This window comes from Phoenix dactylifera, chromosome 11 (assembly GCF_009389715.1).
Source record: "Phoenix dactylifera cultivar Barhee BC4 chromosome 11, palm_55x_up_171113_PBpolish2nd_filt_p, whole genome shotgun sequence".
Lineage (NCBI taxonomy): Eukaryota > Viridiplantae > Streptophyta > Magnoliopsida > Arecales > Arecaceae > Phoenix > Phoenix dactylifera.
The window spans coordinates 25572270-25644358 of NC_052402.1; the positions used below are offsets into that span (position 1 = coordinate 25572270).

At 39.9% G+C, this 72089-nt stretch overlaps 2 protein-coding genes and 1 long non-coding RNA gene across 11 annotated transcripts in view; all 3 read right to left on the reverse strand.

Annotated features, from left to right (window-relative positions):
• Window positions 1-15724: 15724 nt before the first annotated feature.
• Window positions 15725-36140, reverse strand: LOC103698501 (probable glutathione S-transferase parA). Its single transcript, XM_039131969.1, has 2 exons — window positions 35749-36140; window positions 15725-16358 (listed from the first exon to the last, which is right to left on the reverse strand). The coding sequence occupies exons 1-2, from the start codon at window positions 36067-36069 to the stop codon at window positions 16014-16016; spliced, it is 666 nt and encodes a 221-aa protein (XP_038987897.1). The 5' UTR covers window positions 36070-36140; the 3' UTR covers window positions 15725-16013.
• Window positions 16365-28399, reverse strand: LOC120112469. The gene is made up of 3 exons (XR_005514108.1): window positions 27938-28399; window positions 25185-25186; window positions 16365-16898 (listed from the first exon to the last, which is right to left on the reverse strand). It is a non-coding gene; the product is annotated as an uncharacterized LOC120112469 (long non-coding RNA).
• Window positions 36141-68361: 32221 nt separating the features above from the next.
• The window catches only part of LOC103721091 (protease Do-like 5, chloroplastic), an 11712-nt gene continuing 7984 nt past the window's right edge, over window positions 68362-72089 (reverse strand). For 5 of the 9 annotated variants that reach the window (XR_003388307.2, XM_026810023.2, XM_026810022.2 and 2 more), the window contains one exon: window positions 69194-69490. Coding sequence is in view for 7 of the 9 variants with exons in the window: in XM_026810023.2 (XP_026665824.2) it covers window positions 69384-69490 (107 nt within the window). In the remaining 2 variants the exon portion in view is untranslated. Of the gene's footprint in view, window positions 68681-69193; window positions 69491-72089 lie in introns of those variants that run through there. The other 4 variants (XR_003388308.2, XM_026810026.2, XM_026810024.2 and 1 more) reach the window with 3 other exon arrangements.

Sequence of the window (72089 nt, forward strand, 5' to 3'; positions counted from 1 at the left end):
ATATTTATTTCCACCTAAACTTGTAGTTCTAGTTGGTCCGAATAGATCCATGTGTAGTAGTTCTAGAGGTCTAGAGGTAGAGACACAATTTATGGATTTAAAGGAGTTCCTTGATTGTTTGCCATATTGACAAGCTTCACATATTTTATTCTTCTCAAACTTTAGTTTTGGCAAACCTATCACGGAATCTCTTTTAACTAGTTTTGATATTGTGTCCATACTTGCATGACCTAACTTACGGTGCCATAACCAACTAGCATCATTATCCTTAGTTTCATTAACAACTAAACATGGGTTATGTTTGGCAAGATCCTCAAGGTCTACTACATACACATTCCCACGTCTTATTCCTTTAAAAACTAAACTGTTGTTATTTGAGTTGGTTATGATGCATAAAAATGGTTTGAACAAAACATCAAAACCTCTATCACACAATTGACTAATGCTAAGTAGATTATGCTTAAGACCATCAACATACCGAACATTATCAATTAAAGTTGAAGGGGTGATTTGTACTTTACCTATACCAATGATGTGACCTTGGTTATTATCTCCAAATGTCACAGCACCTCCCTTCTTAGGTCAAGGGTGAAGAATTGGTCTTTATCACCCGTCATGTGTCTTGAGCAGCCACTATCCAAGTACCAACAATTTTTGTCGACCTTGGCTGCAAGACACTCCTACACAAGCAAATCATACAATTTTAGGTACCCAAGTTTTCTTGGGTCCTTCATGGTTAGTAATGTTGGTTCCTTTTGGAACCCAAACCCTTTTAATTTTTCTTTTAGTTTTTTCTTTTCTATAATCACACACATTTGCTTTATGTCCTAATGTTCCACAGCAAAAACATGTTATTTTCTTAGTTTTGCTTTTCCCTGCTTTAACAAAGAAATTACTAAGGAGTTTTTGCTTATTTTTAGGTTTATACCCTAAACCGGCTCTATTGAACACAGCTCGTTGACTATTAAGTATTATTTCTAATTTTTCTGAGCTATAAGTAAATTTTTCTACAAAAGGCTTATACTTTTCAAGTTTTAGTGCCAATTTTTGTTTTTCTGTTCTTAATCCATTTAGGTCTTTTGTGAGACTCTCTTTTAAGATTTGTTTATTATTTTTAAGTTCGAATATTTCTTTGGTCAGCCTTTCGTTATCTTTAATTAAGGTATTAGTCTTTTGAATTAAGATTTGGTTGCTTGTCTTAAGTTCTAAATTTTTTTTAATAATAACATCTTTATCCTTAACTATTGTATCATACTTACGGAGGTGAGTTTGGTTAGTTAGTTTTAATTCTTTGTTTTTAAGGTTTATTACCTTATACTCGTCCATTAATTCATTGAAAGCATCATATAATTCATCGAAAGTAAAGTCTAAATGTGTTCCGGATGTTACCTCATTATCGTTAGCCATAAAACATAGGTTGGCTTTTTCTTCTTGTTCCTCATCCGATGATGATGATGATGTATCAGAGTCCGATAGGGTGGAGACGAGAACTTTCTTTTTCTTGTACTTGCTCCCCTTCTTCAGCAAAGGATACTTAGCTCTGAAATGTCCCGGCTTCTTACACTCATAACATCCGATCCCCTCATTTTTCCTTTTCTTACCTTTATCCTTGTGACAGGAACTTGAGGGGCCTCTCCTTTGATGTGAGGACTTCTTCCGGTTGATGAATCTACGGAATTTTCTTACAAGGAGAGCCTCATCATCATCTCCCTCATTGTCTTCCTCTTCACTGCTACTGCTGCAAGACAAATCTTTGTTAGTAGAAACAGATTTTAGTGCTATTACCTTTTTCTTGTGAGAGGACTCTTCTTCATTGTGTTGTTTCATCGTTAGCTCATGCGTCATAAGGGATCCAAGTAGCTCCTCGAGTGGCAGCTTGTTTAAATCCTTGGCTTCTTGGATTGCCGTCACCTTGGCTTCCCATGACCTTGGTAGACAACGAAGAATCTTCCTGACAAGCTCATTGTTAGTTTAATTTTTGCCAAGGCTTTTTAGGCCATTGACAATGTCAGTAAATCTAGTGAACATGCAAGTGATTGTTTCATTAGAATCCATCTTAAATAATTCATACTTATGAACTAATATATTTATTTTGGATTCTTTTACTTGATTTGTGCCCTCGTGGGTCACTTCAAGTCTATCCCAAATCTCTTTTGCAGAAATGCAAGTAGAGACTCTATTGAATTCATTTCTATCTAATGCACAATAAAGCACATTCATTGCTTTGGCATTTAGTTGTGCCTTCCTTATATCATTGTCATCCCAATCCTTTTCAAGTTTGGGTACAGTGACACCCTCTACATAAATGGATGGGATGTATGGTCCATTTAGAATGGTGGTCCACATCTCATAGTCTTGGGCTTGGATAAATATTCTCATCCTAGCCTTCCAATATGAGTAGTCGGATTCATTAAAGAATGGAGGTCTATGGGTGAACTGGCCCTCAATGTGAGAAGATCCAAATGGGGTTATCATTTTGATCTTTTACTCTTTGGGTAAAAGAGTTCCGGCTCTGATACTACTTGTTGCCCAGATAGACAACCCAAGAGGGGGGGTGAATTGGGTTTTAAAATAATTATTGCAATTAAATGGTTTGTGAATAACTAATTAATACTTTTTGCAAGTTGATTAATTAGATGCTATGTGCAGTGAATGAAATGAAAGTAAGAGACAACAAAGCAATCACGAACACAAGAAATTTATAGTGGTTCGGAGCTAACCCTTGCTCCTATGTCCACTCCCCAAGCCTCACTTGGGAATTCACTATAACCCCTCGGATTACAGCCGGTTGTTTTACAAGCTCACAACCTAACTTGTTGTTTTACGAGATCACAACGAACTCGGTCGGTTTTTTCATGCTCACCGACTAGAACCATCCGATTGTTTTTCCGGGATCACAATCAAACCCTTACACGTTGGTTTCAACCTAGGCTCACCAACAAACCTTTACACCCTTGATTCAATCCCCTGATTGAATCAGGTAAGGAACAAACGGTTTGAACAAGGACAAACAGAAAAATAAAGCTTCTAAACAGCAGATATACAGCGATATAAATAAGAGAGAAGTTAAGAGCCCTCAAACAAATTTATGAAGATGTAGTGGAGGGCTTCTTGAACTCGGGGTCTCCTCTTGAATGTCTTGAAGATTTGAAGACTGAAGGAGACTTCTTTAATACTAGGAAGAGTTGGTCGAATGGAGTTAATGGCCCTCTTCCTTCTTTTCCTTTGAAATCCTTTGGTAGATGAAGATTTCTTGTTTTCTTTGAATGGAATGTCGCTTCTCAACCTTGCTATAGTTCTCTGTGGCTATTTAAGCCATTTCCCACGGAAACTAGCCGTTAGACACAATCTTCTAGCCGTTCTGCACATTCTGCACATCCTGACAATGTTTCCGTTGGAATCGGAGTCAACTCGCGCGATCTGGAGTCGACTCGGCTGCAGCAGGAGTCGACTCATGCTATTCTGGAGTCGGCTCGGCAACTGTTCCGGATTTGAATTAAAGTGCTCTTCTCGACTGGGAGTCGACTCGACTTAACCCGGAGTCGACTCCCCAAAGTCTGGAGCTGACCTGGCACTTTTGGAGTCGACTCATTCCAAGGAATCCATAGATGTATTCTTCAACTTTGCTCACTCGAGTCGACTCGGAAATTCTGGGAGTCGACTCGGCGCTCAGAGTCCGAACTCCCGATCTTCTGTCTTTTGACTCGTGCCGTCCTGGAGTCGACTCGAACTGTTTCGGAGTCGACTCGGCTCTCAGTATCCGAAAAACAGTCTTCTGTCTTTTTGGGGTAGCGCTGCCTTGGAGTCGACTCGAACTGTCTTGGAGTCGACTCGCCTCTCAGAGACGAAAATACTGTCTTCTGTCTTTTTGGGGTCGCGCTGTCTTGGAGTCGACTCGGACTTTGTGGGAGTCGACTCGGCTCTCAGTGTCCGAAAGTTACTCTCTGACTTTTGCCTTGTATTACACTGGGAGTCGACTCTCGCTTCCTTTGGAGTCGACCTGCCAACCATTGGAGTCGACTCGAGTACTTCGAAAGTCGACTCGGCTCTCAGAGTCCAAAATAACTTCTCTGTCTTTCTGTCTGTAACTCCTTGGAGTCGACTCGTACTACCCTGGAGTCGACTCGGCAGTATCAGAGTCGACTCGCGCTCTTCAGAAGTCGACTCGTTGACAGGTTCTGAGATGAATCTTTCTGTCTGTCTGTCTGTTCTCAGTCGAAGTCGACTCGTAATGTACAGAAGTCGACTCGAGCCTGTGCCAGTGCTTCTGATACGCTTGGAGTCGACTCGTAATCTCCTGGAGTCGACTCGAGTCTCAGACTTTGGTTCAAATTGACTTCTTAACTTATCCAAAATATCTTGAACCAAATCTAGAGACACTTAACCATAAATTTACAAGAATTTCACTGAAACACTAGATTGAATTCATTAGTAAACATAAGATATACTCAAATGCTTTGAGCTCATCAAAATCAAATAGGGTTATAATCAATCACTCCACAATCACTATGACAAATTTAGCTTGTAATCAAAAGTTACGGTTTATTATACTTATTGAAAACATATTCACATTATAAAATATAGTTATTTCAAATATATTATGGTATTTAATATTTTAATAGCTAATTATTTTTTATAAAATTTAATTCTTTTCTTTTTAACAAATAATATAATTTAAATAACTATATTTTATTATATATATTTATTTATTTTTTAAGAATATTTAAAATAATTTAACTCTATTTTATTATATATATTTATTTAACATATTTATATAGTTGTATCTATTATTTCTAAAATTCTTTTAAAATAGATAATTCATATTTTTTTTGTGGTAAACTATAGTTATACAACAATATATAGATGTTAACTTTCATATCGTCATTAAATGGTCAATATACTACAACAAAACTGTATATATTGTCAATAAATATATATTTAATGATGAAACACTATCATCACTAAATTATATAAATAATTTGTAATAAAAACTATTTCATCATAAAAGTTATACAGTAATATATAGATGATAAAATCTAATTTATCGTTAAATAGTTAGTATTCTGTAATAAAAATATATATGTTACTAATAAAAATATGTTTAACAATAAAATATTATCATTGTTAATAGTTAATTAGATAGTTAACAATAAAAATATTTTTATTGTAAATTTATATTATGAAAATTGCCTGATGAACTACTATTTCGTCACTGAATAGCCTACATTACGCGACAAAATTGTAGGCATGACCAGTAAATAAATTTTCGGTGATGAAATATTATTCTCACCAAAATATAATTTTGTTGCTAAATATAAAAAAATAGTGTTGAAATTATTTTTTTGTAAAAAATTACTTCTGCTTTTTTATTTTCTTGGATCCACAAGTATCTTTTTGGGATGATTTTAATATCATCATCAAAATTAATAATTAATTTATAATTAAAAATATTATGATTAAATGTTATAGTATCTATAACAAAAAAATTTTGTTGAAAAAATATTATAAATTGTTGCCCATAAAATTACTACCAAAAGGCAGAAGTGAAAGTATTTAGCGCCACAAATTTAGTGACAAAAATTAATAATACAATATAAATTTGTTACTAAATATATTATTTAAATAATATTTTATGATAAATCTTTTATTTGGGTGTCTTATAATACTTATTAACAACAAATTATAATTTATAATAAAATATTTGCTATTAAACTATTTTTTATGGTGATTGAAAAAGATCGGAGCCATCTCCATGGTCGGAGGTGTCAGCGGTCACCTCTCCATGGCCAAGCCCCAGTCACCTCGTCGTGCCTGGAGAAGGAACCTAACATCCCATCGGTGGTACACACATCAACTTCCAACAGGTTGGCGTGTGTTCCTTTTGCTGAGTGTCCCCGGCACAGCAGAGAGGAAGGGACGCAAGTCAACCCTTCCACTGTAGCCCGTACGCCATCCCAGTCTTCGCCGATTCTTAACTTCTTTTTTTTAATTTTTATAAGGTGCACGGCTCGGCCATTAGCCCACGCGACCAATAACAGCACGTACTCCAGTGCCCTTCCCTTATCTTTCAGCAAGTGTGAGAGAGAGACAGAGGGAGAACGTTGGAGAACAGAGGGAAGGGGCCAAGGCTAGGATGAGCAAGAAAGAGAGAGGGATAGAGAGAGGAGAAGATGGGAAGCGAAAGGAGAGGGAAGGAAGGAAGGATAACAATTCAGGGAGGAGGAAGACGACGTTTCCCAAAACGATGGTGGCGCCGGCCTCATCGAGTGCGTAGGCGATCTCCAACCCCTGCACGCTGCAAGCTGCCTCACAGAAGATATATATGGACGAACTCCAGGTAGGTGACGCAGCTCTTCGGAATCGCCCACAGCCTCGATCACCCTCGCGGCCTCGCCACCTCCATCTGTGACGCCCTCAGCACCTTCCTCGCCTTCTCCACCGAGATCCCTCTCTCCACCTCCATTTATGAAAGCTAATGGGATAGAGGAGCCTCCGGCGGAGGCGGCGTAGGAAAGGAGGACGGCGGCATCTAAGGAGTCGTGGGATTGGAGGAGGGTTCGGAGGATGTGAAGATCGACGAGGGCGATTGGGAGGGGCGTCAATGAAGGTATTGGTGGCAGCGGGGGAAGAGGTGGAGGACTGCGGGATTGTTGCGCTTGCCACCAGGGAGGGCGGAGCGGATGAGGAAAAAAAAAAGAGAGGAGCAAACTGAGGACCAGGTAATGTTATTTAATTAGAGGGAAATGGCTAATGATGTGATGCTAATTAAATTTAAGTAAAATCCTTTCTATAGCACCAAAAAAAAAAAATGATGCCCAGAAATGTCATGCCAAATGAGACAACGGTGTGCTTGGTTTTCAAAAAAAATTAAAATATTTAATTTAATTCAACAATCCCCACATAAATTAAATATTTAAATAATTTAAAATTCAAAATAAAGTGTATCTTATATTATGTAATAAGTGTAGGTACCTTTCGATTTGAACCTTCACTTAGTGAAAATTGATTACCTCTGTGGAGCTAAGGTGGACTATGCCTTGAACATTGGTCCATTACTTAGATTTCATCAACATCATACATAATATAGCGTGAACAATGCTCGAAACGAGTTTGTGCACTACACCCATGCACAGGTATTTCTTTATGTGTGTTATTAGGAACAGCTCACTTCTCAAAGTCGCGGCCTCACGACTACACATATATAGGTGAATCCTCAAAAGGGTACGAGCAAATAGGTACCATACCTTATGGGTCTCGTATTCATTAAGAGTAAAAACTCAATCTAACCCTTACTTTTTATAAGCACTTTTGCTCTAGAGATGGAAAAAATAAATAGTGCTCATCATTAGTCACATATCTAGCTTGTTTCTATCTATTGAACCTTTTCAGGTTGGGTTACCACTGTGGTGACTTTACTTATGAGCTTAGCCTCATCCCCCTCGACAACTCTAGAACCACTATTCTAGACAATCCTTTGATAAGTTGATTAGCTAGATTTCTTTCTGATCTTATAAAATTTAGTGCAATCAAGTTATTCTTTAATTTGTATCTCAATGATTTATGATACACTTTCAAGTGCCTATTCATTTTTACATTTGTATTTTCTTAATTGCATTTATCTGTAGCAGATCTGCAGTCACAATGAACAGATATAGAAGGTAATGGTGAAGTCACAAGAGGTAAATTTACCAGTAAATCTCTAAGCCACTCGACCTCATGCTAGTGGTATCTAGGGCAATCATTTCAGATTCTATGGTGCTCCTAGCCACTACAATTTATTTGGTAAACTTCTATAATATAGCTGCATCTCCTAAAAGAAAGATAAAATCAGTAGTGGATTTGGAATCAACTGTATCACTGATCCAGTTGGCATCGCTATAGCCTTCCAGAACAGTAGGATAACCACAATAGTATAATCCCAGAGATATGGTACACTTAAGATACCGGAAAAAAATTTTTAGAGCAGTTCAATGATCATTATTAGGGTTGTGAGTATATCTACTCAGTTGGTTCACAGAGCATGCAATATCAGATCTAGTATAATTTGTAAAAAATCCTAGAGAACTAATGATCTGGACATACAAGCTTTGATTGATTGGATCACCTAAGTTCGTTTTTAGATAAAGGGATGGATTATAAGGAATAGATACATAATGACAATTAGAGTAGTGAAACTTTTTAAGAATTTTCTCTACATAGTAGCTTTGGGACAAAATTATTCCATCTTCATCCTTATGATTTTAGTATTTACGATTAGGTCTGCTTCTCCTAAATCTTTAATGTCAAATTTTAGATATAAAAATTATTTTATTTCATTAATAATTTCTAAGTCTGTTCTAAAATTAGGATAATTTTGTTATTCTTCTTTTTATAATATATACATTTATCTGTGTTATTAACTTTAAATCCATTAGTTATAATTATTTCATCAAATTTAAGGTATCATTATTTGGGAGCTTGTTTAAGACCATAAAAGGATCTAATCAACCTATATACCTTTTTATCTTGATTTGGGACAATGAAATCTTTAGGTTGGTCTATGTAGATCTCTTCATCTAGGTCACTATTTAAGAAAGCGATTTTAACATCCATTTGATGTATAACCAGCTTATGCATAGAAGTCAAGGCAACAAGGATCCTAATAGTAGTGATTCTAGCTACAAAGGCATAAACATCAAAAAAGTCAATCCTAAGTTTTTGAGTAAAACCTTTAGCTACTAACCAAATTTTGTATTTATCTACAGTTCTATCTGGCCTATGTTTCTTCTTAAAGATCCATTTACACCCTATGAGTTTACTTCCTAGGGGTCGGTCTGCCAATTTTCAAGTATAGTTTTGAACTATAGATTGCATTTTATTATCTATTGCTTCTTTCCAAAAAGGGGATCTAAAGATTTCATGGCATCCTCTAAAGAAATAAAGGAGTCTTCTATTAAGAATGTGTAGTAGTCTTCTCCAAAGTTCTTTACAACCCTAGTTCTTTTACTTCTCCTAGGTTCAGTTTTTTCTTCTTCTTCCTCTCTAAATCTGGTTCTGCTTGAACTAGTCCTTAAATTATTATTGGTATTTATTTGATCGTTTATCCTTGTTTTAAAGAAAAGTATACATTTAAAGTAGATTGCATCTCTTGCTTCAATTATGGTGTTGTTATTAATTTCATTTATTTGAGAGTTGAACACTAAAAATCTATTAGCATTACTCTCAATTGCATATCTTATAAATATTGTATCTATTATTTTGGGTCCAATTTTCTTTCTTTTATTTTCTGAAATTTTTACTTTAGCTAAGCACCCCACACTTTTAAGTATTTTAAATTAGATTTTCTATATTTCTAGATTTCATATGGAATTTTATTATTATGTTTGAATGGAATTCTGCTCAAGATATAAGATGCAGTTACTAATGCCTCTCTCCAAAGATTTTCTGGTGCACCTGAACTAATTAGCATAGAGTTATCTCATGTTCTTTACAGAACTGAGTCAGCTCAAATGAGGTATATTCACCTTCTCTATCAGACATTAAGATTTTAATCTTTTTATCTAGTTGGTTTTCAGTCTCTGCCTTATAGACTTTAAATTTATTTAAGACCTCATTTTTAGCTTTGATAAGATAAAGGTGAGAGTATCTAGAAAGGTCATCTATGAAAGTTACAAAATATTTGTTTCCACCTCTTAAAGTTCTTTCTGAGTCACATACATCACTATATATGAGTTCAAGGAGATCAGTATCTCTACTTACATAGTGGAAGGGTCTTTTAGGTAATTTGGTCTCTACACATATCTCACATTTGTCATTATTTTTAAGTTCTGGTTTTGGGATTAAGTTCAAGTGCATTAATTTTTTAATTGAGCTGTATTTTACATGTTCTAGAGAAGTCAGCCCCACAAATCACCATGCTGGCCTTATCGCCAAAAGTGGCAGGACCCTTACTTCTAGGTTGATGAGGAGTAGTATCTTGTAGAAGCATTGGTTGGCCATATGGTTGGTTCGACCACAGACAAAACAGCAATGAACAAATTCTTCTTCTTTCTCTTTCTTCTGGTTCTAAGAGAAGTTGGGTCTTTTGTTGTTGGGTTGGAAGGAGTTTCTATGGTTGAATGATTTCTTCTTGAAGGACTTATTGTGGTTGGGACGGAAAGAATGATTCTGATATTTGGATTTGGGCTTGGGTTCAACATTGTTGACTTTGGGCAAAAGATTGAAGAAGTGGAATTTTTTCCTAAGGTGATGTTATTCTTCAATCCTAATAGAATTTAGGACTTGAGTTAGAGACAGATCACCTTGAGTGTAGCTCAAAGTCTTGGCAAAGTCTGACCAAGTAAAAGTTTGTCTATGATACAGGCAACTTGGAAAGACTCATCTAGGTGGGTTTCATTTGTCTGGAGTTGAAGAATCAAGGTTTCATATTCATGGATTTGATCATTCATAGGTTTGGAATCAACAAATTTAAACTTGCTAAAGTTAGAGGCCTTGAATCTCTTTACCCCAGCATCATGAAGTCCATATTTATTTTCTAGGGTATTCATAGATCTTTGGCACTCTTAGCTATATAATAAATATCATAAAGTCTATTAAAAAGGGCTCTTAGGATTTTATGAAGACAATGATAGTTGGTTTCTTCTGGAGTCCTAGTGGATGAGGTGGAGGAAGCAGCAGCAGTTTGGAAAGAGGAAGGAGAAGGGTTTGGATTGCATCGAGTAGCAAGTCGTGAAGCAGATGGGTTAGACCCATTACTAACTTCAGTAGTGCTTTCACCAATAGTTGAGATCAAGCCTAGGGTGGTGAGCTAGAACTGTATTTGATTCTGCCACCTCCTAAAATTTTGACCATCAAACTTTTCAGGTTTATCACTAAGGTTTTCAGATGTGTGGGAAGCCATTGATTAGAAGAGAAGAAAGAGATTGATTTGTAGCTTAACACAGTTTTGATACCTATAAAAATGAAAAGATTTATTACAAAGTATTGCACTAATATCTAATTTGAACTTTAGATGTCTAGTTAAAAAATCTAAAGAATAACAGCCAGATCAGCTCTAGATTGGTGGTGGTGCACTTGGCTCACTTAAGTACCAGCCTTTCTTAGACACGTAAGCCTTTTTGACAAGTTTTTCTTAGACACCATTATTCAATGGATAATTTCATTAGATATTGTTCAATTTCATCCTAAGTGCAATATTAAGATAGCTCCTATGAATTAACCAATTTCCGAATTTCCATTTGAATGGAATCTGGAAATTACTCCATGAGGAGTCCAAATAGAGGTATTAATAAACCTCTTGGAGATTAGGTTAGGCAATCTAATATTTTGCTTGAAAAATTAAGCAATAAAATGAAGCTAACAAAAATGTGTAACAGCTAAAATATAATAATTTACAATTATGCAGCAAAATGTATAATAAATGTTGTAATTTAAAATCTAGTGCTAATAGTACATAAACTTTTCTAGATTGCTAGCCTAGATGCACAAATATAATTAGTAAATCAATAATTCAATGTTTCTAATATTCATAAATAGTAAATAAAAAGAATAAACTAGCAAATTATTTACTTGACAATAGAATAATAAAATGAAGAAGTGAAAAAAGATGGTATGTGGATCGAAGCATGCTGACGCGCTGTTCTAGAAAAGTTTATGCCCCCCACGCACGGGTCCGCTGGTACAAATCTCCTAGAGATACGACGACCCAGTACAGAACCACGTCATCTTCGTCAGTATGCCTCCAAGGAAGAAAGAGGAGCACGATCACACTTGCAGATAACTCAGAAGAAACTTAAAAAAATAATTGAAAAATAGAGGAGAAGTGAATAAGAACAAGAGGGAGAAGAGTAATTTTTCTTTCGTCCCTTAGAAATGATCCCTAGAGCCCTTTGTATAGGCTCGTGAGAATTTCTTGTTGTATCTTTGAAATGATCTTTAGAGCCCTTTGCATAGGCTCATGAGAATTTCTTTTTGTACCTTTGAAATGATCCCTTTGTAAAGGCTCGTGGGCCACCCAAAAAAGATAACACGCACGTCAAAAGAAATAGACACGGGCCAAAAGAAGTAGAATCTGGCCAAAAGAAGAAAAGATGGCCAAAGGAAGAAAAGAGCCCGTTGACTCGGTCCAATCGCGTGCGGATGCTTGACACTTGGTCATTAACCAAGTCAAAGCAGACGCAGGCCAAAAGAAGCAGAATCTCCTTCCGTGGATTGATGACACATTTTCTTGTGCTCCTTTGATCCTGCGGCATGTTTCCATGTTTACTCCTTTGCTTACACGCGGATGCTTGACACTTGGTCGTTGACTAAGTCTATGGTTTGGCTGGCCACAACTTACTTTGTTTGGCATGCACTTGTGCTGGCTGATGCGTGGCCCCTTACACTGTGCTTGATTGGTCATGATTCAATGTGCTCAGTTTTCAAAAAAAATCAAAATATTTAATTTAATTCAATTGAGAGGACTAGGATATGTCAGCTCACAGCGGAAGGCTGGCGCTGCAGACGTGTGTCGCCGGTCCCATTCGGGACATTCAAGCTGCTTTAGTCTGCGGTAGAATAACTTTTCAGGCCATATATATCTATAAAAAGGCCAACAAAACTATGAACTAAAAAGATACATATATAGCCAATCATACAAAAGATACTATTTGGGTCGGAAAGAAAGAGCTGCTTGGAGCGTGCCACAAAGGGCAGCGGCCCAGGAGTCTCCAGCACAACAACCATGGTGATAGGTAGGTTACCTCAGGAGTCTCCAGGAACGGTACACACCGGTAACCATTAGTTTATGACTCTACTTTAAGGCACAACCAAAAAGCAAGGTATTGCTCGCTTCCCGAAGAATACACCTCGACAACATAGCAGGAAAAATATAAAGGCCATCGGACCCCACCTTGACGTTTCTCGCCCTGCTCTAGAATGGATATATTTTAAGCTTGGCTGTGTGGCAGCATATTAATGTTTGACAGCTTAAAGGAATTTTTTGGAGCTCTTATGATGAACAGCCTGCTAATCACACATGACTTGCCTCTTCATTTAACCTGCTCCGGCACGTTAACAGATTTGGGATGTGATAATTTGTGATATGATACGGACTGTGAAGTTACCCGTCGAAGCTATTGTAAACCCAACATATTGACCATATTGCTCCTAGGCACATAGCTTAATAAAAAATCCCATGGTGACCGTGACTCATATGTCATCGGTTCAACGGTTGACCGTGACCACATGTCATTGGTTCATGCTTGACTTACAATCTTATAATAATTACTATTAGGACTTGTCCCTTGCACAAAAAAAAAAAAATATTAAAATATTTTTCTAAAAAATAATTTTTAAAATTATGATATCTGAAAAAAATAGTTTTAGCATGTTTGGTTGATCATGCGAAATTAGCACATCCTCTAGTGGCTTATGTTTGGTTAAGTATTTATTTTCCTAAAAAAAATATATGAAATATTTATTATAGCCTTAATAAAGAAAAAAAATATATCCAAGAATTTTGATCGCTTAAGAATATTTTTGAAAAAAAAAGAAACTTTAATTTCCAATTGATGAAAAAGAGTAGCTTTTTATATTTTAAATATTTTTTATAAAATATGACAATTTTATTTTTATGAAAATGCTATTTCTTTCTGTATTTGGAACTCATAAGAAATCTTTATAGAGAGAGAGAGAGAATGTGGATGGAGTTGAAACCACCATTTGTCCCAAAAGCTTAAATTGATATGATGAGATAAATTTATTTATATATTTTATATTTTGTTACATAAATTAAAATTTATTTTATACAAAAAAAAAATTGTATTGCTATTTGCACTGTTCCATGTTGTTGGCCAAGATAAGACATCGACAACATTCAACAGGTAAAGAGTCAGAATCTCATTGTCATTTTTTATTATTAACTCTTTATTTTGTTTCAAGAATATGTCACTGCTTTTGTAGCTTTTAGATTGCTTAAGAAATGAAACAAAAAATGCATTTGATTCGCGGTATCTAGTAATTTTAATTAAATTTTATATTTGCGATGGAGATTGGACTTTGTAAGAAAGTAGATGATGGAGATGATTAATTGTGCTAACAATGATTATAATCAGGGAATTGTTTATTTCTTTAACAGAATATACAAAGACGATGAGAAAGGGATCAAAGGTTTTGTCTCTTAATGAATTTTAAAATCCTATGCTATTAATGATATTACTATATTGATTCCTATATTTTTATTTTATTTATTTTTCTTTTCCAACTAACTAGATAAAATATTTCATGTTCTATGGTTGTCTACCTTCATGATAGTGGTGTTGAGAAATGATCTGGAAAGAGAGAGAGAAGGTGCCGAGCCTAAGGGCTAAGCTCTTGGCCAAGCAGTGTTTATGTGGCATCCTTTGGGTATGGACGTCCTCCAAGGCAGGATGTAGTCTACAAATGGTAGCGACTACGCTTAGGTGAGTTTACTCACAAAAAATATTACATCGCAATGAAATTATGGTCTCCGTCCACACCTTTGGAGTTGAGCATGTATAGTTATTATTATTTTAATCATTCTAATTATTTGTTATTGTTCAATATGTAGGGGCTTGCTGTGATGTATTTGTTTGCTGTTGTCTTTAACCTCTGGTATTATTTTTAAGGTTTATTTGTGCACAAAAAATGTATTAATTTTAGTTCTATTTTTGCAACAGAAAATAGTTTCTATATCTAGTTACTCAAACAAACTTATCAATTTTTTGTACATTATCTAATATTTGATATAACTTTGTTTTTCTCTACAAAGCCCCTCTTTGAGGCATTGCTATTTTTTGAGGCATTGCTATTGGCCAATTACGGTTCTACTATCTTTATCATCATCACATATAACCTCTTATGTTCTTCACAAAGGGCAATTCCCAACACCATCTACAAAAAAGGTCTGTTCAAGATAATTAAGCTTTAACTAACATTGCTTCTTAAGTTTGCTAATCAAGTATAGTATATTAGAAATATACGTCTACAAGTTACAAATAAAATATCCAGTAGACCGAAATACATCTTCTGTGGAATAAGTAACCCAATAGGATCCATGCTTGACAATGGAGGACCTCAGTTAGTGGCTGAGGTCATCCATTAGAGTCTTCCATAAAATAGATTCGGTGCAATTAATTACGTATTTCGCCATTTATTTTTAAAAGACTGTAGATATGTCCTCATTTTTTATCAATCCTGTCAAAGTGAACGAGAACCAAACTCTAAAAGAGTTGAACTAAATAATATCTAACAATGGTCAAAGAGTCTCTTTTAAAAATAAAATGAGTTGCTTTCTTTCAGAATTCTTAGAGCATAAAATACATCTTAAAACGCTGCCATAATTAGAACTGTAGCATTAAACAATCTAACTCCGTAATCAAGACTCCACTTGTACTTTTTATAACATAGCTGGCTCCACCCCAGTCATCTCTCCATTCAAAACACTACCATCAAAGTAATGTTTCGTTTATATTCATCAAAGGCTTCTACAGCATCAAGCCTAATATTTAACACTGCATGGTTGCTTCATTGGGATGAACACTCATTAGGATGGATATGTACACCGTTCAAGCCAGCCTATTCATCAGAGTTCGTTCCGACCACAGACCAGCCTGTATGCGATATTCATATCCTGGCTCCTGGCTTGTCCAATCTCTCCCCTTCTTCAGATCAAAATAAGCGTAGTTTACCTACCCAGGACCAAGGCCCAAGGATTCCACACCTATTTAACAATGTTAACAATCAATTCATGGCACAGACTAAATTGAAATATGACAATGTAACAGATTGTTTTATTCAGAAGCGAAGGACCACACTGCTGTCGACGGACAGAGGCAACATGAATTGCCCGCGTCCAGCCTCCAAACACCTACTACAGCTCAAAAGAAGGGGCAAAAAAAACACACACACGTACACAAAGCAAACATAACAAATTAACTTTCAATGAACTCCTACTCCTAATTAAACCATGGACTCTTTTATCTACCCTTCCATCCATATAGCATGTTTTTATTATTATTATTATCATTATTAATTCACTCCACTCCAAACTTCTTCTTGAGGACGCCTACGAACTCGTAGACCTTATGGGGATCAGAAACGGACTTGGCCACGCTCTCCCTCTCCATGCACCTCTTGGCCCAGGCCACCAGCTTAGGGCACTCCTCCTCAACGCTGAAGTTGGCGCAGGTCTCGTAGGTGTAGAACCAGGCCGTGAAGGGCACGAACGATATATCCACAAAGCCGAAGGTCTCTCCCCCAAAGTACTTCTTGTCTCCCAGCTCACCCTCCAAAAGCTTCAATATCCAAATCATTTCCTTCTTGGCCTCCTCCTGTGCCTCCCCCTTGAGCTTCCAAAGCTTTACCCCACAGTCATAGACCTAAAAACAGAACAAATCCAAGCTTGTCATGCTTTTATACACAGAGATTGATATCTAAAGGAGGACAGGCAAATCTTATATACTTTGTCATTGTGTCTTCTTCGCATCATTCATTGTACAGGAGAGAAGAAAAGCGAAAAAAAAAAAAAGAAACTACGTGGCAAGTAAGAAAAGGTATGGCAAGATTGTATTAGGATGTCATGCCAGCTCTCTGCACAGGGAGATGGGCTTCATGGACCCTCCAATATCAGAAGTCACGTGGATGCCGTTTAGGATGGTCGCTTCCCAGTTAGTAAAAAGGGCATTAAATATCATAAAATTATCAAGAAATTTATTGAGTTTGCTCACACTTAATCAGCAAATGGTCGGACAAAGACCCTTTCAAGCTTCACCTTCACAGAGAGAGCCCTTGAGGTTTCGCAAGTCTAGGTTTCCAGTTACAATTAAGGATTCAGGCAATGCTTGAACTTTATCAAATGTCTAAAAATAAGTTGGTGAACAAAATAAAACAAGAAAAATATACCGAGTACAAGAATATTTCTGTAATAACCCCAAATTTTTTTTTTATATAAAAAAGGGATAGAATAGTCCTTTAAAATTGATATAAGGGGTAAAATTGGAAGGAATCAAAAATTAATGGCATAATAGTAGATGCGTTGAAGTGCTAGGGAACAAGAGGAAGAAGTCCCCTGCTGCCTACTGTAAAATTCTAGAGGCGTATCGAGGCCGTGCCGGATTGGCAGGTGAGTGGGAGCTTGTACTTTGCACCATGAGCATATTCCTTATTCATTTTCATGAATGTTGCCAAGTGTGACTTGATTCCACCTGAGCTTATTGATTAATTATTGTAGTAGATTCCTCTATAATCTTGATTCTCTATGCTTGATCATTCTGTACATGCATTTGAGAGAACATTGAGAGGAATTACGAGGGGTTGATGAGTAATCAAATTGATTCTGAATTGTGAAATGATTTCTTTTGTAAATTGATTTCATTTCCTCTATTTCAAAGACTTATGAGTGGTAGCCTTGATTATACTCTTTTATGAGTAGTTAAATTGGATCTGAATTGTGAAATGATTTTTTTTGTAAATTGATTTCATTTCCTCTATTTCAAAGACTTATGAGTGGTAGCCTTGATTATACTCCTTTATGAGTAGTTAAATTGGATCTGAATTGTGAAATGATTTCTTTTGTAAATTGATTTCATTTCCTCCATTTCAAAGACTTATGAGTGGTAGCCTTGATTATACTCTTTTATGAGTAGTTAAATTGGATCTGAATTGTGAAATGATTTCTTTTGTAAATTGATTTCATTTCCTATATTTCAAAGACTTGTAAGTGGTAGCCTTGATTATACTCCTTTATGAGTAATTAAATTGGATCTGAATTGTGAAATGATTTCTTTTGTAAATTGATTTCATTTCCTCTATTTCAAATATTTGTAGAGCCCATTTCAGTGGTATATTGAGTTGCATTGCACACCCTTGACCCCTCACTCCCAACCCTGATGTTAGTTTATGATTGGGTCGGAGTCGAGTGAGTGGTAGTCTTAATTATGCTCCTTTTAGTAGAGTATTGGGAGGGTGCATTATGGCATTCATGCATGGCTTGGCAGTATCTGCAGGACACCTATAGTCGATGGGGTTGAACATCGGCCTTTGTGCACATAGTAGTCTTCTGGGTGGGCGGAGCCCAGTCCCTTCCTAGGGGGGACACGGCCCTAGGCGTAGGATTGGCCAGTCCTACGACTTATATTCTGCTTGCCGCCGGGCATAGTAAGACCCCGCGAGGTGCAGTATGGCTTTCCGCGGATGTAGAATTCCCGCGAGGTGCCGTTTAGTATATAGATGTGAGATGGATTTCTGTTCTGGATACTGGCTTGCATTTGTATTATCAGTATGGTGTCTTATTCTGCATATGCATGTGACAGTAGGGAGTTGTTGCTGGTTCGCCTGGGGCGTAAAACCCACCTCCCAATAGCTGTCTTGTTGATGATTCAGCATATTGACACCTGATTTGTATGTTCCAGCATTATGATCTGTTGAGCATATTCATGAGTAGTATATATGTTTACTCGATTATTCCATATATGCTTCAGATGAGTTGATTGTGATTGTGATGATATTGATATTGATGATTTACTCCATATTCTTTATGTTGAGTTCATGTTCATCTTGTTATTGATCTTGAGATTTCACCTCGAGCCATGATTATATCGTCTCATGTGCATAGTACTCTCTACTCCACTCACTGAGTATTTATATACTCACTCCCCAGTTTGGTGTTTTTGATTGCAGGGCAGGTATTGTATAGAGAAGAGCAGGGTTAGAGATTACCTGCTAGCTGTGCCGCTTCATAGTATAGTCTAGTATAATGTAGATAGAGGTTTATACCCTTTTGGTGTATTATAAACCTTCTGTTATATATAGTGTATAGTTACAGTCATAGATCCTGTTGTGGATATGGGTTTGACCATGGATGGAATGGGAACCAGATTTTTATACAGATGAGTTATATGCCTGTGATGATGTATTGATATATATTGTCCAGGTTCATTTTGTGACAGGTTATGTGATTGCTGCTCTGATAGGTAGTGTTGTTGTATGTAATGAGATAATCCTGACAGGTCACCATAGGAAAGGTGATCATTTTGTGCATACATCATGCCAAAATTTTTCAGAATTTATTGATGATTGATAGGTAGTAGGGTTCTACGTGGTAGCTGGTGGCCTTATGCCTACCCGCACCCTAGAACCGTCGCGGCAGCCCACCGGAAACGGAGTGGGGGTCGTGACAAGAAGTGGTATCAGAGCAAAGGTTAAGAAGAGTCCTGTCAGAGCAATAGGGTGAGTCAGGATTAAGTATAGGATTATACTATGGAGCATAGGATTTTTCTATATGTTATTTTATGAGTCATATACAATTCTGTAAAATATATTTGGGGATGAGACTTAAGAGTTCTTTTTGGCTCTACTTGAGACAAAATTGTATATCATTCAATTTACAATCAAGATTTATATTTTGACAGAAAGTCAATTAATAAATTCGGAGGATATGGATCAGAGTTGTGTAGCGAAAGTATAGTGGATCGAATCAATTTAAATTGGTCAAAAATATTGACTGTGATGGGAGACTAGATTTTTTAATAATGAAGATTTGTGTTAATAAGAGAAGGTGAATATTGTAGATTCTCATATTTATTATGATATGACTATGTGATCTCTTTGATGGTTTTTGCTATTTTACTATGTTAAGAGATAATTTATGTAAACTCATCATAAATTCTTGACTGCTAGGTAGCCGTAAGCAACATGGAGGATGAAAGAGAAATAAGGGCACCTTCTCCGGACCCTGATAGCCAATCAATTTCACAAACTACTCCACACTCCATAGCAACCCAGGCAGATTTAGCAGGAGTGTACCAGTTAATAGCACAACTGCTTGAGCAACAGCAGCAGATGCAGTTAGCTGCCCAACCTGTACAGCCGATAGAATCCTATTACGAGAGGTTCCGTAGGCTGAATCCACCGATGTTTAATGGTGGGTCCGATCCCATGATAGCTGAGGCCTGGATCCGGAAACTGGAGAAGATGTATGAGTTACTTCAATTTCCCGAGGAGGTAAAAGTCAAACTAGCTATCTCCATGCTAAGGGGGAGTGCTGACTCTTGGTGGACTGCTATGGAGACAGCATATGAGGTCAACGGGGTGGCCTGGGGGGATTTTAAGAGAGTATTTTATGCTAAGTACTTTTCGGACTCAGTTAGGCAAATGAAGCAGAATGAGTTTTTATCGCTGACTCAGTCCGAGCATATGACTGTTTCGGATTACGTCAATAGGTTCGATAAGCTGGGTCGATTCTGCCCCCAGTTCATGGAGGATGATATGAGTAGAGCCAACCGGTTCGAACAAGGGCTTAGACATGAGATCAAATCCCGGACATCTTCACAGTTAATTACCAGCTATATGGATATTTTGGACAGAGCCTTGAGAGTAGAGGCTGAATTGAAAAGATCTGATAGAGAAAGGGCTAACCTGATGAGATCCAGATCAGATAGAAGTCAGTGGCAGGCCATGGGATCTCAGGGGCCCTCCAATTCAAGAGAAGCCGAGGGTCCGCAATTACTCTAGCAGATCCCATAGTGGAATCATCAATATCACCATAGCAGATCCCAGAGCCCGCACTTACTCCAGCAGATCCCATAGTGGGCCCTATATGAGGAGAGCGAGGGCATGTTATAGTTGTGGGCGGACTGGACACCTGGCACGTGATTGCCCATACAAGAGGAGGAATGAGCTCAGACCTCCTGTACCTGGTGACTAGAGGCCAAGAAGTAATGCTCGAGTTTTACACTGACCTACCAAGATGCTAGTGCCACTGACCGGGTGGTAACGGTTATATTACCAGTCAGCTTGATTGATCCCTCTATTTTGTTCGATTTTGGCACTATGTATTCCTTTATTTCAGTTAGTTTATCTAGATAACTACACTGCATACTTGAGAAACTAGAAGAATCACTGTGTGTTCCTACACCCCTATAGAAAGCAGTAATTCTTGACATTAGTGCAAAAATTGTATAATTCAAATAGGGGTAGGAGAGTTAGTGACAAATCTTATATAATTTGACATGCAAGATTTTGACATCATTTTGGGAATAGCTTGGAGGTCTCAGTACCACACTCATATTGACTGCTACAGTAAAAGAGTGATATTCTAGATACCTGAAGAACCAGGGTTCTTCTTTCAAAGCGATGCACCCGTGTAATATAATTCATCATAACATTAATTTCTGCCCTGAAAGCTAGGAAGGCATTAGAAAAGGAGTATAAGACTTATTTAGTCTGTGTAATGGATACCTGAAAGGAGACCAAATTAGAGGATATTCCAGTAATGAATGAACACCCTGATGTTTTTTCAGAAGATCTTCCTGGTTTGCCACCAGAGAGAGAGAGATTGAATTTGCAATTGATTTGATTCCCAATACCATACCAATCTTCAAAAACCCCCTATAGAATGGCTCCAACTGAAATAAAAGAATTAAAGGAAAAGTTGCAAGAATCGCTTGATAAAGGCTTCATTCGACTTAGTGTGTCATCTTAGGAAACTCTAGTATTGTTTGTAAAGAAGGAAGATGGAAGTTTGAGGTTATGTATTGGTTATCAAGGATTGGACAAGGTAACAATACAGAACAAATATCTTCGGCCCTGTATTAATGAATCTTGTAAGGTGTATACTGATCATAAGAGTTTAAAATACCTTCTTACCTAGAAGCTACTCAATATGAGACAGGAAAGATGATTGGAATTGATAAAAATCATGCCTTGTCTATACACTACTCTCCGGAAAAAGCTAATATTGAGGTAGATACACCGAGTTGAAAAACTTCTGGTAGTATTGCTGCTCTACTCACATCCGAGAAAAGCTAATATATGCACTGATCAGAAAAGGTGTTAGTGATACAAGAAATGTTGAGGACAGTGTTTAGTAGGCAGAAGAGCTACGCAGATGTCAGAAGGAGAGATGTGCAGTTTGGCACGGAAAATCATGTGTTTCTAAAGATCTCTCCTATGAAAGGAATAATGAGATTTGGAAAGAGAGGTAAGCTTAGTCCTAGATACATTGGCCCCTTTGAGATATTAGACAAGGTTGGCACTGTATCTTACAGATTAGCACTGCCTCCAAACCTCAGTCATGTGCATTCAGTATTTCATGTATCTATGCTCCGAAAATATGTGCCAAATCCATCCCATGTGCTGTCAGTGCAGGAAGTTACAGTAGAGAGAGACCTTTCTTATGAAGAGCTTCCTGTAGCTATCCTTGATACTCAGATCAAGAAGCTAAGAAATAAGGAAATATGTATGGTAAAGGTCCAATGGCACCGGCACAATGTTGAAGAATGCACTTGGGAGTCGGAGTAAAATATGAAGAGCAAATACCCTCACCTCTTTGAGTAATCAGATAATTTACCCTTTTAAATTCGAGGACGAATTTTATATAAAGGGGGAGGATGTAATAACCCCAATTTTTTTTTTATATAAAAAAGGGATAGAATAGCCCTTTAAAATTGATATAAGGGGTAAAATTGGAAGGAATCAAAAGTTAATGGCATAATAGTAGATGCGTTGAAGTGCTAGGGAACAAGAGGAAGAAGTCTCCTGCTGCCTACTGTAAAATTCTAGAGGCGTATCGAGGCCGTGCCGGATTGGCAGGTGAGTGGGAGCTTGTACTTTGCACCATAAGCACATTCCTTATTCATTTTCATGAATGTTGCCAAGTGTGACTTGATTCCACCTGAGCTTATTGATTAATTGTTGCAGTAGATTCCTCTATAATCTTGATTCTCTATGCTTGATTATTCTGTACATGCATTTGAGGGAACATTGAGAGGAATTACGAGGGGTTGATGAGTAATCAAATTGATTCCGAATTGTGAAATGATTTCTTTTGTAAATTGATTTCATTTCCTCTATTTCAAAGACTTATGAGTGGTAGCCTTGATTATACTCTTTTATGAGTAGTTAAATTGAATCTGAATTGTGAAATGATTTCTTTTGTAAATTGATTTCATTTTCTCTATTTTAAAGACTTATGAGTGGTAGCCTTGATTATACTCTTTTATGAGTAGTTAAATTGGATCTGAATTGTGAAATGATTTCTTTTGTAAATTGATTTCATTTCCTCCATTTCAAAGACTTGTGAGTGGTAGCCTTGATTATACTCTTGTATGAGTAGTTAAATTGGATCTGAATTGTGAAATGATTTCTTTTGTAAATTGATTCCATTTCCTATATTTCAAAGACTTGTAAGTGGTAGCCTTGATTATACTCCTTTATGAGTAATTAAATTGGATCTGAATTGTGAAATGACTTCTTTTGTAAATTGATTTCATTTCCTCTATTTCAAAGATTTGTAGAGCCCATTTCAGTGGTATATTGAGTTGCATTGCACACCCTTGACCCCTCACTCCCAACCCTGATGTTAGTTTATGATTGGGTCGGAGTCGAGTGAGTGGTAGTCTTAATTATGCTCCTTTTAGTAGAGTATTGGGAGGGTGCATTATAGCATTCATGCATGGCTTGGCAGTATCTGCAGGACACCTATAGTCGATGGGGTTGAACATCGGCCTTTGTGCACATAGTAGCCTTCTGGGTGGACGGAGCCCAATCCCTTCCTAGGGGGGCACGGCCCTAGGCGTAGGATTGGCCAGTCCTACGACTTATATTCTGCTTACCGCCGGGCATAGTAAGACCCCGCGAGGTGCAGTATGGCTTTCCGCGGATGTAGAATTTCCGCGAGGTGCCGTTTAGTATATAGATGTGAGATGGATTTCTGTTCTGAATACTGGCTTGCATTTGTATTATCAGTATGGTGTCTTATTCTGCATATGCATGTGACAGTAGGGAGTTGTTGCTGGTTCGCCTGGGGCGTAAAACCCACCTCCCAATAGCTGTCTTGTTGATGATTCAGCATATTGACACCTGATTTGTATGTTCCAGCATTATGATCTGTTGAGCATATTCATGAGTAGTATATATGTTTACTCGATTATTCCATATATGCTTCAAATGAGTTGATTGTGATTGTGATGATATTGATGATTTACTCCATATTCTTTATGTTGAGTTCATGTTCATCTTGTTATTGATCTTGAGATTTCACCTCGAGCCATGATTATATCTTGTCTCATGTGCATAGTACTCTCTACTCCACTCACTGAGTATTTATATACTCACTCTCCAGTTTGGTGTTTTTGATTGCAGGGCAGGTATTGTATAGAGAAGAGCAGGGTTAGAGATTGCCTGCTAGCTGTGCCGCTCCATAGTATAGTATAATGTAGATAGAAGTTTATACCCTTTTGGTGTATTATAAACCTTCTGTTATATATAGTGTATAGTTACAGTCATAGATCCTGTTGTGGATATGGGTTTGACCATGGATGGAATGGGAACCAGATTTTTATACAGATGAGTTATATGCCTGTGCTGATGTATTGATATATATTGCCAGGTTCATTATGTGACAGGTTATGTGATTGCTGCTCTAACAGGTAGTGTTGTTGTATGTAATGAGATAATCCTGACAGGTCACCATAGGAAAGGTGATCATTTTGTGCATACATCATGCCAAAATTTTTCAGAATTTATTGATGATTGATAGGTAGTAGGGTTCTACGTGGTAGCTGGTGGCCTTATGCCTACCCGCACCCTAGAACCGTCGCGGCGGCCCGCCGGAAACGGGGCGGGGGTCGTGACAATTTCCATACGTATGGTCATGGGCATCGGGCCGTGCCAGGCTGGCCCGGCCCAGGCCCACCGAGCCACGGACTAAACGGGCCGTGCCTGGCCGCTCAGCCAAAAACCCAAGCCCGGCCCGACCCTAGGCCCGTGGATTGGCGGGCCGAGCCCGGCACGGCACGAGACAGGCCATGCCAGGCACGGCCCATCACGAGCTGCCAAACGGGCCGTGCCAGGCACGGCCCGTAACGGGTCCAAACGGGCCGTGCCTGGCACGGCCCGTCTGGCAGAAAAATTCTGCTGGAAAATAGCCGTTTCCAACGGCTATTTCTTGGTTTTTTTCCAAAATACCCCTCCCAACAGTCCAAAAACGGCTAATTTGAGGGGTGTTTTGGGAAAAAAAATTGAAGTCCTATAAATACCCCTTTCCTCCATCATTCTCACCACACCAAACCAACTATTCTCTCTTTCTCTACTACTACTATTTCTCTCTTCTAAAGTGCTCTTCTAGGAATTTAATTTTTAGTTTGCATTTAGCAAGTGTTCAAGTGCTACACAAGAGGAGGTTCCTGTTGAGAAGAGAAGGTCACTCCTGTTGAGAGCACAAGAGGAAGCTCAGAATCTCGGCTCTACCTCTGCCCTCTGACCCTCTACTCAATTCCTCCTTGTGGTTAGTTTTTATTTTTTGCATTCATCAATTTAGATATGTCATCTTTTGAGGAAAGTCATTTTGGCATTCCTCCTGTTTCTGAGGGAGAAGAAACTAATCCCCAACCCCATGTTCCTAGTTCCTCTAGAACTAGTGAACCGAGTGAAGATCAAACCTCTTCTCGTAAGAGGACTAGTGCTGTATGGAATGAATTTGATAGAATTATGATTGATGGAGTCTGGAAAGCAAAATATAAAAAATGTGCCGAACTTTATAGTTGTAGTAGTAGTGGGGGAACAGGCCATTTAAAAAGACATCAAGAGAATCATAGGATGCATGATTCTCATTCTCAAAGTACCCTTAATATACAAGGGGGATCACTTGTAGGTAATTTTGCATATAATCATGAAAATCAAAGAAAAGCACTTGTAAAATAGATAGTTAAGGATGAATTACCTTTTAGTTTATGTGAATCTTTTAATTTTGAAGAATATGTCCAATTAAACCTACAACCTGCTTACAAAAGAACTAGTAGGCGTACATTTAGAAGAGTAGCTATGACTAACTTTTTAGCAATGACACAAACTTTAATTGAAACACTCTCTACTTTAAATGTAAAAATTTTATTAACTTCTGATATTTGGTCAGCATCTGTAGGTAGTAATTATTTTATTGTCATTACTGCTCATTATATTGATAATGATTGGCAATTAAATAAACGTATTCTTGCTTTTCGTGCTTTTGATTTTCTACATTCTGGGCAACAAATTTCAAATGCCATTTATCAAACTGTATGTTCATATAATATTAATGATAACATTATGTCTATTACTTTTGATAATGCATCTAATAATAATTCTGCTGTTATATTATTAAAGGACTCATTGCATCCCATGTTAAATGGAAATTTATTGCATATTAGATGTGCATGTCATATCTTAAATCTTTCTGTTCAAGCTGGCATGGGCATGATTCAAGATGTGATTTCAAAAATTAGAAATGCAGTTTTTTTTATTCATGCTTCAAGATCAAGACTTCAAGAATTTAAGGAACTATGTATAAATCATGGTAAACGTTTTAAAAAATTTAAACTTGATGTAATTACTCGTTGGAACTCAAGATATAGCATGATACATGATGCATACCCATATAAAAACTTATTAAGTGCATATATTAATGATCGTGGATTAGGCTTTATATTGACTGAAACTGATTGGAATAAAGAAAAAATTTTGGAAGATTTTTTGCTTAGTTTTTATAATGCTACTAATGTTCTTTCTGGTATTTATTATCCAACTTCATGTTCATTTTTACAACAAGCATATATAATTAGTCAAAAATTTGCAGAACATAGATATGATGATGTTTTAATGCCTATTATTGAACAAATGGAATCTAAATGGAATGAGTATTGGGACAAGATATGTCCTATGCATAACTTAGCTGCTGTATTTGATCCAAGAGTTAAATTGAATGGCGTGCTAATTTTACTTGATGCATACTATGAAAATATGATTCAAGATCCTGAACCTGCTAAAATTGAGGTAAAACAACTTCTTTATGATATTTATGCTATATATGATGAAAAAATTCGTGGATCTAGATTCTCCGTACAAAGCTCTATTTCTTCTTCTAGTAGTTCTCGTTCGTCATCTATTTTTTCATTCATTGCACAGAGAAAACACACACATGCTTCAAGTTCATCTTCATCTTCTTCATCTTTAAGTAGTAAACTAGAATTTTATTTACGAAATGATCTTCAGTCTGCATATGATGAAAATCAAATAGAGAGTCTAGATGTATTATCTTGGTGGAAGAGTGTTAAAAATCAATATCCTGTTATGTCTGCAATTGCACGCGATATTTTAGCTGTGCCGATGTCCACAGTAGCATCGAAATCCGTTTTTAGTGCAGGTCGGCGTGTTCTTGACGAAAAGAGAAGTAGGATGACTAGCGAAACGGTTGAGATGCTTCTCTGCTTCAAAGATCGGTTGGATGCTGAGGCAAGACTTCAAGATAAAGGTGGACATAATACAACATCCTCTGATGATGATGATACAAACACTACTGAATAGTGAATACTGAATCACTGATGATTAGTAAGATTTCTTAATTTTTTATAATTGTACATTTCTATTTTTTTAATTGTTAAAGTGAGTCATCTCTATTTTTTCTCCTTTCTTATTGTATTCTGGAGGTCAGACCAAGGTCCAAACCTCCCTTCATGTACCATTTTGATTTAAATTAATAAACTGGTAAGGGTCTATGCCAAACCCCCCACCATTAAGGTGGTTTTATATTAATAAATCCTTAGTTTTCAATATTTATTAATTTATTAAAAAAATTATTTTCATTTATTTTAAAGGGGTCGGGCCAGGCCCGGCCCAGGCCCGATTCAGGCCCTTATGGGTCGTGCCAAGCTGGCCCGCGGGCCGTGTCGGGCCCAGGCCCTTATGGGTCGTGTCGGGCTGGCCCGCGGGCCGTGTCGGGCCCAGGCCCTTATGGGCCGTGCCGTGCTTGGCCCGCGGGCCGTGCCAGCCCAGGCCCTTATGGGCCGTGTCGGGCTCGGCCCGCGGGCCAGAAAGTGGTAACCCAGCCCAGCCCCCTTTAATGGGCCGTGCTAGGCACGGCCCGTTACTGTAGCAAGCGGGCCGTGCCGGGCCATGGGCGGCCCGGCCCAGTGCCCATCTCTACATACGTACCAGCAATCCTACGCGAAACAAACATCCTAACTTAATAAACAATGCCGTATACTATAACCAGGTTTTCCTGGAATAATCTCCACGTTACTCTGAATTAATAAGCATGCGCACTCTCTTATGTGGTAATCAGTAACATATCAAATGAATATTTTTTTGAATATATTATAAAAACCCCTTTTAAAGTTTATGTTTATTATATTTACATCCCGTAAAAACTATACTTACACCAAGTAAAATCAACCATTTATCTTCCGTAAAAAATGAAAATTGCTTTCATGCAGAAAAAAAACACATATTTTTTTATGTCCTCAAATTGTTGTTATTTTACTTAAATTTATTTTTATTATTTTTGAAAGTTTTCTAACATGACATTTGGATCCCATTTAAAATTAACGATTTGATTAATATTTTGTTAAGTTATAGATTAAATTAGATAAAAATAAATTTCAGATAAAAATTTTAAATTATTAAATGTAAATATAATTTATTTCTAATTTAAGAAAAATTTGTAATTTTCTCTTTTTACTTTTTATTTTACCGTATCCTCATCTATAACTTTTATTTTTTTTAAAACCTTTTTTTTTGGGGTTCAATTAAACTTAAAAAGACGACTCGGCAAAATCAAATCTATGAAGCAACTTTTCTCTAATATCTATCCGTTGTAAGATCAATCTGAATACTTTTTCTACCTACCTTTGTGCTTTAAATTTCCAAATTTTACAAAAAAACAATTCTTTTTTCCAATTGAATTGTTCATGGGTCTATTATTAAGGACATGACTAGAAGAACATATGGCACTGATGTGGTGAAAGGTTGCTATGATTGTAACGGATAGTTAGAGCGAGAAGCTCCAGTTACAGAGAGAGAAAGTTTTAACGGCTAGTCGGCGGCGTCTCTATCGGCGTCCGACGAGGCTCCGGCCGTCCGGTGTGACACTCACGGCGGGCGGGCGGGGCGGTGTGAAGCACAACAACTTGGTTTCGGCAAGCCTTCCCGGATCGGCAAGTTTCTTCTCGGCTTTCTGTGATCCTCGGGCAGCTTGGGGGAAACTCCATGGATCGCAAGGGGAAGGCACCGATGGGGAAGACGACGGAACCGCTGGGGAAGACGACGGAGGGAGCGGCTAGAGGACCGGGTAAGTTTACCAACCCTGGGCGCGGAGGCAAGTCCGGTGCTTGGTCACGGCCGGGGCCGTGGGTTACTCAGTGGCCCACGGCCGCGGAGGTGGAGCGGCTGAGCCGCCGCTTCCCGGACGTCCTCCGACTACCGAAGGAGCCGATAGCGGCGGCCCGGCTGAAATGGGAGGGGCGCGCACTGGTGGCGCGCAGTTTCGGCCGCCGCATCCCGGCGGAGTGGGTGGCCAAAGACGTGGCCGCCCGGGCAAAATTGAAAGACGTGGTGGCCGTCCCGCTCGCGGACGACCACCTCGCCCTCCGGTTCCGGTCGACGGAGGACCGGGACTGAGCCCTGAGTGAGGGCCCGTGGGGGGCGGCGGGGCAGTTCCTCGCCATGAGCCCATGGGTCCCGGATTTTGAGCCGGACGCCGACACGGTGAAGACGGCGCTAGTTTGGCTTCACCTGCCCCACCTTCCGCCGGAGTATTGGTCGACCTCGCCATCCTCCACATTGCGGCTAAGGCGGGCCGGCCGATCGCGGTGGACGAAGTCACAGAGCAACAGGGGGCCATGGGTTTTGCCCGTGTAAAGGTGGCTATCGACACCACGGCGCCGCTGTTGCCAGGGGTGCTGATCCAGGGAATGACGAGGGTGCGCTGGCAGCCCTTCGTCTTCGAAAATGTGCCGGCGATCTGCCCCCGGTGTGGACGCATGGATCATGCGGACGTCGCCGCATGCCGTTCTCCGGCGACTGGCCGAGCCGCGGGCAGCCCGACCTCGAGAGCGGAGGACCCTGGGGGCGGGACAGACCGGACGCCTTCGGACACTGAGGAGGAGAACCAAGGGCCAGTGTACGGCCCTTGGATGGTGGCGACACGGCGGAGAGTTCCACGAGAGAACCCTCCGCCGCGACCGGGGGAGACGATCGGGCCCGATAAGGGGCCTGGGCCGTCATCGACCCGGTCGCCACCCCCTGCGGTCAACCCGACCTCGCCGGCGTCACCGGCGGACACCGACGGTTGGCAGAAGCCAACGAAAGTCGCGCGCCGCCAGTCGCCGCTGGCCAGTGGGGGGGACAGGCCGGTCCCGGCCGCCCTAACAGGGGCCGTCTGGTTTCCTTTGGCCGGCAACCCGGAACCCGACTCGGTTGAACCGGGGCCAAGCCGGCGGGTCGACCCGGTCGTCTCGGTTGACCCGGCCCCCCGCGGGCCGACCCTGGGCCCAACGGGGCGGTCGTGGCCCGGGCCCAAAATCAAAAATGGCCCAGGCCCCTAGCGGGCCTTGGCCCACATGGGGGCCCAGGCATGTTCGCCCAAAATACGGGGCAGGCCCAGCGCGCACGGGCCCAGCGGGCTGGGCGCCGCGGCCGTGGGCCGGCCCACTTGATCGGCGCGCCCTGCGCCAACGGCACGCCGCGCCCCGACGGCGCGCCAGGCGCAGGAGGCGCGCTGCCGGCTGCGGGCGCGCCCTGCACCGGGTCCACGCCCGTTGTCGCGGGCGCGCCCTGCACCGAGTCCGCGCCTGTTGTCGCGGGCGCGCCCACTGTTGAGGGCGCGCCCGATGCAGGGGCCTCTCCCGGTGAGTGGGCCGCAAATCCCTTGGAGGGCCCACGGGCCCAATTTGCTATGGGGCCGCAGGCCTTGCTAGTTCCGGGCCTTGGAGCTGGTACGGAGGCCCAGGCGACCCAGGATCTGGCTGGTGGGGGCCCACGGGACTCTGCCCAGCCAGCCTTGGGTGCGGGGGATCTGGTTGACCTGTCTCCCTTGGCCCAAGACGAGCTGACCATGGCTGGGGGACCTGTGGCACCAGTGGGGCCCTTCCAGTTCACCCCACCACGCCAGGAGCTGGCGGTAGGTCTGGGGTTCTCGCAGGCCAACGGCCAGGACCACCCCATGGTGGGTGTGCCGAGCGAGCCGCGACCGTGGGATGCTTTCGTGGACCCTGGGGGTGGCCCGGATGGAATCTTCCGCTTTGGCCCACCCCCCCCACTGCGGGAGTGCGGGAGGATGCCACCCCAGGTGGGTGTGTGGTGGGGGACCACCCCATCCCACACACGGAGGGGAGCAGGGCTGAGGCACCACCATTAGGAGGGGGTACGGACCACTCTATTGCCGTGCAGCGCGTCAGGGCAGCAGTTATGGGGGTTGTATCCGCAGCTGGTGGTGAGGAGGAGGGGCGAGATTGCCGGAGTGCCGGGCCTGAGGATGGCCCTGCGACTCTGGGGGAGGATGAGTCTGAGGCCGACTATGTGGACTGTGACCCATGATGATACTTGCTTGGAACTGTAGGGGGGCGGCCAAGCCGTCCTTTATGTCTACTTTCAAACGATTAGTACAAGTCCATAGTCCGGAGATCTGTTTCCTATGTGAGACCCGATTATCTGGCGATGGGCTCAGCCGCTTGAGACGACGCATGGAGAGGGATTGGGAGACCTATGCAGTCGATTCCCAGGGGCTGTCGGGGGGCATCTTGGTTTTATGGAGGCGGGGTGTGGCGACAGTCGATGTCTTCCACAACTGCTCCCAACAAGTCATTATGATCATATCACGACCCGACGCCGCTCCATGGGTACTGTGTGATGTGTATGCTAGTACGGACCACCGAGCCAAGAGAGTCCTCTGGCAGGAGATCACCAACCTGACCGCCCAGGGCATTCCGGCGGTAGCAATTGGTGATTTCAACTGTATCCAGAGTGAGGATGAGAAGTGGGGGGGCGCGGCATTTACGGATCGAGTGGACAGGAGAGAGTTTCGGGACTTTGTGTCGCAGAACGGCCTAGTAGACTTGGGGTTCACGGGACCACAGTTTACCTGGTGCAATAATCAGCTGGGCAGTGCTAGGATTTGGGAGCGATTAGATAGGGCCCTTGCGTCCCCTGATTGGATCCTCCGATTCCCTACAGGCCGGGTTAGCCATTTGCCTCGGATTGCCTCGGACCATTGCCCATTGCTGCTATCGACCTTATCCGGCCCTACGCATCGCAGCCCCTTCCGCTTTGAGAAGGTTTGGCTGTCGTACCCCCAGTCCTGGGATGTCCTCCGCGACGCGTGGCGGGCCCCGGTGCACGGCGATGCCATGCAACGGGTCTCACGCAAACTTGAGCTGACTAAACGGCGCCTTCGCCGGTGGAATCGTGAGGTTGTGGGCAATATCTTTCGGCGATTGGAGGGGGTTGAGACTTCGATCGCTGAGCTGCAGAGGAAGGAAGACTTGGGAGGCGTGCTTCCGGATGACGATATGGCTGATCTCCGGGGACTCCTTGCAACTCACCACTCGCTACTACGGCAGCATGAGATATTCTGGCGACAGAAATCTCGGGTGCAGTGGGTAAGCGAAGGTGATCGTAACACTAGGTTCTTTCATCGGTCGACGGTTATCCGGAGACAGAGGAGCATGATCCACTCTCTGCGAGCTGGGTCTGGACATCGAGTGGAGGGTGAGCCTGCCATCCGGCAGGTCTTACTCGATTTTTTTCGTACTAGGTGGACGGAGGATGAGGAGGCCAGTGATGGGGACCCTCCTCTGACGGCGGACGTGGGTATTGGTGATTCTGAGAGCGTACTCCTGACCCGGCCAGTGTCGGCACAGGAGGTACAGGAGGCAGTATGGGCCTTGGCCGCAGACAAGGCCCCGGGACCTGATGGTTTCCCCCGTTCTTCTTTCGGCAGTATTGGGGTATTATCCGACTAGCGGTGGTGGAGGCTATCCAGTGTTTTTTTGCCCAGGCAGCTATGCCTGAGGACTGGAAGGCCACCTTCATCACGCTAATACCTAAATGCCAAAATGCGGCTGAACCTTGTCACTTTAGGCCCATCAGCTTGTGCACAACCCTATACAAGGTTGTCGCAAGAATTATGGTAGGCAGAATGAAGCCCCTCCTGCCTGGTATCATTAGCCAGGAGCAGGAGGCCTTTGTGGCTGGCAGAAATATTTCTCATAATGTTATGTTGGCCCAGAAAATGATGTGGGATCTCCGACGTGCATCGAAGCGGCACAGTCTGATGGCAGTCAAGCTGGATATGGAACGGGCTTACGACAGGATCAGGTGGAGCTTTCTTCAGCAGGCGTTGGAGGCTTACGGCTTCCCCAGGCAGTGGATTGGCTGGGTTATGGGGTGTGTTCGGGGGCCAAAGTTCTCTATCTTGGTCAACGGCACACCGTCACCTTACTTTGAGTCCTCTATAGGGCTACGGCAGGGATGTCCCTTATCTCCTTACTTGTTTATTATCTGTGCTGATATCTTATCTCGGTCTTTGCAGAGAGTGTGCGCCAGCCGTGAGCTGGAGGCCTACACCCCAGCCACGGAGGCTCGCCCTATCACACATTTACTTTTTGCTGACGACTGTCTTCTTCTGGCCAGAGCACGGACTACAGAGGCTCGGGTCCTTCGCAGGGTGGGTGGCGGCATACTGCGCGGCATCCGGCCAGAGAGTGAATTTTTCCAAATCTACCATCTCCTTCAGCCCCAGCACAGAGAGCGGAGTCAGACAGGAGATTAGAGGGATCCTCCAGATATCGGAGCAGGAAGGGACGCTTACCTACCTAGGCGTGCCTATCTCTGGCCGGAGACTGCGGGTGGCAGAGTGCTCCGATTTGGTACAGCGAGTCCAGAGCAGGCTGGAGGGATGGAGGGCGTCCTCATTATCCATGATGGGGAGAGTGACACTGGTCAGGGCAGTGCTGGGATCTCTACCGGTTTATCTCATGGCCAACACAGTGGTTCCCAAGACGATCCTGTTAAAGATCGAGCGCCTTCTTAGGGATTTCCTGTGGGGGTCATACGGTGGAGGTCACGGAGTGCACCTGGTTGCCTGGGAGCAGGTTTGCCGCCCCACTAGTGAGGGCGGGCTGGGAGTGCAGTCCCTTATTGAGAGGCGCGAGGCTTTCATTGCTCGGCATGCGGCTCGGTTCATCTTAGAGCCACACGGCCTCTGGAGTCAGGTGATGGCAGCCAGATATGGCCGAGGGGCTTCAGGGGTGGCACAGCGGGGCCGCCGAGTCTCCTTCATGTGGCGTGAGATCGGGAGGCACCTGCCGTCAGTATCGGCACACAGCAGGGTTCTGATTGGCGACGGCCGGAGTATTGATGTGGCTAGCGACTCATGGGTGGACTCCTTGGCCCTGAGCCGCTGGCCAACTATGTTTGACACAGAGGCAGTTGAGGGGTTACGGGTGTGCGATCTCCTTGTAACAGGAGGGGCAGTATGGGATGAGGCTAGACTCAGGCTATTGTTCGGGGTACACCTAGCTGCGAGGATCCGATCCCTCCCGTTATCAGGATGTGGGGGGCCAGATGTCAGGGTGTGGGGCACCTCGAGCCAGGCCAGTGTCAGGTTGGGAGACATCACGCGCGCCATTCAGCCAGGGCATGAGCCGGGGCCGGACTGCACCTGGATTTGGAGGTCCGGACTTCATCCGAGGGTTGCTCTCTTTCTATGGAAGGTGTTCTGGAACCGACTTCCTACGAGAGCAGAGGTGAGCAGACGAGGTTGGGGGGTCCCAGCTGAGTGCGGGACGTGCGGAGCTGAGGAGTCAGCGGACCATGTGCTCTTCCAGTGTACATGGGCGCGGACGACATGGCAGTGGGCTGGGATCCTGCGGGGGGGACGGAGTGAGCGGCTACAGTTTCTCAGGATGACACGGCAGCGGTTAGCCAGTTTACGGACCCGCGAGGAGGGCATTAGAGCTACTTGCACAGCACTTCAGATCTAGCTGGCAAGGAATGCCCGCACTCTCGGTGAGCGCAGGGTGTCACCGAGGTTTGTGGCAGAGCTCGCTCGAGCACAGGCCTTGGAGATCAGACCCGCCTTTCTTACAGATAGACCTTTGACAGCTCGGGACGCCTGGGGTTCCCCCCTGCTTCGGCAGCTTCCCAGTTGGTGTTTTTCACCTGGGAGCCCCCACCCCTGAACTTCCTCAAGGTCAACTTCGATGGGTCGGTTCTGGATGGCGGCACGCGAGGCGGTGCAGGCTTTGTCATACGAGGCCCACACTCCAGGATAGTGGCCATAGGTGGCTGTCAGTTGTTTGATACATCGGTGCCTAGAGCAGAGTTGCACGCCGCCTGGGTAGGCCTTCGACATGCGAGGGTAGTACTGCGGGCCAGCTCGATTATTTTGGAGGGGGACTCGGCCACTGTTGTCCGATGGATTCAGAGGGGATTGGGGGGTGAGACCACAGACCATCTCTTGATTCGCGATATTGTGATGATGAGTCAGGGAGGGGCCACTTTGGCCAAACATGTATTCAGGGAGGCCAATGGGGCAGCCGATTGGGTGGCTGGCCATGTGGCCCACCATTCGGGGTATACCTCCTGGGCAGGGGAGGCGGAGCTGCCATTGGCACTCCGTGAGGTCTTGTATTTTGACTTTATTGGGTGTATTCGTACCCGTACTGTATGAAGTACCCGCTTTCGGCAAAAAAAAAAAAAAAAAAAATATGGCCCCACACATTAAAAAAAATCCTTTTGGAGGTATCCAGTGGTTCCCACCACCTTCATAAATCCACGAAACGAATGCGACAATACTAGGGGACCGCTACTAGAAAACTCTGGGTATCCGGAACCAGCGATCGGACCACTAACATCAACATCGAAACCAGGAAAAAGAAAAATAAAAGAAAAATGAAGACCAAAAACAACAACAACAAAAAAAAATCAAATCGAGGAAATTAAACGTATGATAATTACCTTCTTGTCGACGAAGTCGGCCCAGAAGCGAGCCTTGGCGCGTTCGTAGGGATCGGAGGGGAGGAGGGGGTTGTTGGTCCAGACCTCGTCGATGTACTGGACGATGATGAGGGATTCGCAGACGGGCTTGCCGTCGTGGATGAGCACCGGGATCTTCTTGTGGATGGGGTTCATCTTCAGCAGCAGCGGGCTCTTATCGCCAAGATTCTCCTCCCTGTACTCGTACTCCACCCCCTTCTCAGCCAGCGCGATCCGGCATCGCTGCCCGAACATACTCACCCAAAAGTCCAGCAGCACCACCCCCTTCTCCGCCGTCGCCATCGTTCTCTCCACTATACTCCTCTCTCTCTCTCTCTCTCTCTCTCTCTCTCGTTTGAGATGGCTTCCTTGGTTCCTTTGGCTTGCCCGGAAGGGTTTATGTAGAGAGAGATGAGATGGGATCAGGTGACGATGAGTGAGGTAACATCTCACGTCATCTCTTTCCTATTCTTGTGGGGATGCAAAAATGGATTTGGGTTGTACCCAGCGCGACGTCGCCCGTCAGATCGCGATAGCACAGCTCTCAAAGCAATCATTGCGCGATCCAACGGTGGATTCACGCGAAGGAAGGTGAATCCTTCTTTCTCGTGGAAGTCCCTCGTAAAATCTCGAATGGGTGATTTTTTTTTTTTTTTAATTTCGTTCCTCATTGGGATGTGGTACTGCTTTCCAGAGAGTTCCGAGTGGGAACGTGTCATGCCGTGCGTCATGGGGGTGGGGAGGGTAGCACCGTTGGAAGGACGATGGAGGGTTGAGATTTGAGAAGGCATGGCGTCGGCAGTGAGGTGGGATTTCTTCTACGGCGTGATCGGGTTGTTGCAAGTCGACGAGCGAATGCCGCTCGGCCTCGATCGGTCGTTTTGGGGGGCGTCTGGGCCCTGCCGGCGTCGAAGAATCACGAACCAAGGGGCCCGTTTTGTTTCACCGCCTCTGGTTTAGACCAAAGGTCGCTTGCTTGCTCTTTTTTTTTTTTTCTTTTTCTTTTTTTTATTTACATCGGCGGGAGCACAGCCCAACTTTTCTCATCTTTTATTAAGTTAATTTTTTTATTATATTATTATATAAGTTGGGAACCGGTGAGAGGGGTAACGATGCTGCATTGAGCCGACAGAAACGTACCTTGTTGAAACTGCGAAAGTTCAACGAATGCAAATCCGCACGAAGCTGCGAGTAAAACATAAAAAAAGTGGCCAGGTCATGATCCCAAATGTAAATAGGAAGAGTGAGATGGTGATCGTGTATAGTAAGGCTTGATCAATCACACTGGATGACAAAAAAGATATCAACCTTGAAGGAGTCCCCTAGTAGGCATATGGATATGGCTGGATGCACCCATCATAGTTTTTGATTTAATGCTATAGGTCTAGAATGGATTTTATGTTTTTGATCACAAATTAAAGTTAATTTTGAAGTTAAGGATGCAAAGGGTGGAACTGGATTTGAGTATAGTTAATCCTGACCCAACCCGATTTTTGTATTCAGATTACAATTTTAGATCCAAACTCAATCAGTCCATTAAAAGATTTTAGACTCAGAAAGTTATTCAAGTCAAATCGGGGTTAAGTATGACCCCGACTCAACCCTACTTTAGTGTCGGATTTGCAAATTGAGTCAAATTTCTGGCTATTCTTTTATAGTTGAAATATAATAATTAAATATAAAATGGTAAACAATTTAAAGAAAATGAAAATAAACTAATTTAAATTAATTTTCTTCAAAAGTTTTAATTTCATCATAGTAACTAATCATTCTTAAATTTACAATCTATGATTTTTTAAAATATGTATAGCATTATAAATAATAATCCACTAAAATAACAATGAAATATGAATGTTTACATATAATTAAGTGCAAATAGATGAGAGGAGATGTAGTTGGTCATATGAAAAGAAAATTTTTTCATTCAATAAATTGAAAAAAATATTTAGAATTAAAGAGAAGAAGGTTTATATGATTAGAGATTTTAGAAACAGTCGGATCATGCTCATTTTTTGTTGATCCAAATTAGATCCAAATGATATACAAGCCGAATCATGTCAAATTTTAGTTGAAAATACAAGATCCAAACCTGACCCAAAATGTAGATCAAGTGCAATTTTTGAATTCAGCCCAACCCATGGGTTTTCAAATATGGATGGGGTGTGATCGAGTCAAGCGTCTAGTCAATCAAATCTATTTGCAGCTCTTTTTGCAGTGATCCATCATTAGACTTATTCAACATGTATCAAATTTTTAAACATCACGACATGGTACATCATAATTCTTATAGAAAGATCATCTTCAACTGGAAAGGAAGCCATGCTCTTAAGAATGTTGAGGCCTTTATGGATTCATATCAAATTAGAACTTATTAAAATTCTTATGAATCAAGGGATCCCCACCTTTAATGAGAGGAGCAATCATTGACAGAGTCCTCATGCTTTTCAGTTCTTGGAATCTTGGTGCTTCTTATTAAGGGTGAAAATGAACCGGATAATATTCAGTTAGATCTATTTTCATATCCGAATATATTTGAATATAGATAAAAATTTGAACATCCGACTAATATACATATATCAAATTAAAATGAATATAGATATAGATAAATAACTATTCGATCTATATCCGAATATCTGATTCTCTTTGTAACATTTTTAAATTTTATATAGCATTCATGAACTTTTTAAAAAAAAATATATGACCATATTAATATACTATTAGCTTAATTAACCATCCACTTAGTTATATTTTTGATTTTATTGCCATAAAATTTAATTATCCGATTTATATTTGTATCTATTTAAAACAAGTATTGATATAAATTTTTGTATATAACTAATATTCATATCTGTATCTATATTCGTCAAACAAATAAATATAAAAATGAATCGAATATGGATAGAATTTTTTACACCGACTAATATATGCATTTATATTTGTATTTGTCAAAAAAAATAAATATGAATATGGATATATTGGTATTCAATTCGTATTCGGTCCAATTTCAATCCTACTTTTAATGCGAAAGATCTTTAAAGAAACAAGGATCACAGCCATCCATTCTTTTTTTTTTCTACGTTTTGAATGCTCGTTTGATATGATGTGTTCATTAATTTAGATGTGCAACCACCCACTATAACTCCATGCTTGGCTGGCCGTAGTAATTGGCCGGTGTGCAAGCGGGCATGAAAAAACCCTTTCATGCAGGCACATCCAATACCCGTGCGGACCTCGTGGATGCCTCATAAAATCTGCCAACCCGGCGCAGAAGCTCGGCGATACAAGTCCGTATATCAGCGGAACTTTTATTTTTCTATTCAAGAATTTGGCGGGCTCCACACAAATTAACCGCTTCTCTGTGGTAAAAGTTAAACCAATCCAAACCCTGCTTGCCTCTTCCTTCATGATGATGCGGACATAGCCTATCAATGCAAGCTCAGGACCACCGAGAGAGAGAGCATCCCAAAGCTGAGAAAGCCAACTGATGGGTGGACCACATAGAATCGTTTTAGCGGTTCTTCAAAAATCAATCCACTTAATTTATTCTCATTTTTACAAATTCGAACCAGAGTTTTTTCACAAAAAAAAAAAAAAGCTTTCCAAAGTCTTATCAGTTTTATCTCATTGAATATGGGCAGGGACGAAGAGATCATATTTATAGGAAGGCCAACACGGTCGCGGATTGGGTGGCTTCTTACGTGGCTAGTCACTCAAGTGATATTCTGTAAACGCAAGGGGTGAACTGCCTACGGTTCTCCGTAATATTTTGTTTTCAAATTTTATTTGGTATATTCGTACTTGTGTACTGTGAGGTACCCGCTTAGGCAAAAAAAAAAAGAAAAAAGAAAAACACTCAGGCAATATATTTAGGTAGAGTAAATGCGCATATTTTGATAATAAATACAAATTCGTTATATAAATTCATGTTTTTTATTATTGAAATTATATGTTTGTCGTATCTAAGATCTTAAGCGTATCCCCAGGGTAAAGGATGAAACCCTTCAAAAATAAAATAAGTTCATTATAATAGAAAAAAATGGTTTGAGTATCTCCCAGTATATATATATATATTTTTTTAAGAGAGACTTAACTGCACTATAATTGTCTAGATTTAGTTTATTGGACAACTATCCAAGAATCAATTGCAAAATTTCAGGTTGCTAAGTAGTGTGACACTGTGACCATTGAGAAAAATTTTATTATCTATAAAACTACTATAATGCGACAATGAAAGACTACAGTTCAAGTAGAGCACAAAAGCATCAAAAGTCATCACTCCCTGCAAATTAGCTGGTAGTCCTGGCGCCTGGCGGCTTCAATAATATTACAAAAGGAGCACCCTTTAAGTTTCAAAAGCTAAATTGTATGGGCCATCCGCTCTAGCGAAAAAAAAAAAAAGTTTCAGAAGCTCAATGAACGAGTTCTGCTGCAAAATTCTCAAATAAAAGCTCAAATATACAAAATTTGTGATTGGTAATATTATACTCTTAATTGTATAAAAATATTAAGAGGTAAAAAAGTCCATAGCCTAGTGGCTGCATACCTTTCTGATTAATGTTAGGGAACAGGGTTCATTATATGACAAGTTTTGGTCCAATAGTTGAGGGTTGATGCAGCAGAAGAAAGTTATTGTATGCTAAGTTACTAAGACAACAATGGATGGGTCCGAGAAACTAATCATGTGTACTAACAGACATGCAGATTCTTATCCCCCCTATGCTGGAATCTAGACCTCTTGCAACCCAAGCACTGTATCCACAAAAGTTGGAACTTTAAGCGAGTGCCGACATGAAGACTGATGCTACTCAAAATCGAACCCTTCTCCTCTTGCCTCGGAGATGAGAGGAGATATAGTCCAAGCTAATGCTCGGTGGTTTATCCCACCTCTCTATTGCATGAAAGTTAATTTTACATTTAAAGTTTGGAAGGTCTTTGTATTCTAAATAGATATTTTTTTTTGTCCTTTCTATGCATTGGCTGATGGCATTTCGGTTGATATTGTGAAGGCCACATTTGAGTTGGGCCGGCCCTTGAGCAAGGGCGGCCCAACGCGTGCAAGGGGGAGGGAGTCTCCCGATTGAAACGCCCTCCCTCCCCTATTTTTCGGAAATCCTCCTCCCCCCCTCGTCCCGAATCCACCGGAAAGGGGGATCTTAGGGTGATAAAAACCCAAGCGGTCGCCGTCGATCCGATCGGGAGGACCTCGCCGGAGGCAAGGTGAGCACCTTCTTCTCCTCCTTCTTCGTTTTTGGCCTTTGCTTCTTTGAGAATGAGACCGGAAAGCCTCCGGAATGATGGAGAAGCCGAGCCGGTTCGGCCTTCTCCTCTTTCGTTCCGGCCGGCCGGCCGTCGCAGGGTGTGGCACGGCCAGCCGTCACCGGGCGTGTCACCACCGGCATGCCACAGACCGACGACCATGGAGCGTCGCCGGCCGTGGGCCACCTACGGCCGAGCCCCCTTCTCCCCTTTCCGTCGGGAAGAAGGAAGAAAAAGAGGGAAAAAGAAAGGGATTTTTCCAATTCCCTTTCTCTTATTATATTTCCCTCTCTCTCTAGTTGGGTTCTCTCTCTCTCTGCACATGGATCTGGGGAGAGCACTGCCTTGTGGACTCTAGAAAGTCCTGGGATGTTAGATTTTAGAAGACCCTTTAGAGGATCAAACAGGGGTCCTAGATTATTATATATCTTTGATAAATTTTAATGATGATTTGGTTCTGTAGAGGGACAATCTATTGGACGAGAGGACGCTGAGCAGAGTCCTGCGCATTCCGGTTCATAGATCACCGTGAGGGCGGGTGATTAGTTATCTGAGTTTTCAATAAAAAGGTAAGGATCCTTGTACACCAATCCTGCATGATATAATATTTTTATACTTAGATATATATGATATGCTATGATCCAGACAAATCAAAAATAGATTTATATTAAATTATATTTTGATCGTGTTGGCTTGTGGTTGTTATTATGATCGTATTCGCTTGTGGTTGGTATCATGATGGATGTATGCATGCGCATAACGTATACCTACATAATTTGACTATGGATGTGGTGCTCTAAACTAACCATGTGATATTGGTTGCCCCGTCACGGGCTGGAAACGTGACCGTGGTTAGTTTAAAGCCGGAAATAAATAAAAAAGAATTTGATGTGTGGATGTAAACTGGATTGTATGAAAAGGGACTTTGGGTTTATCTTGTTATTATGGCAGACCCCATCACAGGCTAAAAATGTGGTAGTTTGGCAGGCCCCTCACAGGCTAGAAATGTGGAACTATAATGTGCAGGCCCCGCCACAGGCTGAAAATGTGATACTTTGGCAGGCCCCCTCACAGGCTAGAAATGTGGAACTATAATGTGTAGGCCCCGCCACTGGCTGAAAATGTGATACTTTGGCAGGCCCCCTCACAGGCTAGAAATGTGGAACTATAATGTGCAGGCCCCGCCATAGGCTGAAAATATGATACTTTGGCAGGCCCCATCACAGGCTAGAAATGTGGAACTATAATGTGCAGGCTCTGCCACAGGATGAAAATGTGATAAGGTTGCCCCACCACAGGCTGAGAAATGTGACCGAAATTTGACCCAAAGTCGGAAAGATAATTGATCCGGATCAAGTTAATATAGAATGAAAAGAAAAAATATTGAAAACAGTAATGAAGATTTATCAACTATCATATGCTATATCATTCTTGTGTGGCTGGACTTTCATTGATGTTTTACGTATATACTTATGTTGATTATTTGAGCTTGTTGATAGCCGGTGTATGATTTTATGACATGTGCATCAATTTCTTATGGTTTTCAAATCTATATTATTATTGTGTTGGTGTGGATGTGTAGGGATTCTTACTGGGCTGTAAAGCTCATCCCCTTTTCTTCTTTCTTTTTATCAGAGTTGTAGGATGCTTAGATTTGGATGGGATGGGCGCAGAGTGCAAGTATCAGAGTCATTAGCTAGTTAGTTTGTTTGTCCTTCTTTGATGTCGATGAACATTTGAAGATCTTGTAATTGAACTAATTTGTTTATTTGGACATGTCGGACTGCTCTATTTGAATTACTAGATTAATTGTGGATTTATTGGAATTTTTGTTAATCATAGGCCTTGCATGATCTTTAGGGCACTGCTCTAGGGCTCATGCGGCCGGTCGCGTACCGGATCCGGGTGCTGGGTTTGGGGCGTGACATAGTGGTATCAGAGCCAGGTTTAGGTATCCTAAGATTTAGGTTCAGACGAGTGTGAGTGGGGGAAAAATATCTAATGATTATTAAAGTACCCTCTAGATACATTTTCTTTGCAATCTTGAAATGTTAAAAGTAACTTGTGTAGGTTGATATGGCACGAGGGAGTGGACGTGGGCGTAATAGAAGGCCGACTCACTTTGCCGATGGCTTCGCTGCTTGGGCGCCCTCCGAACAACAAGAAGGTGCTCCACCCTTGCCGGCCAGGAGTATGCACCCACAGGAACACCACGTCAACCCTGTTGGTAGTGCACTAGAACTGGGAATCCCGGAAACTCCAAGGACAGGAACCTCGGGTGAGCCTGGAATTCAGCCTAATGAACCACTGAGTGCCTCTCAGATGATGCAAACAATGATGCAACAACAAGCTACTTCCCGTTCAGACATGATGAGAATGATGGAGATGCAACAACGCTTCATGGAACAGCAGCAATAGTTTATGTAGCAACAGTTACAACATCAGCAGCAGCAGATGACTCCTCAGTATTTACAGGGGGCTACAAGTCGGCAAGAGCATCATGTCAGTTTGGCAGAGTTCAAAAAGTTTGCACCTTCAGCTTTTAAAGGCACTTCTGACCCTTTAGAGGCCGAGACTTGGCTGAATGAAATGGAAAAGGTTTTCGATGCTCTGAGATGCCCTGATAAGGATAGGGTCACTTTTGCTACATTTATGCTGCTGGGAGAAGCAGATATTTGGTGGAATGTGGAAAGAGGAAAGATGGGACAGAATGCAACATCTTTGACTTGGGAAGAACTTAAGGAGCTTTTCCGTGACAAGTATATTCCCCAAAGCGTGCGACGGCAGAAATTTCGAGAGTTTATCCGGTTAGAGCAGGGGAATATGACGGTCGCAGAGTATGCTGCAAAGTTTGAGGAACTAGCCAGGTATGCTCCAGGATAGGTGGAGAATGAAAGAGAACGAGCTGAGAAGTTTGAAAGTGGACTTAGAGCCCGAATCAGACAACAGGTGTCTACCTTCGAGCTTTCTTCCTACAAGGATGTGGTTAACAAAGCTTTGGTAGTTGAAAGGGGCTTAAATGACACTCAAGAAGAGAGGGAAAGAATTTTGAAAAAGAGGAACAGACAAGCTGAGCTACAAAATAAGCAGGGAAAAAATACTGAATTCAGGCCCAAGAAACAAACTACTATGAATGATAAGACTCAGCGGAAGGATACTGTGAAATGCTATATATGTGGCGGACCCCACTATCAGAGCGAGTGCAACTAGTTCAATGGGAATTGCTTTTCGTGTGGCCAGCAGGGCCACAAGGCAAATACCTATCCTAATCGTAGTGAGCAACAGGCTCGACAAACGTCTCAGCTTATTTCGGAAGCTCCAGCAAATCAAGTATCTCAGAATGAACAACAACGAGGAGGACAACAGAGGCCTAGAACTCAGGGGCGAGTCTATGCTCTTACACAACAGGATGCCAATGCCTCTAACACTGTGGTGACAGGTACGATTAAAGTCTCATCCACCAATGCCTATGTTTTGATTGATCCTGGAGCTACTCATTCTTTCGTATCTGTCGATTTTATTAGAAGAACTAATACAATGATTTCTATGCCATTAGAGACTGAACTTTGTGTTTCCACCCCTAGTGGAGATGTAATCTTAGTTAACTCTGCCTGCAAAGATTGTATCTTGAATATTGAAGGCAGGGAAATGAAAGTAGATTTACTAGTCCTAGAGATGAAGGACTTCGACATGATCCTTGGGATGGACTGGTTGGCAGCGTATCATGCCACTGTTGACTGCTTCGAGAAAATAGTTAAGTTTCAAATCTCTGGTCAGCCAGAGTTTACTTTTAGTGGCAACAGAATGTTACCTCCGCCAAAAGTAATCTCAGCCATACAGGCCAAGCGACTTCTTAGGAAAGGTGATGAAGGATTTTTAGCCATGGTGATGGGCATTCAGCTGAAAGAACTCAAACTAGAAGACATTCCTATTGTGAGGGAATTTCTTGATGTCTTCCCAGAGGATTTGCCAGGATTACCTCCTGATAGAGAGGTTGAATTTTCTATTGATTTGGTTCCTGAAACTGGACCGATTTCTAAGGCCCCATACCGGATGGCTCCAGCTGAATTAAAAGTGCTAAAGGAACAACTACAGGAGCTATTGGACAAGGGTTTCATCAGGCCTAGTGTTTCTCCTTGGGGTGCTCATGTGCTATTTGTGAAAAAGAAAGATGGCAATTTCCGGCTTTGCATAGATTATCGAGAGATAAATGGAGTAACAGTGCGGAACAAATATCCTTTACCGAGAATTGATGATTTGTTCGATCAGTTGCAAGGGGCACAAATCTTCTCAAAACTTGATCTACGCTCCGGATATCATCAGTTGAAAATACAGGCTGAAGACATACCGAAGACAGCATTCAGAACTAGATACGGACACTATGAGTTTTTGGTTATGCCTTTCGGGTTAACAAATGCACCGGCAACCTTTATGGATCTTATGAATCGAGTGTTCAAACCCTACCTGGATCAATTTGTGGTAGTATTTATTGATGACATTCTAGTCTATTCAAAAAGCCCACAAGAGCATGAGGAACATTTGAGGACAGTATTGTAAACTCTCAGAGAAAATGAGCTTTATGGCAAGTTACAGAAATGTGAGTTCTGGTTAAACAATATCACCTTTCTCGGGCATGTGATCTCTAAGGATGGCATCTCTGTTGACCCAAGGAAAGTGGAGGCAGTAGTTGATTGGAGTAGACCTACTAACGTGTCCGAGGTGCGCAGCTTTTTAGGAATGGCGGGATACTATCGGAGATTCATTGAGGGATTCTCTCGTATTGCCATGCCTCTATCTCGCCTAACCCAAAAGCAAGTAAAATTTGAATGGAAGGAGGATTGTGAGCAGAGTTTTCAGGAGTTGAAAAGACGATTGGTGACAGCTCTGATATTGGCCCTTCCATCTGGAATAGGAGGCTTCAGCATCTATAGTGATGCATCACGCAAGGGCCTCGGCTGTGTTCTTATGCAGAATGAGAAGGTGATAGCCTATGCTTCTAGACAGTTGAAACCATATGAGCTGAATTACCCTACTCATGATTTAGAGTTAGCAGCTGTGATCTTTGCTTTAAAAATATGGAGGCACTATTTATATGGTGAACATTGTGAAATTTTTACGGACCACAAAAGTTTGAAGTATATTTATACTCAAAAGGAGCTGAATTTGAGGCAAAGGAGATGGTTAGAGCTATTAAAAGATTATGATCTAACTATCAATTACCATCCGGGAAAAGCAAATGTTGTGGCCGATGCTCTAAGCAGGAAATCTTCAAGTAAATTAGTGGCTCTGATCACTACACAAAGAAATATTTTGTTGGACTTGGAGAGATATGAAATTGAAGTACGACTGCATGATCCTCAAGTACGACTTGCTAATCTTATGGTGCAGCCTACCTTGATTGAAAGGATTAAGTCATCTCAAAAAGAGGATTCAGAATTACAGAGGGTAAGGGGAACAGTAGAGTCTGGTGTTCAAAGCGAATTCCATGTGCATGAGGATGGTTCCTTAAGATTCGGTAGCAGATTGTGCGTCCCTAAAGTTCCAGAATTAAGGAATGAAATTTTAGAGGAGGCTCATAGCTCGGCTTATACAATGCATCCAGGAGGCACCAAGATGTATCAGAATTTAAAGAAACATTTTTGGTGGAGTGGTATGAAAAAGGATATTGCTCAATTTGTAGCCTAGTGTCTAGTATGTCAGCAGGTAAAAGCAGAACATTAGAGATCTGCGGGACCATTACAATCTCTACTTATTCCTCAATGGAAGTGGGAGCATATCACCATGGAGTTTGTGACTAGCTTGCCAAAAACCCTACGAGGTAATGATGTTGTGTGGGTAATTGTTGACCGGCTAACCAAATCAGCACACTTTTTGCCTTTCAGAGTTGGTTTCTCCTTAGAGAGATTGGCAGGTTTATATATAGAGCATATTGTGAAGTTGCATGGGGTCCCAGTTACTATTGTGTCAGATAGAGACAGTAGATTTGTATCACAGTTTTGGAAGAGTCTTCATAAGGCTCTTGGAACCAAATTGAGCTTTAGCACAGCTTTTCACTCGCAAAATCGATGGACAGTCAGAAAAAACCATTCAGATTTTGGAAGACATGTTGAGAGCCTGTGTCATGGATCTAGGAGGAGCATGGGATGGCCACTTATCATTAATAGAGTTTGCTTACAATAATAGCTATCAAGCAAGTATACAAATGGCTCCTTTTGAGGCGTTATATGGCCGGAAGTGTCGATCTCCTATTTGTTGGGATGACGTGGGCGAGAGGAAATTGTTAGGTCCAGAGATAGTACAACAGACTGTTGATAAGGTGCCAATGATCAGAGAACGACTTCGTACAGCTCAGAGTAGCCAGAAGAGTTATGCTGATAATAGAAGGAGAGAACTGAAATTTCAAATTGGAGATCATGTTTTCTTGAGAGTGTCACCTACAAAAGGTGGGATGAGATTTGGGGTTCGTGGCAAATTAAGCCCTAGATATGTTGGTCCGTTTGAGATTTTGGACAAAGTTGGGGAGGTGGCGTATCGACTGGCTTTACCACCGACTTTGTCCAGTGTGCACAATATTTTTCATGTGTCAATGTTGAAGAAATATGTCCCAGATCCGAGTCATGTGGTAGCATATGAACCATTACATCTTCAGGAGGATTTAACCTATGAGGAATTCCCGGTACAAATTGTGGACCGGAAGGATCAAGTACTACGACATCGAACCATTCCTTTTGTGAAGGTACAATGGAATAATCATACGGAAAGAGAGGCTACTTGGGAGCTCGAAAAAGAGATGAAAATCAAGTATCCGCAGCTTTTTCAAACCTCAAGTATGTCAATTTTGAGGACAAAATATTTTTTTTAGAGGGAGAGAATGTGAAGGCCCACATTTGAGTTGGGCCGGCCCTTGAGCAAGGGCGGCCTAACGCGTGCAAGGGGGAGGGAGTCTCCCGATTGAAACGCCCCTCCCTCCCTGTTTTTCGGAAATCCTCCTCCCCCCTCCTCCCGAATCCACCGGAAAGGGGGATCTTAGGGTGATAAAAACCCTAGCAACCGGGCCAAGACCTCCCCTCTTCCTAGGGCATCCGTCGAGAGCCGTCCACACACAAAAAAAAAGAGAGAAAGAGATTGGGTTTTACCTTGCCGCGGGAGGAATCGACGCGGTCGCCGTCGATCCGGTCGGGAGGACCTCGCCGGAGGCAAGGTGAGCACCTTCTTCTCCTCCTTCTTCGTTTTTGGCCTTTGCTTCTTTGAGAATGAGACCGGAAAGCCTCCGGAATGATGGAGAAGCCGAGCCGGTTCGGCCTTCTCCTCTTCCGTTCCGGCCGGCCGTCGTAGGGCGTGGCACGGCCAGCTGTCGCCGGGCGTGTCACCCCCGGCACGCCACAGACCGACGACCATGGAGCGTCGCCGGCCGTGGGCCACCTACGGCCGAGCCCCCTTCTCCCCTTTCCGTCGGGAAGAAGGAAGAAAAAGAGGGAAAGAGAAAGGGATTTTTCCAATTCCCTTTCTCTTATTATATTTCCCTCTCTCTCTAGTTGGGTTCTCTCTCTCTGCACATGGATCTGGGGAGAGCACTGCCTTGTGGACTCTAGAAAGTCCTGGGATGTTAGATTTTAGAAGACCCTTTAGAGGATCAAACAGGGGTCCTAGATTATTATATATCTTTGATAAATTTTAATGATGATTTGGTTCTGTAGGGGGACAATCTATTGGACGAGAGGACGCTGAGCAGAGTTCTGCGCATTCCGGTTCATAGATCACCGTGAGGGCGGGTGATTAGTTGTCTGAGTTTTCAATAAAAAGGTAAGGATCCTTGTACACCAATCCTGCATGATATAATATTTTTATACTTAGATATATATGATATGCTATGATCCAGACAAATCAAAAATAGTTTTATATTAAATTATATTTTGATCGTGTTGGCTTGTGGTTGTTATTATAATCGTATTCGCTTGTGGTTGGTATCATGATGAATGTATGCATGCGCATAACCTACACCTACATAATTTGACTATGGATGTGGTGCTCTAAACTAACCATGTGATATTGGTTGCTCCGTCACGAGCTGGAAACGTGACCGTGGTTAGTTTAAAGCCGGAAATAAATAAAAAGGAATTTGATGTGTGGATGTAAACTGGATTGTATGAAAAGGAACTTTGGGTTTATCTTGTTATTATAGCAGGCCCCGTCACAGGCTAAAAATGTGGTACTTTGGTTGGCCCCTCACAGGCTAGAAATGTGGAACTATAATGTGCAGGCCCCGCCACAGGCTGAAAATGTGATACTTTGGCAGGCCCCCTCACAGGCTAGAAATGTGGAACTATAATGTGTAGGCCCCACCACAGGCTGAAAATGTGATACTTTGGGAGGCCCCATCACAGGCTGAAAATGTGATACTATAATGTGCAGGCCCTGCCACAGGATGAAAAATGTGATAAGGTTGCCCTACCACAGGCTGAGAAATGTGACCGAGATTTGACCCAAAGTCGGAAAGATAATTGATCCGGATCAAGTTAATATAGAATGAAAAGAAAAGGCATTGAAAATAGTAATGAAGATTTATGAGCTATCATATGCTATATCATTCTTGTGTGGCTGGACTTTCATTGATGTTTTACGTATATACTTATATTGATTATTTGAGCTTGTTGATAGCCGGTGTATGATTTTATGACATGTGCATCAATTTCTTGTGGTTTTCAAATCTATATTATTATTGTGTTGGTGTGGTGTGTAGGGATTCTTATCGGGCTGTAAAGCTCATCCTCTTTTCTTCTTTCTTTTTATCAGAGTTGCAGGATGCTTAGATTTGGATGGGATGGGCGCAGAATGCAAGTATCAGAGTCATTAGCTAGTTAGTTTGTTTGTCCTTCTTTGATGTCGATGAACATTTGAAGATTTCGTAATTGAACGAATTTGTTTATTTGGACATGTTGGACTGCTCTATTTGAATTACTAGATTAATTGTGGATTTATTGAAATTTTTGTTAATCATAGGCCTTGCATGATCTTTAGGGCACTGCTCTAGGGCTCATGCGGCCGGTCGCGTACCGGACCCGGGTGCTGGGTTCGGGGCGTGACAGATATTCTCAAAAATTACGATAATATGTGAGAGATAGTCATAACATAATGATTGTATCATGATAATCTAGTTAAATCAACACAAGTTATAGATAATAGACAGATGATAGATAATAGATACAATCTTTGCTCTTAATCACTTTCATATAACACCCCAATATGGAAGAGGCCCCCGATTAAATAACATGTTACGCACACAACAAATTAGATGGACAATGGACATCCTAGCTTTCTAAATTGCCCTTGAAATAGGGAAGAAAGAGTTGAATAATGAAAATCTCTCTCTCTCTCTCTCTCTGGTTAAGACCGGCATTTCACACTATTCTAGTTTAAGTATATTAAAAAAAATCAAAAAATAACAAGTCTCTGATGTCCTCAAAGCAAGCGACACGGGCTCGGTAGGAATCTCCCTTTCAGAAAAGAAAGGGGAATAGCTTCTTTTATTAAAAAAATAAAAGATGCTTTCTTGATGTCTGTTCTACTGAACAGACCAAGAAAGTCCCACTATTGAGGGCATCTGTGTCCTCATTTTCCCGGATATGATGAAGATGAATAAGTAGTGAACACAATTGCCAACTGTTGGTATTGCCCAGGAGAAAGCAACTGAAGCCAATCGAGCTTCAAGTTTGTGGTAGTTAGGTCATCAGTTCACATCTCTGGTAGACACAAATGGCCCTCTACAGACCATACCAATATTTTTTTTTGAGAAAACTCCATACCACATTTTTAAAGATGAGATCTATCCACAGTATTAAATATGTATTGTTACATTTAAAAATCTTAAAGGTAAACTTATGAATAAAATTAAGATAAAAGGGATTTTTTCCAGAATAATCAAGTCTATTTTCATAATTGCAGAAAAGTCATTATATTTTTTTTTTTCAAAAACAGTCCATTTTGAGCATTACTGGATCATCATGGCACTCTCCTTATGGCTACCTATAATAACACTTAAAAATGTGTTTTGACTTAAACTATGTAGGTACCGATGCATTCGTTTGAGGTCAAGGGTAAATTCTCCAAATTTAAGTCCGAAAAACCAATAAAAATGAAGAAAAAGCATGGACCTGTTTTTGAAAAATTGAAAAGAATATGAACTTTTCTGTGAAATTTCTACAACAAAAGAACTAGCAAATACCATATTTATTTATTAATACATCGAATGGATCATATATTTCTAGTATGAATGCATTCAATAAAATCAGAAAATAAAATATTACGGAGTGCAGTAGCTGATATTGTGGTCCACAAAAACTCTCCAAAATACTCCGCTATATAAGAGGCGATCCAGTTTACCGCCTCATTCGCCTCTCGATAGATGTGTCTGGCTACGAAAGACACTCTCGAACTCTTCCGGATATCATGCAGAAGGAGGTGAGGGATCATCGTCCCTGCCTGGCCCTAGATCCATCTGACTACCATAGCTGAATCACCCTCAACTGCAATGAAGTCAGCCCTCAAAATCCGCCTCGCATAGGTGATACCTGCCTAGATCACTCTCAACTTCACCTCGGCAATCAAGATATCAAAGACCGCAGTTCCGCCAGATGCCACCAGCCTCGAGTGCGGGCCTCAGATCACGAAGCTATCTCCTCCTCTGCTGCCACCATCGATCAAACTACCATCAAAGTTGACCTTGAGAAAACTCATGGGTGGGTTCTCCCAAGTGAATACAACCAACTGAATCACTGCAAGAGCAGAGTCCAGGTGTCTCGAGCTATTGCGATCCCTCCAAGAAAGGCAGGGTGAGTAACCTCAGCAGCCTAATTCACAACCCCTTCAAAATGAATCTCACCGACTGTCTGCTGCCCTTAAAGATGTAGATGTTTCTGGCCAACTAGATGTGGTAGGCAATATAAATGGCTCTAATGCCACAATGTCTAGACAAATCACTACTAATACTGCCCTGCAGAGACTCAAGGAAAGTCAGGACTAGCATTGCTGACTGAAAAAAAGCTGGGGCAAGCTGGTGATCCTCCACACATGCAGTGCTCTCTAGCATCGGAATAATATATGATCAAAAGTCTCAACCTCCCTATCATAGAAAGGGCAGGTAGGGGGATGTCCATCCCCTAGCCTCTTAATTGGTGGAAAGGTGACCCCAAGCCACCTTCCAAATGAAAAGGCTAACTCTGGGGTGAATTCCGAACCTCCATATCCGCGCACCATCCAGTCATCAGGGCGTCTCACCCCTATATAGGTCATAGAGGTCTCTCGCCTTCATCTTTGGGCTGTAGGAGTATCTCCAAACTCTCATATCAAGGTTGTTGTGTGAGGGAATTGCGATGGATAGCACCCTTTCTACCAGCTGATCCTCGAAAAGATTGGCAACTAGCTCAATGTTCCACGTCCTCTCCCTAGGCTGAAGCAAGTTACAGACTCTTAGACTTTGTTGCAGCCTTCATGCTGACCATGGTCGACCACTGCCATAAGGGGAGGTCGAAGAGCCAAACAACCTCCATCACATCCACCAATTTGTTGCCCCAATTAACTGGCCTGATGCTAGAGGAAACCTCTGAGGCGAGGGCACAAACCTCTCTCTAAATGAAGGAGCATCTCTGCTTAGCCTGTCTGTCAGCATTTAAGGTCTATGGACCATACTTGGCCCTCATCAGTGAGCTCTAGAGGCTCTCTAGCTCGAGCAGGAACCTCACAGCATGCTTGGTTATCATGGTCTCTTTCCTAACAAGCAAGGACTAAATACCCAGGCCCCCATCATGGAGGGGCTGGCAAAACAATTCCTAGCCTACTAACTGCATTGTACTCCGTCCACTATGTAATCCTCATAGAAAGCTTCTGAACATCTGCTTAAGCTTCATGGATAAAGTCTTCAGTAAGATGGTGTTGGCCAGAAGGTAGACAAGCTTAGAGCTAAGAACGGATTTGACCACGGTCACCCTGCCCATCATAGGCAAGAATCTGGACTACCAATCCTCCTATCACTCCCGCGTGCTTTGCTCCACTGCCGCGTATTTGGCTATTCGAAAACTATGCCCAATGATCGACACAGGGACGGCCCCATACATTTGGGGGCTTAAGGCGAATCCAATGAATGAGGCCTCTTTTTTTTTAATAATAAATTTTTTAATAAATATAAAATATTTTAAAAAAATGATATGAAAATAGATAGCTATCAAGTACACTATTTCAACAAAGATACATAAATCTAACAAAGATCGACAAGAAGCCTTTTTAATTTAATATAATTTTTGAATGGAAGCATAGAAAAGTAATTACCCTAAAAGAAGGCTATGAAACTAATTAAATAACTGAGATAATGCTTGGCAATCTGTTCACCATGTCAAGCAAGAGCAGAATATGAAAAGGTCATCCCATGGCACTTCATGGTCGAGGTAAAGAAAAGAATTTATCCAGAAAGGAACCTCTGTTGCCCAAGATGACAACCCAAGAGGGGGGTTGAATTGGGTTTTCTAAAAATTGTGTTTCCTAATTTTTTACTTTAAATTGAATGTAGCGGAATGATAAGATGTTACTTACTTAAGCTCTAGGTAATTATAAGTAATGCAGTGACAAACTAAGCTAGAGCAATTATACTATGGCTTTAGAACGCAATTGATCCTAAATTAACTTATAGTTGTATGATCAATTTAATCTATGTAAATTATAAGAATAGAGTGAAAGCTAAGAAAGTTCTAAACAATCTCTTATACTCAATTAGGAAATAAAGCTAGAGATATTACATAGTCAAGTATGTATGTAAGGCATGAAATGCAAGAAATAAGGCATCACAAACACAAAGATATATAGTGGTTCGGTGCATTCCAGCACCTACATCCACTCCCCAAGACCTCTTGGAGATTTCACTATAATCCCTCAGATTACAGTCGGTTGTTTTACAAGCTCACAACCCAACTTGTTGTTTTGCGAGATCACAACGAACTCGGTCGGTTTTCACAGGCTCACCGACTAGAACCAACCGATTGTTTTCACGGGCTCACAATCCAACCCAGTTGGTTTTTCTAAAGGCTCACCAACCACAACCTTACAACGATTGTTTTCCGGGTTCACAATCAACCCAGTTGGTTTTCCCAAAGGCTCACCAACCACAACCTTACAACGTTGGTTTTTTTCTTTGGCTCACCAACAAACCTTAACCCCTTGATTCAATCCCTTGATTGAATCAAGTTACAAGATATTTAGAGCAAGAGTTTAAATCAAGTACAAGCTTCTCAAATAAGCGAATATAGCAAATATAAACAAGTAAAGTAAAGGGAAGAAGCCCTCAAACAAATTTGTAGATGGAGGAACTCGGCTTCTTCTTTACTTAACCCTCTTCTGATTTTGCACGAAGTAGAGGATCACCGAGGCAGCACACGGATGGAGAGGAAGCTTTGGGATTCACTTGGATGCTCTTCTTCTCTCTATTTTACTTTGAATGGCCCTTTTGTGCTTATGGGAGATTTCCCGTGTAATCTCTTTGAAATCTTTTCCCTAAATGTTCTCTCCCACTTCCATACCCTCTTCCCTAGCTCTCCTCTTGATTTTATAGCTTTAGAGGGAGTGGAAACAAAAATCTAGCCGTTAGAGACAAAAATAGAGCCGTTGGAATCAAGAAAAAACTAGCCGTTATGCCTCCCAGCGTGCTGGAGTCGACTCGGCTGAAGTAGGAGTCGACTCGGCTGAAACAGGAGTCACTTGTGAATAGTAGTCTGTTGGCACTGTAGCTGGGAGTCGGCTCCGCACTGTAGCACTGAAGTTGGAGTCGACTCGAGATCACTGTAGCGCTGAAAATCAACTTTCTATTTTTTGTTTGTTCTCAGTCGGAGTCGACTCGTAGAGTATCGGAGTCGACTCGAGCACTGTTTCTTGAAACTCTAGAGTGCCAGAGTCGACTCTAAACTTCTCGGAGTCGACTCGAGGACTATTCTTTTGAATCTTTCTTTGAATTTGCTCCTCCAACTTAAATCCTTTGAACTTGAAACTTGGGCCAATAAATTGTAGCTTTCTTCTAACTTTTCTTGAGAGCTTTTGAGGCCTTCTTGTATTTTTCCAACTTGCTATGTTCCTTGCAAAATAAATTATCTTTCTTCTTGCAACACAAACATTAGTAATTATACTTCAAGGTTTTGTGATCATCAAAATCAATCTTTAACTCAATCTTTGGGTCATCAGTCTCCCCCTTTTTGATGATGACAAAACTTGGAGTATGTGCAATATAAAATATATTGTGTTCTAGAACTAATGCATAGCTAAGTTGCATGAAGTAGAAAACATATATATTTAAAACATACTTCATGATAATGCTTTAGATTTAATCAGCTTAACACAATCAACATATTTCAATTTAAGCTGATTTGTATTCAATTCAGCACATAATGCATTATGAGCATATAATCAGATAATTTCTCCCCTTTTTGACAACATCAAAAAGGTTGTAATATAATGAAACATTAAGCACAAGATAAGAATACTCAAATATGTCTTTTCTTTTTGTACTCTGATTTGCATGTCAAATTATTGCAAGAATATGAATCATATAACTCAAGGCATAATGTTAGAAAAAGATTAATGAGCATAGATCAGAGCCAATTATAATGAGAACACATCGAATGTGGTTCCAAAGATAGTTTTCAAATCAAGTGTAGGTGGAAACTTTCTTAAGTTAATTCAAGAAGTACCACAAATAATATTCAAGGAAAGCACGAATAGAAATCTGACCTCTCTTCAATAATAAGTATGAAAGCTTGTTCATTTAAGATCTTTTGCCCAATATATTAAGTATGATTGCAAAGTTCTTTTATGGTGTAAAAATATTGTGGCATAAATACCAAAATATGAATTCATGCAATTTATGATATATCTTAGAGTATACATAAAGTTCAAAGCTTTGAAGGTTCTTTTAAAGTTCTTTTAAAGACTTTGTTCTTTTATTCCTTAAAAAATAAGCACAATTTGATACATAAAAATATGAATTGGCACAAAATTGAAGTTCTAAAGAGCAAGCCAATTAGGACTCATTAGTGAATCCAAAATAGATTTTCTGAGCGATACTCAAGAAAATTCAACACATTATTCTCTCCCTTTTCATTAAGTTAGAGGCTCTTAAGATCAACTGTTTGACTTGCAATTTGGTTCATGATTTATGCATAAGATATATTAACCAAATAACAAGCCTCAAGGTGTATCATAAAGATTTCAGATTTAAATTTCAGATGATACATATTGGAGAGTATTAGGATCACTTTTCATTTAGTATTCTATCTCTCTCCTTTAGTTATAGATTTATGCGATTAAGTTCCATAAGATCTCTCCTTCTGAAATTTTCTTTCTCCCCCTTAATTGATCATTCCATTTAAGAGTTTAGAATTTGAAGATAATGTTCAATAAAATTGTCAATATCAAAATATATTTCTATAAGTTTCAGCTTATTTCATAAGACTCAAGGTTTGAGATAAGACAACCTTTATAGAACTCATCTCAAGGTATAAACTTATTATATAATTAAAGCAAGTCTTGCTATATAAGGAGGTTCATCAAAATCAATCCATAAAAATCAAGGTATGCATCAAATTAAAGTAACTTTAGGATAAGATTATCTAAAGCTCCCCCCTCAAAAGATGCATTCCTCTTTAATCATTCTTTTCTTTTGTTGAATTTCAGATTTTAATGACAAGCGTGAATAAACTGAAATTCTATGATATCGAGAATGTAGAGTATCTAGAACTATTCAAAATTTATAGCAATCACTCTTTTTAATCTTTCAAGAACAAGTTATGCTTCCTCTTAATCTTTGAGAAAATGTACTGAAATATTAATCAGAAATGATTCATTTGAAGCTCAAATTCTTTCAAAAACACTTATATTTCTTTCTTTTAAGAGTCATTTGAGTGAGCTGAAATATTTCTAGACTTAAGATCATTCACTCGTTTAATAATATATATATATATATATAGTTATAGATCTCAATTTCTTAATCATAGTTTTTCAGCAATGTATACATGAAGCCCAATAATTTTTTTTAATATCAATAAATCATATATTTAAAAAAATATTTGTTTGCAATCAAGATCATCGAAAGACACATCATTTGGACCAATATTAGTACACCTTTAAAGATAAGAAATGATATGTTTCAGATGCGTATCGGGGCAAGCAATCAGGCATTATATTGGGTACACTTTATAATGATATGTTTCAGATCTTTAGTACACTTTAAAGATCATCGAATTATTCTATTTTTCTTAAGTTAAGATTTTATTTAGAAATCATATTGAGTTTAAGCTTTTATACAAAATCAATTCTGAATTTCATAAAGATTTTCAATAGAGGCTTTCAAAGTCATATTTGAGATATGTATCTTCCACATTGTAGCTCATCTTAAATCATTACGATTGAAAAACACATATTTCAAACATATAAGAGTATATTCAGAATATTTGTATTTATATTGAGTTTTGGTATGAATTAGGACATTATATACCAAAATTAGGCAAGTTGAAAGATAAAACAAAATCAATTCATTTTGCCTAAATAGAGATATACTTCTCTTCTCCTTTTACAATTTATTCACTTTCAGATTTCAAAGATGATTGTGAACGACAAATCTAAAATTTCTTTTCATATAATACCATAAAATAACTTCATATAGTATTTCAAACATCAATCAAATTATCCAAGCATGGAACATTACAAAATATTGAGAATCCATAATTCAGAACATCATGCACATGCAAAATATATCATGTATTAAGTCATGCATTAAAATATTAAGAAAAAGCATGTCAAGGATCAAATCAATTCTTTTCAAATAAACTCCCCCTATTTAAATATAATTTTGCACTGATTTCATCCTTAAAATATGTTTTTCAAGTGATTAAAAATTTGACTTGATTCTTCTTATATACTTCATTTACTTTGTCTTTCCATTTTTACTTTCTTATGCTCTATACTCTATTTGCTCCCTATCCGGTGGAGTTGGAAGGGGCACGAGGTACTACCACTAGCCTCCTCTTGTGCCGTCCCTAATATACCCTACACCGAATAGTTGGGGTCAAATAGTGCCGGGTACTACCACTAGCCTCCCCATTGGCACCATCCTATGATGAGCAATATAGAGAGATTATAAAGTTCACTTCAAACTCTCCCTGTTTAGTGTAATTAATTTACGAATTTTATCCCTTCCAATGTGCCGAATATATTATGCTTGTTTTGCCTTTTCCTTAAGATTGGAGTATTTGCCTTTGCTTAGATTTTACATCTCTTGAATAATATCCATTTTCTTTTCTTTATCTCTCTCTCTTTTTGTATTACTCAAGTAATTTACATGAAAGAGTAGAATAAAGAAATAATCTTATGTATCATATAGATGTATCATGCAAACAACATTTTCATTGTGCTCAAGGATTCATAATTTCTCACAGTTATTTTAAATCAAAATTTTAAGTATAAACTTGTGTATTTCATGGTTATGATATAGGCAAAGAATATTTTAGTTTGGCAAACCATGAAACAATTTCTAAAAGCATAAGTCAATCAATAATATATATATAGACATGATATCAAAAATTAATAATTAAAGATTTTAATCATGCCATAATAAGATTTAAGTTATTGACTTTGCTCAGCTAATTTATGAGAGAGGTATCTAAAATTACCGATTCATTCTGCATTCTTCAAGTCAAATACCTACTAGATTTCTTATGTGTGAACTTTTGGCTGAAGAAGGTCCTCTCTCTTGTTTGCATGTGAATGTTTATTGTATCTTACATGGAGGTGTCCTTCAAGTTGAAATCTCTCATTTTCTTGCTCAAGGATCCTGCATTATTAACAAACTCCTTTTCTTTCTTGAAAGAAAGTCATTAGTTTCTTCAAGATACAAAACATTCATAACATATTTTTAACTAGATGACTCAATATAAGATATGACAATAGTTGAATGTTGAGTCACTTTACTCAAGAGATTGCCTAAATATAAGCAAGCACATATCACTTGAACTAAAGAGATAGTTTCATTAACCAAGATGGTTCAAGGACAAGCATGTGAGGCAATAGGAAGATTCATCAAGGTCAAATCAATTTTTATTTTCAAAATCAATTTAGCTTAGATTCTATTTGCTTAAGATAATTATCAATAAGACATGCTAGCTAAGTTTTAATCAACTTATCTTAAACAGTTGTTTCTATCAAAATTCAGATTATGATTTATTTGTTATCAATAAAATATGATTCATTAGAGTTAGATTGAAGTCTTGCACAAGGGCACATAATGAGCATACAATCTGGTCTACTAGCTGTATGATAAAATACTTATTCTATCATGCTTCAATACAGCTTTAAAAATAGATCTACTTTGCTCATCCTTTTCAAATTCTACAAGATGGGGTCATAGACATACCTTCTTCATGCCAATCTTCTATAAGAGTTTTCTTGTGGACTAACTTTGGTCAATGAAGATCCCCTTTCTTGTTTGTCTTAATTTGGAGTTCAAAAAATGTTAATTCATTCATTATACATATTTCAAACTCACTTTGCATGAGCTTAGTAAAATCTCCATATAAATCTTCATTAGTAGAACCAAAAATGATGCCATCAATGTATGCTTTGAGCAAGCAAGATATCACAAATTCTTCTTTTTGTATAGATTTATCATATTACTTTTATCAAAAAGTTACTCAAGCTTTTATATCATGCTTTTGATGCTTGTTCCAAATCATATATTGCTTTATCATATTTGTAATGAGTGTTTTCAAATAAGGTGGTTATTTACATAGATCTTTTTAATGAAATAACCACATAGGAGTGCATTCTACACATTCATTTGACAGAATATAAAGCTCATAAAGCAAGCAAATGATAATGGTGATCTTTACTTCTAATCATGCAAGAATTTCATCAAGATCTATTTCATCTTTTCTTGATTTAGTCTTTTAGTAGTCATCAATTTTTCTTCATTAAGTGCATTTCTGAAAAACTCAATTTGGTTCTAATTATTAACAAGTTTTCAGATTGTTATATGTAAAAGATTAACCATATACATATATAATTTGATTTTAGTATCTTGATAATAAATCATTAGTCTCATAAAGAATAAAATGAATTGATATTTCTACAACTAGAATCTTTTCATTGAATGTTCTATATGCATTGCTTGATGAATGATATCCAAAGATAGAAATATCTTTATCAGATTTGGCATTATTTTCAAGAAACCATATCAAGCATAACATATACTACTGAAAAATATGAAAGATATGCAATAGATCATTTTTATTTTTCAGAAGATCAAATGGAGTTTTCATCAAAAATAGATCTAATAGAAACCATATATGACAAGCAATGATGATAGCTTTTAAAAAAATCATTTAAGTAGATGACTATCATACAACATTGCCTTTTTCATTTCTTCAAGGATTCTATTAATCCTATTTTACTTATGGTGTTCTTGGTGCAGAAATAATTAATTTCTGTGCAACTTTACAAAATTGGTTTTCAAAACTATGCCATGATACTTCTTTATTTCATAGTTTGCAAACCTTTTTCATTTGAACCCTTTTTAGTTTGCCAATGTAGAAAATATTTCAATTTGAGTGCCAAGAACAAAACTAATGTAAGCTTTTGAAAACTTAGTAATGGAAACAACATCTTTAGATTTAGAAATTGATTTTTGTTTGTTTCCTTAGTTAACATGCATAGCAAACTTTGACCTTTCAGAAGATAATCTAAGTAAGCCAATGGCAAGGTCTTTTGAGATTAAGTACATACTAGCATGAGTTGATTTTATATGCCAAAGATGGTTTCTTTAATCTTGGTATTCATAGTGCATATATTCAAAGCATACCAAGTACACATTTTCATATCTATGATCAATAAACAATAATGCCATGGATAAAAACTCTCAATCAAGCATATAGAGAATTCATAGAGTTATTCTTAATAAATTGATTAATCATTTAGCAACTTATCCAATAGTGAGTAAAGCATACTATAAAATGAAGTGATTTGATTATATTTCCAAAAGTATTTTTTATATCACAAAATTGATCAATACTTGCAATTCATATTTTAATCAAATACTAAAGCAAAAATAATGATGAGATGCAAGGATTACTGATTTCATTATTATTATTTTTTATTAATTACTTTTCATAAGTATATTTTAAGTTTCATTTTTTGACGTGTGTCTAGAACACCCATTTGTATGAAAGTTCTATTTGTTCCATGGGTATCTTGGCACACCTCTACATCCTCATATTTTCATTTTGGGTACCCAAGCTTGCTTGGGTCCTTGAGAGTTAGGACATATGTTCCTTTTGGAACCCAAATTTGTTTAATTGTAATAACTTTACCATTTAATTTAATGTTAGAACGATAGGTAAAGTTGTTATGCCCATTCTTTTCATGTTTGAAATAAGTTATCTTATTTAATGGTTTGCTTGGTGAATTGATAACCTTTTTCTCTAGAGATTTATTGTTAAGTAAAGGAGTCAAGCCAAGTTTTGATTTATCATAAGCAACATATTGGCTTTCAAACATCATTTTTAATCTTTCTGAACTTACAGTGAATTTGTTAATAAAAGATTTTAATTGGTTAATTTCTTTACTTAAGTTTTGATTTTTTTAATTAAACTCTGATTTTTTTGAATCAATTGTTCTAAATTTAACCTTAAGCTTTCATTTTCAGAATTTAGTTTATCTTGTATTTCATCAAGAATTTCTTTCTTTTGAAATTTGATTTAGTTTTTAAGATTTTTATTCTTCATAGCTAATTTTCTACATTCACCATACAAATCATGAAAAGCATTTAAAATTCATCATAAGAATTCTTCTTGAAAATCATTTGATGTAAAAGTAGATTCAGATTTTACCTTATCTTCTTGTGCCATAAGCACAAGTTAGTTACCTCTTGTAGTTCTTTGGAGCTAATATCATCATTGTTGCTCCTAGCTTTCATTTTCTTGCTTGACTCTTCCTTGGTCAAGGCTTTCTTCCTTTTTATCTCTTTCTTTCTTTCTTCTTGCTTCCTCTTCTTCTTTGTCTTTAGGAAGCTTTTGAATTTTTTTGTTGTTCTTTCTTCCTCGAGTCGACTCGGGTTTACTTGGAGTCGACTCGACTGACTTGAGAGTCGACTCGAGATCTTCGGGAGACGTCTCGTTCTCAGAGGCCTAAAAGATGATTCTCTGTCTTTTGAACTGTTCTGCCTCGGAGTCGACTCGGGCCTTGTTGGAGTCGACTCGGCTAACTTGGGAGTCGACTCTGAAATACTTGGAGTCGACTCGTTCACAGGATCTCCAAGACTGAGTCTCTGCCTTTCAGACTGTTTTTCTCTAGGAGTCGACTCGGACAAACTGGGAGTCGACTCGGCTAATGTGGAAGATTCTGCAGTCTCATTGTTAGTATGCAATTGAAGCACATGTGAGCTAATCTGAGATTTATCATAAATATTTCTTAAAGTATCCCAGATTTCTTTAGCAGATAAGCATGCAGAAATCTTATGAAATATAGATTCATGGATAGCACAATATAGAATGTTCATAGCATTAGCATTCAATTGTGCTAAGTCTTTTTCATTGACATTGAGAGAGTGTGTGAGGGCCATTTATAATGATATTCCATATTTTATAGTTTTGTGATTGAACAAAAATTTTCATTCTAGCTTTCCATTGAATATAGTAAGTTCCATCAAGTGGAGGTCTGTTTATGGAAAGTCCCTCGGCAAATAATATATTATGTGGGGTTGTCATAATCTTTAGCTCTAGTCGGTTAAGACTATAATTAATAGAAGAGCACCTGCTCTGATACCACTTGTTGCCCAAGGTGACAACCCAAGAGGGGGGTGAATTGGGTTTTCTAAAAATTATGTTCCTAATTTTTACTTTGAATTGAATGCAGCGGAATGATAAGATGTTATTTACTTAAGCTCTAGGCAATTACAAGTAAAGTAGTGAAAATTAAGCTAGAGCAATTATACTATGGCTTTAGGCAATTGATCTAAAATTAACTTATAGTTGTATGATCAATTTTAATCTATGTGTATGGTAAGAATGGAGAGGAAGCTAAGCAAATTCTAAACAATCACTTATAACTCTAGAAAAAAGCTAGAGATATTACACAATCAAGTATGAATGTAAGGCATGAAATACAAGAGATAAGGCATCACAAACACAAAGATGTATAGTGGTTCGGTGCACCCAGCACCTACATCCACTCCCCAAGACCTCTTGGAATTTCACTATAATCCCTCAGATTACAGTCGGTTGTTTTACAAGCTCACAACCCAACTTGTTGTTTTGCGAGATCACAACGAACTCGGTCGGTTTTCACAGGCTCACCGACTAGAACCAACCGATTGTTTTCACGGGTTCACAATCAACCCAGTTGGTTTTCCCAAAGGCTCACCAACCACAACCTTACAACGATTGTTTTCCGGGTTCACAATCAACCCAGTTGGTTTTCCCAAAGGCTCACCAACCACAACCTTACAACGTTGGTTTTTCCTTTGGCTCACCAACAAACCTTAACCCCTTGATTCAATCCCTTGATTGAATCAAGTTACAAGATATTAGAACAAGAGTTTAAATCAAATACAAGCTTCTCAAATAAGCAAATATAGCAAATATAAACAAGTAAAGTAAAGAGAAGAAGCCCTCAAACAAATTTGTAGATGAAGGAACTCGGCTTCTTCTTTACTTGACCCTCTTCTGATTTTGCACGAAGTAGAGGATCACCGAGGCAGCACACAGTGGAGAGGAAGCTTTGGGATTCACTTGGATGCTCTTCTTCTCTCTTTTTACTTTGAATGGCCCTTTTGTGCTTTTGGAGATTTTCTTGTAATCTCTTTGAAATCTCTTTCCTAAATGTTCTCTCCCACTTCCATACCTCTTCCTAGCTCTCCTCTTGATTTTATAGCTTTAGAGGGAGTGGAAACAAAAATCTAGCCGTTAGAGACAAAAATAGAGCCGTTGGAATCAAGAAAAAACTAGCCGTTATGCCTCCCAGCGTGCTGGAGTCGACTCGGCTGAAGTAGGAGTCGACTCGGCTGAAACAGGAGTCACTTGTGAATAGTAGTCTGTCGGCACTGTAGCTGGGAGTCGACTCCGCACTGTAGCGCTGAAGTTGGAGTCGACTCGAGCATCACTGTAGCGCTGAAAATCAACTTCTGTTTTTTGTTTGTTCTCAGTCGGAGTCGACTCGTAGAGTATCGGAGTCGACTCGAGCACTGTTTCTTGAAACTCTAGAGTGCCAGAGTCGACTCTAAACTTCCGGAGTCGACTCGAGGACTATTCTTTTGAATCTTTCTTTGAATTTGCTCCTCCAACTTGAATCCTTTGAACTTGAAACTTGGGCCAATAAATGTAGCTTTCTTCCAACTTTTCTTGAGAGCTTTTGAGGCCTTCTTGTATTTTTCCAACTTGCTATGTTCCTTGCAAAATAAATTATCTTTCCTTCTTGCAACACAAACATTAGTAATTATGCTTCAAGGTTTTGTGCATCAAAATCAATCTTTAACTCAATCTTTGGGTCATCAACTCCTAAAAGAGAAAGTAGGGGCATTATGGAAATTCACTCCATCTAATTAATAAAAGTCCCATCCCACCATCTCCCCTTCAGGTGAGTACCCAAGCAGCAACTGCAACATCACAGCACAGCAGCCATTCAACCCCCTCCCTCCTTTTCTCTCTCTACCACCCAAGAGGGGAGAAGAAACCGAGAGGAGAAAATTAAAAGAATCTCCACCCTCCAAGAAGTCCATTTCCAATCCCCTTTCTTACTGATGGCCTAGCTGGATCAGGAGTAATGTGAAGGAAGGAAAACCAAGACCATAACCAAAAGAGAAGGGATGAAAGATAAGAATGGCTTCAGGCGTGTATCAAGCCAACCAAATCCCTCCTCCTCTCTCTCTCTCTCCACCCAAAACAAAACTACTGTTCCCAACTTTCCCAAATTGCCCTTCTGCAGGCCAAAAAACTCTCCACCTCCCTTCCATCAAGGGGGGAGACTCGTAGCCAGCTCCTATTCCCTCTTATATGGGGCATTTGCTTCCTTTTGATTCACGGTCAGATGCAAGGAACTTTCCTCTCTCTCTCTCTCACTCTCAATCTCTTGGCTCCCTTCGCCCTCCCGGAGGCCTTTCATTGGCCCGAAGCCTTAGGCGACCGCCTCGGTGCCTAAGACTCGGGCCGGCCCAGGATCGACACCCCAAGATAGCTCCCAAGGTCCCTCTGCTCCATTACCCTCAATCACTCCTTGAACGGCAAGCTTCAGTTGGGGGCCTAATTTTGGGGATGAAGATAATTGCTAACTTGAAGAGATTCATCTTGTCCTGATGTAGAGAAGTAACCCTCGAGAATACTCCTGATAGCATTGCGTTCTAAATGGAGGCTCAACCAAGCATGAGGCAATCATCTACAAAAGGTAAGTGCAAGATCGGCTAAGCCCCTGGAGCAGGCATATAGGATTTAAGGCCTGGTGCAGGGTCGCTGCCTAAAGCACTCAAGATAGGGCATTAGCATAAATGGTAAAGAGATAGGGGGAGAGAGAGGGAACCTTGGCAAAATCAAACAGTGGAGCAAAAAGAAATCCATTGGTGTGCCATTGACCAGAATGGCAAAGGAGGCGCACACATACAGCTAAGAATCTAGCTGATCCACACACTGTGGAATCCAAAACTATCCGAGGAGCACCGAAAGGAAGTCCAGCACATGCAGTCATAGGGCCACGCTCTCATCAAGTCATATATAAATTCATGGCATAAAAACATTGTCTAAAATGCTGTAAACCCTCCACAAATGGCCCATGCTTAGGGTTGACCATGCAGGAGAGAACCAGCTTCATTTTGCAAACCACAATCTTCGCAATTGCCTTATATAGGGTTAAACACAGATTAATCGGTCTATAGTTAGCCCAGCTCAAAGGCATCCCGTCTCTTTAGGTTCAGAGTGCTAAAGGTCCTCCTCTAAGCCTCTAGCATCCTCTTAGTGCTGAAGAACTGCTGGATGGCTGCTGCCACCCTATGGTAAATGATGACCTAGTATCTCCGAAAAAACAAATTGGGAACTACTAGATCATAGCGCTTTATCCCTCCATAGACCACAACGCCCTTCTTCGGCGATACCACACTAATCAGAGAGGCAATCTCAGTGGATAAAATTAACTCATCAAGTGGCGGGCAAAAGAAGGTGCCCTCGCCCCCAAGCTAGCTGTCCATCTTGCTTTGAAGAACTAAAGGATCTCCTACTTGATCTCCTCATCCCTGTCGACCCACTGCCCGTCGCTACCCCTTTTTTTCTTAAATAATACCCATTTTAACAAGAAAAAGCTTTACTGGTTTTGATTTTCAAAATATTCTATCACTATCATCTAACCATAAATTATTGCTCATTCAGAGTAACCAAGTGTCCAGAGATCAAGGGATTAATAAATATAAATCTCCATAATTCCCCTTGTAATTAGCATGATACTATATAGACAAATCAACAGATAGTGTATTGTCAAAATATTTTTGAGAGGGTACAGCAATATAATTAGTAGATCAACTTTTTTCACTCTTTATAGGGTTTCTTATGAAATAAACTATTTAGATCCAATAATCAGAGAAGTAAGATCATTTGAGAATAGAAATAATTTCAACACCATCTCTCCATCCATGATTCGGATTTTCTTAAGAACCAAAAGAACCTAACAAAATTCCCCAGAAATGGTCTGAAAACCAACAATGACATTTAGATAAGCTGCGAAGAAATAAATAAATAAATAAACAGGAAATAACACTGTTAATAATTATCTATACTTTTGGATAAGGTATACTGCCCACATAATACTTCATCAAGATATTCTGAAAGTGATATAGGCATTGAGGAAAGCTCGTGTCATTTGAAAGTGAAATGACTCTACAGTAAGTAATTGACCTCTCGACAGTCAATGTATATGTGCTTTCCATATTATATTTTAATAATGAATGGAGTTTGTAATTAATAATATAGTGGAAAATGTTTACCAATGATGTCCATACATATTTTCGAGGTTTAATAATGTTTAATGCCTATGATAATATTAAATAGTTGGAGGAAGGTATGCCTAATAATAATATACTAAATAAAACTACATGAGGGAAAAACAGAAATTAAGTTTTCCTAACCTATCTTGATGTTTTCAGGTTACATTGTTGAGATGCATATTTTTTCTGTGCAACTGGTGCCAATTGCAAGCACAATGCGGCACAGCATGTATATCATTAAGTTGAAACCCAACTACAATTAGACCTGCCAATTTTGTAAGCCTCAAACTTTATCAGCAGATCTTGTTAAGAGAAACTGGAATTATCCTCAAGCTTGAGTCTTTTGCAACGTCAGTCCTGAAACAGAGCAGCATTCTTCTCTTGCCAAATATGGGAATTCTTCAAATCAAATCTGAATATTCGTAGGATGTCAAATTCTATTACTTCTTGCGGGACTCGACTGAATGACATTGCGCACTCCCAAATGTTCTTGGAAGAGGCTGGGAATTGCTTGATAGTGGAGGCCTTGGACTGAGAAGAACAGAAGAATCTTTCAAGCCAAAAGCATAAGTTCTCGAGATTTCATCTCTGAAATCATTTTCTATTTGGAATGAATGGTTTTCTATATCATTTCCAAGCAACATCCTCAGCTTCTCATATTCAAAAATGCCTGTAATTTATCTTTTTGTTCTCTGCCTGTGCTGACTACTCTTGATTGGTGTTTTTATTCATTTCCTACCTCAAGAAACGAATTTGACAAGGCAACCCTTTTTCTCTCACCATATATATATATATGTGTGTGTGTGTGTGTGTGTGTGTGTGTGTTTATTCATTTCCTACCTCAAGAAACGAATTTGACAAGGCAACCCTTTTTTCTCTCACCATATATATATATATATATATGTGTGTGGTGTGTGTGTGTGTGTGTGTGTGTGTGTGTGTGTGTGTGTGTGTGTGTGCATACATACATGTATTCATAGATATATGTATGTATGCATGTATACATAGATATATGTATGGATACATATATACATATATATACATACATATATATAGATATACATATATATACATATATACATATATACATATATATACATATATACATATATGTATATATATGTATATATAAAACGTTTAGTTGAAGAGCCAGAAGGCAGATGGAAAGTTCGGGAAAGCTATTGACAACTGATAACACTTAATTGGGATGAACAATAACAAGTAGTAAAGCTTCCCATAAGTCTATCCAGCATGTTACTTGCATGTTCTATAGTTTTAATGTTAAATGGTCACTATAAGCATAATAAAGAATGCTACAAGTAGTCCAGTAAAGCCGTTCAAAGCTATTAAAAAAATTCCTCTACAATTCTTCTTCCATAAAGCCTTGTGTTTACAACATAATTATGAAAAGCATCCTTTCCCTACTTTCATCCATCAAGTCATCTAGTTGGTGCCCAAAGAAAAGCATCTTTTTCAGTTTTGTATTTGGTTCCCTTCTGAACTTGTCTACCATTGCTCGAGCAGTGAAATGGCCATGGTAAAATTTGCTTCCTCTTTCTATTTTTAAGGAGTCAAGCTACACCTACTTCATAAAGAGAATAAAGAGAGAAACAAAAGCACCTAATCAGGAGCACAAGCGAAGCAAAAATGAGTAGATTTACATCATGAACAAGGGAAGCAAGGAAAAAAGAAGCAAAAATCAAAAAACAAAAGCAAGCTTTAGATTAGGAGGCCTCAAGACCAACTCTGTCAAGCCCCTTTGTTATTTGAAGGATCACCAATTTGATGCCTATGCATATGAATATTTAAATGTTTGCAGCAGTTTGAGTTGCTCTTTGCAAACATTGGAACCTGTCTACAGCTTGAATAAATATAAAATATATGAGCAATGTGCAACACTGCAGTCCACTGATCTGCTCGAAAAAAACATTAGTTTCAACTGTGATTTCCCTCCAAGGTTCTTTATAAGAAAGCAATAGAGAAGAAGTTATGGCGAGTTACAAGTTCGTCCTTATTTTTATCAAAATCATTACATGGCCCTCATAGCTGAGTTATGTTTTCTTCACTTTCAGAAAGTTTCCATCACACTTGGAACATGACCAGAAGCATTAATGGCTTTGAAAGTGGCTGGCCTACTTAAACATGAGCATTGTATACTTATTTGTTTTAATCTGTATGAAATTTAATGCATAAACCAACTATATGATTAATTCAACAATACTACAATCACGCAACACTGTTAATGACACTATATATTGACACTGAATATAAGCTGTGGAAAAGCATGAAAAAATTGAATCTGATGACATAGAACACAAAGAAGTCAAAACCTATTGCTAACAGAAGTTCCATATACTATCAAGTAAGGAACTGTCCGTACAACAGCATCGATTGGAATTGCAAAGTTGACACCAGATGATATTCCAGTCCCTGCAATCCAGACCCATTTGATAGGAAGAATAATAACTTCATGAACTAATCATGTGCAAAGTTTCTCAAAGCAATTGAAAGGATGACATGAAACAATGTTGTCAAACGAAACCAACAGATCCTTCATGTTTCTTACAAACAGAGCAATAGTTTGTGATATTTCATGTGTTCCAAATTAATAAATTGAGAATACTGGCTTAAACTTTGAACCTGAATACATATTGATATTGTTTCCTGAAAGTACGAAATTGATAGATCAAGGGTCATGGGCATGCCAGATCAATCAGGTTGATTAAATAGATATGGCTGATCAAGAAAAGCCGGTTAGTGCCCTTGGAAAAAGGACTTAAAATTTCCAATAAAATAAGATATAAAGAAAAGAATAGGATAAAATTTAATAACTCACAAATGATGATATGTGCAAAGAAATTGAAGATACACAATTTAGAATAAAGTTTGCCATTTTGGTAACCAAACCCAGTACCAATGCTACACTATCACTACGTCAATATAAAACGATATCGAGTGTTGGTACACCTTCCGTACTATGTACCAGTACTGAACCGATACGGCACACCCCATACCGACCGGTTCGGCCCGGTATGAAGAACCTTGGTTTAAAATACAAAACAATGAATTATTTGAGTACACTATGACTAATATCTATACCATACCATATCGGTTTGGCCCAGTAGGGCGAATCTTGGTTTAGAATACAAAACAATGAATTATTTTGAGTACACAATGACTAATATCCTCTAAGGTGGAATGGGACTTTCACATTGGGGAACTGGCTAAGTCGATAAGGGTCAAGGATGTCGAACCCTCTCGATGCTCAATCGATCTCCTCCAAAGTGGAATGAAACTCTTTGTTAAAGAACATTAGACCAAGTTTAGGGATGCAAGATCCTCTCAATGTTCATGGTGGTACATAGGAGAGATGTGGGAAGCAAGGTCCGCCATCTTGGTACCAGCCCTGCACCAGTGCCACACTAGCACTATATCGGTATAGTATAGTAAGATCACTTCGACAAGCAAGGTCCGCCATCTTGGTACCAAATCCTGCACCAGTGCCACACTAGCACTATATCGGTATAGTACAGTAAGATCACTTCGGCATACCGAGTGTTGGTATGCCTTCCGTACTACGTACTGGTACCCGAACTGGTACGGTATGGTACGCCTCATACTGCCCGATTCGGGCCGATGACGAAAACTTTTTTGGAAGCTTTGCCATGCCAAAATGTCAAATGTCCACGTGTACAAAGTGAGTGTGAGAATAAGCAACTGAAGCCTTCTTCCTTTTCTTATGCAATAGATTGATAATTATTTTCAGCTGTAACTACCATTTTTAAGGTGGTTTCTCGTCTTTGTAACTCCATCCTTGGTGAGTGTCAACGGAATCCTGCATGAATAATTTACTATTATCCTAATAACTCCTCATCGAAAGTTCATTCTAGCAATCAACCACCCAAAGTGACCTATTGTATGAGTGAAGTGGTCAATCATGAGCCTTCCAAGTGTCAAGATGCAAGTGATTAATTAAATCATTGGCCAATACAATACTGTTGGTAGTATAGTTGGTTGAATTCCGTATTATTTTCGATATAAACATTTGCCGCTCTTGGCTCAATGAATATTCAAGAATAAGAAATCCTGGATCAACCACTATAATTGGCTGTCATACATGAGTGATCAATCATATATTTTGACTATAGTGTTTGTCATTATATATAGCCCATGAACCATGGCTATTAACTATGATATAGATCATAATTTTTAAAATCGACCAAGCAAATATAGGCCATAACTTTAAATTGATCAATCATACTTATTGACCATGATAATAGGCATTATTTTGAGTAGATAGATCATACCTATTAACCATGATAATGAGTCTCTACTCATAGTTCATTTATGATACTTGTCAATCACAGTTATAGATCATTGTTTATATAAGTTAATCATGGTATCGGTCGACAAGAAGCTTTTCATATTTAATGGTCAAAAACATATAAAGATATTATTAGTCATTATTAACCACCCTACTCTTTCTTCATTAGCACACCTGCCCCTAATATCCTATCGAAACAGAAATTGGGATGTCCATAACTTGAGGCAGGTGGTTATTTATGACCATTATTCTTGGTCAACATGAATTTCAGCCTATTGGCTTTCTCGGATCGATCAATTATTTTAAATTGATTGGCCATTTTGGGTGACTTACCCTTTTCCGATTAATTTGAACCATGCTTCTTATACATCTTTTTCTTTGATCGATTAGCTTTTCCAAACCAACATGACCAATGCCCCCCAAAAACTTTTACCTTTGGTTGTTTGGCTTTTTCAAGTCAATTCGAATGATATCCTCCAAGTAATTTTGCCATAGATTTATTGGCCTTTTCAAGCCAAGTCGCATATTGCCCCCCCAAGTTTTTTTTGCCAGGACCAATTGATCTTTTTGGTCTCATTTGATCCTTTTGTGATAGCATTGGATAATCATACGACGTCCTTGACCATCAAAGACAGCCAATAAGTATGTTTACATTGCATGAGCCACTAGTTGGCTAATCTTGTGAAATGAAATCTGCTACGTGAT

Excerpts from the sequence above, each read along its gene's own strand:
- LOC103698501 (XM_039131969.1), bottom strand. The coding sequence starts at position 36,069 with ATGGCGACGGCGGAGAAGGGGGTGGTGCTGCTGGACTTTTGGGTGAGT. Across the intron at positions 16,359-35,748 it reads CCGACTTCGTCGACAAGAAG|GTCTATGACTGTGGGGTAAA; the intron begins GTAATTATCATA and ends TTCTGTTTTTAG.